The following is a 63873-nucleotide window of genomic DNA, read 5'->3' on the forward strand; positions in this document are numbered from 1 at the left end:
CCCCCCTGCCAGCAGAAGGAGCCTCCCTGGCTGGGGGTCACTCCTTCCACCCACAGCATCTCCCCACAGCGCTGTGGGGAGCTCCCTGGGCAGGCTGAGAGCTGACCCTGGCAGACAGCAGAGTCCCTGCTCTGGCACACAGCCCCTGGGGGGCAGGGACCCTGCTCCGAAGGGCAGCCCTGGGCACCCCTGCCTGCACACCTACCTTCACACCCTGCAGGTGTCCCTGAGAGAAGGCAGCCATCATGCCCGGTGCATCTGGTGGGGCAGCAGGGAGTCCCTCACCTGGAGCACGTCCTCCTCCTCTACACTAGAGAAACTGTTGGGATCCTCGTGAAAGACTCTATGTGCTGTGGGGTGTTCCAGGATTTTGATAGCCCTACAGAAGCACCAGGTGCATTGCCCTGAACACAGAGACTTACCATGCAGATGGCTGTAAAAATTTCTTTTCCAATAAACTCTCATCATCCTCCCCTCCAGACTGGCATTAAGCTCACTCAGCCTCACTTCTCTCCTCTTGGTGCCTGCAGGCAGTGCCCTCAGCCCTGCTGCGCTTTGCACAGGAGCTGCTCCTGGGCAGAGCTGTCTCTCTGCAGCTCTGCCTGCTTGCTAGGAGCTCCCTCCATCCCAGGAGCCCAGCCCAGCTCAGCAGCAGGGGAGCAGCCCAAGGCAGCCCTTTCCCTGCCCCCTCTGGGCTCCCTTGTGGTTTCCCTGGGGCTCCAGGGGAACCTGCTCTCAAACAGGCTGAAGGACTCACTGATGTTCCCTCCCTCAGCTGGGCACAGACACTGACTGACAGCTGTGTCATTTCTGCTGTCAGAAAAAGAAATGGACGTGAGAATAACCTTTTCTTGTCCTATCACTAGACAGGACACATGGAAGGTGACAGGGCCCAATTGTGCCCCTGTACTCAGCACAGTGATACCACACCTTGACTACTGTGTCCAGTTTTGGGCCCCACAGTAGAGGAAAGACCTCGAGGTCCTGGAGAAGGTCCAGAGAAGGGCAACGAAGCTGGGGAGGGGTCTGGAAAACATGTCCTATGAGGAGCGCCTGAGGGAATGGGATTGTTTAGCCTAGTGAAAAGGAGGCTGAGAGGAGACCTTATTGCTCTCTACAAGTACCTAAAAGGAAGTTGCAGTGAGGCTGGTGTTGGTCTCTTCTCCCAAGTAACTAATGACAGGACAAGAGGTAATGGCCTCAAGGTGCGCCAGGGGAGATTTAGATTGGATATTGGGTAAAATTTCTTTCCTGAAAGAGTGGTTAGACATTGGAACAGGCTGCCCAGGGAGGTGGTGGAGTCGCCATCCCTGGAGGTGTTCAAATGACGTATAGATGTGGTGCTTAGGGACATGGTTTAGTGTTGGGCTTGGTAGTGTTAGGATAATGGTTGGACCTGATGATCTTAGAGGTCTTTTCCAAGTGAAATATTTCTATGATTCTACGATCAGCATGGTATCGAATACCGCTTGGCTAGTTCGGTTTGGCTGTCCTGGCTGTGCCCCCTCCCAGCTTCTTGTGAAAATTAACCCTATTCCAGCCAAACCCAGGACACACTTTCTCTTGCTAAATTCCACAGTGGCCCCATAGCTTCTTTGTTTCTTCTTTAACTGCAACTTGCATAGCACCAGCTCATCTTGGGGCCATTGAAATCCCTTGAGAGAGTCAACTGGACATGCCCATGGGCCATGGCAGGAGGCTGTCCTTACAGACCAGCTGGACTGAGCTCTGCTCAGTGCTCAGGACTTGTGCTCTGCCCTTCAGTGCTTCTCTGCCCTGCTCAGTGCTCTGCCCTTCACTGCTCCTGTCCGGAAGATCCCCAAGCGAATGGCCCCCAAACAGGCCACAGTCTACAGCTCTGAGATCTTGTGCCTGCCCTTGTTGCTGTCCTTTTCACACTCTGCTCAGGAGCTGGGACCTGCCCCTATTTCAGGGTCATTACAACAGAGCCTGACTCTGCTTTTAACATCCCTGACCAGCTCTTCCATGTCGGCAAGCACTAGATCCAAGCAAGCATCATGTTTGTTGGGCCACCTGGCAGCTGTGAGAAGAAGCTTTCTCAAAAACCCAAGGCCATGAGATTTTGGGCTGAGTCACTCCTCGACAGCCCGGCCCCTGATGAGAAGAAACTCCTGAGCACTCATTGGTCTGTGCTGCTGCCTTGACAGGAGCATAGGGGCATTTAGAAAAGAGACTCATAGAATCCTTTAGGTTGGAAAAGACCTTTAAGATCATCAAGTCTAACCATTCACCTCACACTGCCACGTCCACCACTAAACCATGTCACTAAGTGCCGCATCTACATGTCTTTTAAAAAACTCCAGGGATGGTGACTCTACCACTTCCCTGGGCAGCCTGTTCGAGTGCACGACAACGCGTTCAGTGAAGAAATTTGCCCTAATATCTCATCTAAATCTCCCTTGGCACAACTTGAGGCTCCTTCCTCTTCTCCTGTGACTTGTCACTTGAGAGGAGAGACTGAACCCCACCTGGCTTGAACCTCCTTTCAGGTAGTTGTAGACAGCGATAAGGTCTCTCCTCAGCCTCCTTTCCTCCAGGCTAAACAACCCCAGTTCCCTCAGCTCCTCCTCACATGACTGTTGCTGATACAGACCAGGATGCTTTTGGCCTGCTTGCCCACCTGGGCACACTGCAGGAGGGCTCCCTGTGCAGCACCACGTGTGTCCCAGGATGCGCCCTTGGTGAGTCCATGCCGCCTGCATTTGGAGACGTTCTTCTCTTTCAGGTGCCCAGGAACGTCACCCAGGAGGACTCACTCAAAGGCTCATTCCTTACCCAAGGGAGTTTGTACAGCTTGGGATCCCCTGGTGTCCTGGTTTGGGCTAAATCAGAACTAATTCTCTCTTAGTGCTTATCTTGGTTTGAAAAGACAGGTGTCTGTGGAGGAAGGCAGGAGCCTCCCTTGAAATGGAGAGTGCAACCCCCTTCCCTCCAAACTATTATAATTTTGAAATTAACAGGCCTTCAGGCAAAGATATGGGGAATAGGAATAGCAGTTCTTTACTAATATATATATATATATATATATAAAACACAAGGCAGGGAAAAACAAACAACCCACTGGTTTACACTGACAGAGTCAGGAATACGACCTGACACCCTGTTAGGGTGGCAGCAGCAGTCCGATAAGATGCTGGCTGCAGTCCTCCTGAAGTGATGGGTGTAGTTCTGTGGCAGCAGCAATCGGGTAAAAGAGTCTGGTCTTCCTCCGAAGGTCCAGTGGTCGGCAGGTAGCTCTTGTCCTCTGGAACTCCAGTGGGGGGAAAAGCTCCTCTGGGAATCCAGTGGAAGAAGGCTGCTAGGGTGTTCAAAATCTCCGTTTTTATTTGGCATGGACTGCTTGGCTCCTTCACCCCCCCCCTCCCTGGGCGGAGCATCTCACAATGGGATGGGGAGCCATGAGGCAGTTCCTTGATGGGCCATTAAGAGGAGATAGCCCAGGAGGGAGTTACCGATGGGTCAGGCGATAAGGCATTGTTGTACCCAGTAACAGGAGATAGTCCAGAGGGGGGGAGGCAGGGAGCACCGCCCCACCTGGTCTCAACAGCTCCTGAAGATGGTAATAGAATATTTTTTTTTCTTTTGGCACATTTTACACTGTAACCCAGGACAGGGAGGTAACTTCCTGACACAGCCGGTAAGGGAGCCTACCGGGGAGGTGCCTCGCTTGACCTGCTGTTTACAAACAGAGAAGGACTGGTGGGAGATGTGGTAGTCAGAGGCTGTCTTAGGCTTAGCAACCATGAATTGATAGAGTTCTCGATTCTTGGTGAAGCAAGGAGGGGGGCCAGCAAAATCACTGCCATGGACTTCCAGAGGGCTGACTTTGGGCTGTTCAGGTCACTGGTCGAGAGAGTCCCTTGGGAGACAGTCCTGAAGGGCAAAGGGGTCCAGGAAGGCTGGACATTCTTCAAGGAGGAACTGTTAAAAACACAGGAGCACATCACCATTATCAGCAGTCCTGGTCAACGGGGGAGGTCCTAGATGACTGGAGGCTTGCCAATGTGACACCTGTCTCCAAGAAGGGCCGGAAGGAGGATCTAGGGAACTACAGGCCCATCAAACTGACTTCGGTACCGGGGAAGATTATGGAGTGGTTCATCTTGAGGGTGCTCACACGGCATGTACAGATAAACCAGGGCATCACGGCCAGTCTACATGGGTTCATGAAGGGCAGATCCTGCTTGACCAACAGGATCTCCTTCTACGAACACAGGACTCACGTAGTCGATGAGGCTGTGGATGTCATCAAACTGGACTTGAGTAAAGGCTTTGACACCGTCTCCCACAGCATTCTCCTAAGAAAGCTGGCGGCTCATGGCCTAGACCAGTGCACACTACACTGGGTTAAAAACTGGCTGGACGGATGAGTACAGAGAGTTGTGGTGAACAGAGTTAAATCCAGATGGTGACTGGTCACGAGCAGTGTCCCCCAGGGCTCAGTGTTGGGGCCGGTATTGTTTCACATATTTATCGATGATCTGGATGAGGGGATTGAGTGCTGCCTCAGTGAGTTTGCAGATGGCATTAAATTGGGTGGGAGTTTTGATCTGCTTGAGGGCAGGAAGTCTCTGCAGAGGGGTCTGGCCAGGCTGGATTGAGGGGCTGAGGACAATTGTATGAGGTTCAATAAGGCCAAGTGCTGGGTTCTGTACTTGGGTCACAAAAACCCGACGCAGAACTACAGGCTTGGATTGGCTGGAAAGCTGCTCGGCAAAAACAGGCCCTGGGGATGCTGGTGGACAGGCAGCTGAACGTGAGCCAGCAGTGTGCCCAGGTGGCCAAGAAGGCCAATAGCATCCTGGCCTGTATCAGCAATGGTATGGCCAGCAGGAGCAGAGATGTGATCGTGTCCCTGTACTTGGCACTGGTGAGGGTGGTCCTTGAATCCTGTGTGCAGGTTTGGGCCCCTCAGGACAAGAAGGACATTGAGGTGCTGGAGCGTGTCCAGAGAAGGGCAATGAAGGTGGTGAATGGCAGAGAACAGGTCTTGTGAGGAGTTGCTGAGGGAACTGGGGTTGTTTAGTCTGGAGAGGAGAAGGCTGAGGGGAGACCCCATCACTTTCTACAAATACTTGTGAGGGGGTTGTAGTGAGGTGGGGGTCAGTCTCTTCTCCCAAGTAAAAAGCGATAGGACAGGAGGAAATGGCCTCAAGTTGTGCCAGAGGAAGTTTAGATTGGACATTAGGAAATATTTATTTACTGAAAGAGTGGTCAAACAGTGGAACAGGCTGCCCAGGGATGCGGTGGGGCCACTATCCCCAGAGGTGTTAAAAAAAATTGATTCTATGATTGTTGCACTTGCCCAGATTTTTGCAAGGCTTGTTTAGGTGATATCTGCTGCAGTACTTGCTAAAATAGACAACTACAACCTGGTGTCAATACAAACTGGGAGGAGTGGCTGACACACCAGAAGGCTGTGGTGCCATTCAGCGAGACCTGGACAGGCTGGAGAGCTGGGCGGGAGGAACCTAATGAGGTTCAATAAGGGCAAGTGTAGGGTCCTGCACCTGGGGAGGAATAACTCGTAGAGTGTTCCTCAGATCATTGCCGTGCTGATTCTGACCTTGCCCAGCACAAACTAGTAGCTCCTGTTCTTGTCTGTAGTGCCCTGCAACTCCTCATGCTGTCACCTTGTGGTGATGGCTCTCCACAACCAGGGTGAGCCGCCTGCACGCAAACACTAAGAGCTGACCAAATGGAGCTTCAGTGCAGGCGGACCTTGAGGAACTCTGGGATTCAGCCAACAGGAACCTCTGAAGTTTTAAAAGGAGAAGTAGCTTCGGGGGGAACAAATAAGCCTATAGATCAGGTTCAGCTGGGACCTGACTGGCTGAGCAGGAGAATGGCCTGGGCACCACGAGGGACACCGTACAAGCCAGCGGTGAGCACTCACCATGAACAAGGCCAGCTGCACAGGGGGCTGCATGAGGAGGAGCGTGGCCACCCAGACATCTTGAGTTTCCATCCCCCTCCAGTGAGCCCTGGGGTGGTCACACCTGGTCTGGTGTGTCCCTCTGTGGGAATTCCTGCTGTAGACAGGTTCCTCCAGGGGAGGAACTGGAGAATGCCCAGAAGAGATCTGCACATGCCCTGGACTCTCAGCCCCACACCCCATCTTTCCAGCCCTCTTCCATCTCCACACATCCCCAGGAACATGCTGTCCCTGCAGAACTGCCCAGCTCTCCCAGCAGCCCCAGATTCCCCTCCTAGAGGATGGGTGTCTTTAGTGTCATCTGTGGGAAAGCCCTGGGTACATCCCTCAATTACACTCACCACCTTACATGTCACCAGACACCCACTGGTGACTCCCAAGTTTGGTCCTATATCTCTAAAATGCTATGAACCCTGAGCTTTTTATTCGCAATGCCATGGAGGAAGAGGAACTGGAGAGCTGCAGTTCCTCAGGCTGCTTTGTGGAAAGAGCCCAGCCTGAAAGCACTGCACTGGGAAAATCCCATATTATTGCTGAGCTGCTGCGAAAGAGGCAACTCTGAGCCAGTGTCAGACCCACTTTTATAAAGGCACCAGGTGACGCAAATGCAAACCTTTGTGTGATTAACCTCATAGCCTTGAATGACAATAACAGCAACAATAATAATAACAACAACAATAATAATAACAATAACAAACAAAATCTCCAAACGCAAAATCAAACATCAAAATCCAACAGCAAATAGCTAAAACAAACCAAAAAAAAAAGCCCAAGGAAGTGTAAAAACAGATACTTTGTGAATCATTTGTAAAGAGATGTAGTAATTTTTTCACTATTGAAAAACTTGCGAGGAATTACTTTCTTAACAGCATCTTTGAGCTCCTCGTTCCTCATGCTGTAGATGAGGGGTTTCACTGCTGGAGGCACCACCGAGTACAGAACTGCTGTCACCAGGTTCAGGGATGGGGAGGAGATGGAGGGAGTCTTCACGTAGGAAAAGATACCAGTGCTGACAAACAAGGAGACCACGGCCAGGTGAGGGAGGCAGGTGGAAAAGGCTTTGTGGCGTCCCTGCTCCGAGGGGATCCTCAGCACGGCCCTGAAGATCTGCACGTAGGACACCACAATGAACACAAAACACCCAAAGGCTAAACAGACACTGACCACAAGTAGCCCAGCCTCCCTGAGGTAGGTGTGTGAGCAGGAGAGCTTGAGGATCTGGGGGATTTCACAGAAGAACTGGTCCACAGCATTGCCCTGGCAGAGGGGCAGTGAAAATGTATTGGCCGTGTGCAGCACAGCAGAGGGAAAAGCAGTGCCCCAGGCAGCTGCTGCCATGTGGACACAAGCTCTGCTGCCCAGGAGGGTCCCGTAGTGCAGGGGTTTGCAGATGGCAACGTAGCGGTCGTAGGCCATGACGGTGAGGAGGCAATACTCTGCTGCAAAAAAAAAGACAAACAGAAAGACCTGGGCAACACATCCCGAGTAGGAGATGGCCCTGATGTTCCAGAGAAAATTGGTCATGGCTTTGGGGAGAGTGGTGGAGAGGGAGCCCAGGTCGAGCAAGGAGAGGTTGAAGAGGAAGAAGTACATGGGGGTGTGGAGGTGGGGGTTGCAGGCTACAGTGGTGATGATGAGTCCATTGCTCAGGAGGGCAGCCAGGTAGATGCCCAGCAAGAGCCCGAAATGCAAGTGTTGCAGCTCCCGGGTGTCTGCGAATGCCAAGAGGAGGAACTGGTTTATGGAGCTGCCATTGGACATTTTCTCCCTCTGGGCATGGGGACCTGTTCAAAAAGTTAAAGACAGCGACAATTTCAGGCAGACTTCTCTGGGTATATCTATTCACTTTCTCATAGAACATCCCCCAAACTGCTCTTCCCTCTTCAGGAAGGCCTTTTTTGAGCTCCGGCTGCTGCTTCTTGAGGGTGTCCCAGAGAGCTGGAGGTTCTGCTGTGGGCTCTGCACGAGTCAGAGTCTTACCTACAGCGAGAGGTAAATAGGAACAAAGAGTGGTCTGAGATTAAATGCACTTCTGATGTCAAAGACCTTTACAGCTTTGTGGATCCCAACATGATTCACCCGACAACAGAGCCAATTTTAGTTTGTGTATTCTGTTCTAGTTGTGCCATCACCGCTGAGGAGTGCTTTTAAGGCAGAAATCCTTGGCATTTCTGTTGCACTCCTTGTGACACGGTTTTGGTCCTGTGAGGCAAGTGACGGCCGCTCGCTCACCCTCCGCTGCCCCAGGGAACAGGAGAGAATTGGAAGAGTAAAGGTAAGGAGGCTCATAGGTTGAGATGAAAACAGTGTAGTAAATGAAATAAAACAAAATTTAAATAATAATGATAATAATAGCACATATATATGTGAATAATGCATAATGCAATTGCCCACCACCCACTGACCGAGACCCAGCCCGTTCCCGGCTAGCGATCCCAGAGGAGAAAATCCTGAACCCGCAATCACAGATAGGGAGAGAGCCAGACCCCCAGCTAACCCTCATCCATGTCCTGAGCATGACATTGTACGATGTGGAATATTCCACTGGCCAGTTTGTGTCCATTGCCCCGGTTATGTTCCCTCCCAGCTTCTGAGGCACCTGCACACTGGTAAGACATGGGAAGTTGAAAAGTCCTTGATTTCTTAGCAACAGCTAAAACATCAGCGTACTATCAACATTCTGCTCATACCAAATCCCATACTGAATCCAAAACACAGCACTATTCTTGCTCCTAGGAAGAAGAAAAAGCTCTATCCCAGCCAAAACTAGGACAACGACAGTACATGTTGGTGTCTCAGCTGCACTTCAGTTCTTAGTCCCCCACACCAGTGAGTGTAACAGCAAGAACAAGGGCAGCAGGGAGAAGAGGAGATGCCAAAGTCCCCCTGCCAGCGGAGGCAGGAGAGGGAGACGCAGTCGGACACTCGAGCGTGTCTCCTCTGTGGTGGTCAGGTTGCTGGGAAGGCAACTCCTGACCAAATCCCCGTGACATTAAGGGCAGAGGCTCTGCTGCGTGAGTGAGGAGACCAGGGGGTTGCTCCAGGGAAGGCATCTGCACTGAAGGGGATGGCAGGGAGATGCCTGAATCCCCCTCCCACAGCATGTCTGGGAGCAGTTCTCTCCCCCTCCCTGCCCATGTCTCTGCTTCCTGGAGCTTGTCTTGGCCAGGACCTGTTTCTCTCTCCCCACATCTCCTCCCTCCTCACACTGACAGACCCCATCCCACCTGCCACGTCCACAGCTCTGCCCTGCAGACACCTCCTGGCAGCAGGGCCCTGCCCAGGGACATCTCTGTGTGGGCAGGGGTTAATGAGCAGCTCAGACAAGTCCCAACAACAAATGGGGTCTCAAGGCCTGGTGCACAACGCAGAAAGAAATTCCCATTTCTCCCTGCCCACCCAGCAAACCAAGAGGACAAAACTCACGGCCCAGATTTCTTCTCTTTCAGGTGAACAGTTCCTTGACGTGCTGTTTCCAGAAGGAGCCTCTGCAAATGTTGTGGGGGTGATCTGGAGCTGGGAGCAGCCCTGACCCACGCAGTTCCCCCCTGCCAGCAGAAGGAGCCTCCCTGGCTGGGGGTCACTCCTTCCACCCACAGCATCTCCCCACAGCGCCGTGGGGAGCTCCCTGGGCAGGCTGAGAGCTGACCCTGGCAGACAGCAGAGTCCCTGCTCTGGCACACAGCCCCTGGGGGGCAGGGACCCTGCTCTGAAGGGCAGCCCTGGGCACCCCTGCCTGCACACCTACCTTCACAACCCGCAGGTGTCCCTGAGAGAAGGCAGCCATCATGCCCGGTGCATCTGGTGGGGCAGCAGGGAGTCCCTCACCTGCAGCATGTCCTCCTCCTCTACACTAGAGAAGCTGTTGGGATCCTCGTGAAAGACTCTATGTGCTGTGGAGTGTTCCAGCTTTCGGATAGCCCTCCCGAAACACCAGCTGCATTGCCCTACACCCAGAGACTTACCATGCAGATGACTGTAAAGGCTTCTTTTCCAAGAAACTCTCAGCTTCCTCCCCTCCAGACTGGCATTGAGCTCTCTCAGCCTCACTTCTCTCCTCTTGGTGCCTGCAGGCAGTGCCCTCAGCCCTGCTGTGTTTTGCAGAGGAGCTGCTCCTAGGAAGAACTGTCTCTCAGCAGCACTGCCCTCTTCAATAAGCTCTCTCCTTCCCAGGAGCCCAGCCCAGCTCAGCAGCAGGGGAGCAGCCCAAGGCAGCCCTTTCCCTGCCCCCTCTGGGCTCCCTTGTGGTTTCCCTGGGGCTCCAGGGGAACCTGCTGTCAAACAGGCTGAAGGACTCACTGATGTTCCCTCCCTCAGCTGGGCACAGACACTGACTGACAGCTGTGTCATTTCTGCTGTCAGAAAAAGAAATGGACGTGAGAATAACCTTTTCTTGTCCTATCACTAGACAGGACACATGGAAGGTGACAGGGAACAATTGTGCCCCTGTACTCAGCACAGTGATAGCACACCTTGACTACTGTGTCCAGTTTTGGGCCCCACAGTAGAGGAAAGACGTTGAGGCCCTGGAGCAGGTCCAGAGAAGGGCAACGGAGCTGGGGAGGGGTCTGGAAAACATGTGCTATGAGGAGCACCTGAGGGAATGGGATTGTTTAGCCTAGTGAAGAGGAGGCTGAGAGGAGACCTTATTGCTCTCTACAAGTACCTAAAAGGAAGTTGCAGTGAGGCTGGTGTTGGTCTCTTCTCCCAAGTAACTAATGACAGGACAAGAGGTAATGGCCTCAAGCTGCGCCAGGGGAGATTTAGATTGGATATACGGAAAAATTTCTATCCTGAAAGAGTGGTTGGACACTGGAACAGGCTGCCCAGGGAGGTGATGGAGTCACCATCCCTGGAGGTGTCCAAAAGACATATAGATGTGGTGCTTAGGTACATGGTTTAGAGTTGAGCTTGGTAGTGTTAGGATAATGGCTGGATCTGATGATATTAGAGGTCTTTTCCAACCAAAATGATTCTATGATTCTATGATTCTACAATTAGCATGGTATTGAATAGCCCTTTGCTTCTTCAGTTTGGCTGTCCTGGCTGTGCCCCCTCCCAGCTTCATGTGAAAATTCACCCTATCCTAGCCAAACCCAGGACACACGGTCTCTTGCTAAATTCCACAGTGGCCCCACAGTTTCTTTGTTTCTTCTTTAAGTGCGACTTGCATAGCACCAGCTCATCTTGGGGCCGTTGAAATCACTTGAGAGAGTCAACTGGACATGCCCATGGGCCATGGCAGGAGGCTGTCCTTAAAGACCAGCTGGACTGAGCTCTGCTCAGTGCTCAGGACTTGTGCTCTGCCCTTCAGTACTTCTCTGCCCTGCTCAGTGCTCTGCCCTTCACTGCTCCTGTCCGGAAGATCCCCAAGCGAATGACCCCCGAACAGGCCACAGTCTACAGCTCTGAGATCTTGTGTCTGCCCTTGTTACAGTCCTTTTCACACTCTGCTCAGGAGCTGGGACCCACTCCTATTTCAAGGTCACTACAACAGAGCCTGACTCTGCTTTTAACACCCCTGATCAGCTCTTCTGTGTTGGCAAGTACCAGACCCAAGCAAGCATCATGTTTGTTGGGCCACCTGACAGCTGTGAGAAGAAGCTTTCGCAAAAACCCAAGGCCATGGGATTTTGGGCTGAGTCACTCCTCGACAGCCCAGCCTCTGATGAGAAGAAACTCCTGAGCACTCATTGGTCTGTGCTGCTGCCTTGACTGGAGCTTAGGGGCATTTAGAAAATAGAATCATAGAATCCTTTAGGTTGGAAAAGACCTTTAAGATCATCAAGTCCAACCATCCACCTCCCACTGCCACATCCACTACTAAACCATGTCACCAAGTGCCACATCTACATGTCTTTTAATAAACACCAGGGATGGTGACTCTACCACTTCCCTGGGCAGCCTGTTCGAGTGCATGACAATGTGTACGGTGAAGAAATTTCTCCTAATGTCTCATCTAAATCTCCCCTGGCACAACTTGAGGCTGCTTCCTCTTCTCCTATGACTTGTCACTTGGCAGAAGAGACTGAACCCCATCTCACTTGAATCTCCTCTCAGGTAGTTGTAGAGCGGGATAAGGTCTCCCCTCAGCTTCTTTTTCTCCAGGCTAAACAACGCCACTTCCCTCAGCTGCTCCTCACAGGACTTGTGCTCTAGACTCTTCACCAGCTTCGTTGCCCTTCTTTGGACACGCTCGAGCACCTCAGTGTCTTGCAGTGAGGAGCCCAAAACTGCACACAGTATTCAAGATGCAGCCTCAATGGTGCCAAGTAGAGGGTCACGATCACTCTCCTACTCCGGCTGGCTATACCATTTCTGATACCAATCAGGATGCTGTTGGCCTTCTTGGGCACCTGGGCACACTGCTGGCCCACATTCAGCCGACTGTGAACAAACATCTTTCAGGTCATTTTCCCCAGGCAGCTCTCCAGCCACTCATCCCCAAGCCTGTAGCGCTGCACGAGGCTCTTGTGACCCAAGTGCAGGACTCGGGCACTTGGCCTTGTTGAACCTCATACAATTGGCCTCACCCCATCAATCCAGCCTGTCCAGATCCCTCTGCAGAGCCTTCCTACCCTCCAGCAGATCAACTTGATGTCCTCTGCAAATTTACTGAAGGAACATTTGATCCCCTCCTCCAGATCATCGATAAAGATGCTAAACAAGACTGGTCCCAATACTGAGCCCTGGGGAACACCGCTTGTGACTGGCCGCAAACTGGATTGAACTCCATTCACCGTCACTCTTGAGGTGGGGCCAGCCAGCCAGTTGGCTCCACAGTAAAGAATATCGTCGTCCAAGCCATGAGCAGCCAGTTTCTCCAGGAGGCTGTTCTGGGAAAATGTTTGTGGCTGTTGCCACTGCTGTAACATTTGGCACAGCAGAAGCATTTGCCTCCACCACCATCTCTGCAGGGAGGTGTCACACACTTCTAGATTAAAAGGGTAGGTGGTTCTTTTTGGAGGATACTAGAATAACAAAATAGAGGAATTTGAGTTGGGGAGAAGATGTGGTCAGGGATGTTTGGGGACACCTGTGAAGCAGCCCAACACCTCATATGAATTACTCCTGCGGTCAGGGAGAACCTGAGAGCTTTCCTGAATCTGAAAACTTAAAGGGGAAGGAAGGACAGCCTCATTCAGGCTGGAAGGGACCTCAGCAGGTGTCTTGACCTACCTCCTGCCCAAAGCAGGGCCCGCCCAGATCAGTCAGGGCTTTATCTAAGCAAGTCTTGCTCCCTTTCTGGCACAGATCTGGTGCAGACTCCCTGGGAAACTGCTTCCAGCCCTTGACTGTGGTCGTGGTGGAAGTTTCTCCCTGTGTCTAGTCTGACCCTTTGCTGTTTCAGCCCACTGCCTCTTGTCCTTGTGCCTTGGATCACAGCCATGAGCCCCAATCAGCCACACCGCTGCGTGTCCACCCGAGATCTTCCTTTCTCAAGGCTGAACAACCCAAGCTCTCAGGCTCTTCTCACAGCACTTGTGCTCCAGCCATGACCGCCTCAGTGGCCCTCCACTGAACTTCCTCCAGTTTACCAATCTCTCTCTGTCATTGTCGGGAGTAACGAAGTAGAGAAGGAATCTGGATGGGGTTTCAAAAGTGCTGATCAAAGGGAGATAATCCCTTCCACTGGCTGTGCTCCTGCTCACAGCCCAGGATGCAGTTGGCCACCTTTGCTCATGGCTCATGTTTTGCCTGTTGAAACCCAAGGACCACCAGAGCCTTCCGCAGAGAGCCACTTCCCACACAGGCAGCCCCTGGCCTCTGTCATTGCAGGGCCTTAGTCCACTTCAAGGATAGGTCTTTAGCTTCTGTTCCTACTGGCCCATCCTGCTGGCCTGTCTAAGGAAACTTTGGGATTGCAGCCCCAACTTCAGTGTAGTGTCTGTGTTCGTCAATGTTCTATCACCCACAAATGTTATAAAAAAGCACTCTCTCTTCTCCCCTGGGTCATTATAACATGTTAAACAGGGCAGGTTATGGTACAGACACCTGCAGGTCCCTACTAGCTAGATGCCTCCAGGTAGAGTACTACGCACGGCCCATGTCTCTCCGAGCCCAAAAGTCCAGTTGGTTTTTTACCCACCTACTTATCCACCCGCGCAGACTATAATATCCCAATTTAGACACAAGATGGGGATGATGCTGAACGCTTTCCTGACTTCCAGGTAAAAGATACCACGCTCTCCCTCTACCCAGCAATCCTGTCCTTCCATTATGGAAAGCAAAGAGGATGGCCAGGTGCAATCTCCCCTGGGTACATCCAGGCACCTGCTCTTTCAGATACCCAGAAATAGGATCTGAGTGGACATGCCCTGGGGCGCAGCCTTTAGTTCCCCCTGCTCCTCCTGTGGGAATCTTTGAAAGGTGCCTGCAGCTTTTGGGTGCTGCCAGTCATCAGAGAATCCCTCCCATCTCCATGACCTTTCAAAGACAACAGAGAGTGACCTCACTGTGACATTGGTTTGCCCTCTCAGCTCCCTTGGCTCTTGTCCCTCCTGTCCCATAGCCTGCTAAGGATTGTGTTTGCTCAAGGACCCCTGACTTGAACCCCACCCCATCCTGGCTGTTCTCCTCCAGAGTCCTGCCTCATGTCAGAGGCCAGGCAGAGGTTGCTGGGGAAGACTGAGGCAAAGAGGACATGGAGCATCTCAGATCTGTCTTCACTTGCTCTTAGTAAATTCAGCAGTGCCCACACAGTAACTTTGATTCTCCTTTAAATGTTCCTGAAGTAGCAAACACTCACTGTGGTGCCCCTGATTTGCCTTTCAAGTTTATATTGAATTGATATCTGGACTATCGCTGAGCTTGGAGGATGCTGTCCTTGAGGACCAGCTGGCTGCCACCGTGTCACAGCTCTGTCTCCCACAGGAACGGCTCCAGTTCATCCTGCCTGTGGCCCTGGCTGAGACATTGCTGCACATTTAGGCTGAAGCACCCCCGCTGTGGAAGCAGGCAAGTTTTGACTTGCCGTAAGGAATCCTCGTACTGAGTGTTCAAGACCCTGTGTGTGCTGTTGATGGGAGAAGAAGAGGTGCTGTCAAGGCCAATTCTTTTTCTGATAGCTGAAATGACACAGCTGGCAGTCAGTCTCTGTGCCCAGCTGAGGGAGGGAACCTCAGTGCTGACTTCAGCCTGTTTGAGAGCAGGTTCCCCTGGAGCCCCAGGGACAGCTGGAGGGAGCCCAGAGGGGGCAGAGAAAGGGCTGCCTTGGGCTGCTCCCCTGCTGCTGAGCTGGGCTGGGCTCCTGGGATGGAGGGAGCTGCTGGCAAGTGGGCAGCGCTGCAGAGAGACAGCTCTGCCCAGGAGCAGCTCCTCTGCGAAGCGCAGCAGGGCTGAGGGCACTGCCTGCAGGCAGGGAGGGAGAGCGGAGTGTTCACTGGGGGAGGCATCCTCACAGCCCTGGACACAGTAAGTTTCTGTCTGTAGGACAACGCTGCAGCTGCTGTTCCTGGAGAGATCTAAAGCTGGCACCTTCGATGGTTGGTGCAGAGAAGGACGTGCTCCAGAACAGGGCTTGCCTGCTGCACCTTCAGAGGGACAGGGCATGATGACTTCTTTCTCCTGGGGATGTCTGCAGGATGTGAATCCGTGTGTGCAGGCAGGGGTGCCCAGGGCAGAGCAGGGTCCCTGCACCCCAGGGGCTGTGTGCCGGGTCAGGGACTCTGCTGCCTGCCAGGGTCAGCACTCAGCCTGCCCTGGGACGTTCCCATAGTGCTGTGGGGAGATGCTGTGGGTAGTAGGAGTGACCACCAACAAGGTAGGGTCCTTCCGCTGTAGAGAAGGGCGGCTCACAAATTCCAAGAAACAAAGTCCTTCTGTCCATGGCAGGGCTGTTCTTCTGGTACTTGTGACGAGCTGGTGGCCTTCAGTTTGCTTCCTCAGGCATGGTAAATCAGTATACAATGGGAGCGACATACAGCTACCTTAAGAAAGGTACTTGTCAAGGTTTGAGGCTGGGCCGGCCACTAACGAATGACAGACGCTCTCTATTAACCCCTCTCCCCTCCCAAAAGTGAAAAGGAGAGAGAACAAGAAAGAGTGACTTTATGGCTTGGAAAAGAAAACTAAAACAGCTTTAATTAAATAATAACAATAAAAGAAAATATATTAACAAGAATAAGGAAATAATTAAATATATACAATATGTACAAAACCAATACCAAATCCAACTCCCCCCACCCTGGTGACGATACGTCACCACCACACTGCGGGGCTGGCACTGGGGCAGTCCCAGGTTGGACTGGGCAGCAGACACGGACAGGATGCAGGAGCTGGACTCAGGCCCTGGATTCAGGGATCAGGGATCGACAACAGAAGAACAGACGGAGTCCTCCTCAGACATTGGCCATCGAAGAAGAGAGATTGACTCTCGTGATCTCTCAGCTTTATACTGAATATGACGTATACGGGGTGGGACACTTTGTTGGTCAGGTTTGGGTCACCTGTCCGGTTTGCTCCTCCCCGCAGGTGTGAACTTTTACGTGCTTGTGACCCTTTTCACACCCGACACCCCAACACGCAGTACAAGATCTAGCAGTGACCTTGGTCGCTGCAAGAACAAGTATAAGCAAGGGCCTCTCTGCATCTCATTCCTTGGTACTGACTCCCCTCAGCCTTATCACTGCTGGGAGTAGTCACTGTCTGGAAAAACATGCTGCTGTTTCAGAAAATGCCGTTAGTTAGAGGAGACTTAACTGAAAACTTAAAGCACTAAAACAAAACTAGTTCTGGTTTAGCCCAAACCAGGACATAAATAAAACTTCATACTGTAAAGACTTGTTAGTATAAGAGTTAGGGATGGCAATTTTGTCAACCTAGGACTGGCGGATGCCTGTGGGCAGGTGCATTCCTCAGTGAGCTGTTTTGATGCTCAAGGATCACCTCTTCATGACCAAGAAAGGTCCAACCCAACATACAGGAATTCCCACCAAGGTGGAAAGAGGCAGCAATGGATGAGAAAGGAGCTCTCAAACTAAAATCAGGCGTGAGAATTAAGCACAGAGAAGGTGGAAGCTAGCTGCCTTCCAGCCTCAGTGGTTCTGTGATTCTGTTCTGGAAAGACCAGTTCCTGGACGGATCCATGCTCTCTCTTTGTCTATCTGAGTCTCTATCTTAAAGTAACACAGCCCAGCATGCCTACAGTCCACGCTCGTTTCTTCTTTCTCCAACTGTGTACTGTTTAGCTTGGCCTAGAGACCTGCCGAGGTCCCTTCCAGGATGAATGAATGACCCACCACGTGTGTTCCCTTGACGACAATAGAGACAGCTCTCAGGTGCCCCATGACCACAGAAGAAAGCAAACATAACTTTGGTGCACTCAGCTGTGGCTTTTGTGTCCCCCTGTGGTGGGCTGACCCTGGCCAAAATGCCAGGTGCCTACCTAGGCCACTCTATCACTCCCCTCCTTAACTGGATAGGGGAGAGAAAAAAAAAATAACAACAGGCTTGTGGGATTGAGATAAGGACAGGGAGATCATTCAACATTTACCATCACGGGCAAAAGAGACTCGACTGAAGGGAAATGTAATTTATTACCAATTAACTCAGAGAGGAGTAATGAGAAATAAAACCAAATCTTAAAACACCTTCCCTGCACCTGCGGGAGCTGCGTGAGGACACTGACACGATCAATGTGACCTAACAAGCGAACCTTTATTTCCGTGTTTCCAGTGCAATTTATAACCCTCCACCACACCCAATAAATACTGATTGGCTTCATCGCAAATAACGGCCCATAGTCCAACCCGATTGGCTACATTGCGAGTCATGTTCAAGTCACGTTCACAGATGTTCACACCCATCTTCTTCAGGAATTAAAACTGCGTCATTAATGGCGGCTGTCTCTTCTCCTGCCCCTGTAAGATGTTCATGCCCCCTGCACCACAAGTTGTTTATGCTTTCAGCAGTTCCGGTACGTCCCAGCTCAGATTCTCTGGAAAGGCTGGATTGTTCACATGTCCCTTATTTCATAAATGTCCTCTCACACACACCAATCTTTGTCATTAAGAAAAAGACTGGGAAATGACACTTGTTACATGACCTGAGGCAGATCAACGTTGTGATAGAAAGTATGGGAGCCTTACAACCCGGAGTTCCCTCTCCCACAGTATTTCCATCAAATTGGCCGATAATAGTAATGGATCTAATTGTTTCTTTACAATTCCCCTCGCAAAGCAGGACTGTTTTCGCTTTGCTTTCTCCGTTCCATCTATTAACAATAGTGCACCCATGCAACACTATCACTGGACTGTCTTGCCTCAGGGAATGAAGAATAGCCCTACTATCTGTCAAATGTATGTTGCAAGGGCACTCTCGGGGGTTCGTGAACAGCCCCCGCAGATACTGGTGTATCATTATATGGACGATATCTTGATTGCAGGGGCTGAGTTGACAATTCTGAAGGAAGTGGTCAATGAAACGTTGAAGGCCCTACAGTTTTATGGACTCCAGGTAGCACCTGAAAAAGTACAAGAGGAACCCCCTTGGCACTACCTGGGGTGGAAAATAATGGAACGAACTGTAGAACCCCAGAGGGTGGCCTTGAAATGGGAAATCACAACGCTAAATGATCTGCCAAAAATCTTAGGTGCTGTCAATTGGGTTAATCACTACTGGGAATCAATAATGATACTTTACAGCCTTTGTTCATGTTGTTGAAGGGTGACCCTGCCTTGGATTCGCGACGTAGTCTAACACTGGAAGCGCAACAAGCTCTAGCCCTTGTTGAACTTGCAATTCAGTCAAGGCAAGCGGGCCGACTAAGGGAGGGTCGTGGCCTCCAACTTTTTATTATAAATACATCGTCACAACCCTTGGCATTATTAGGACAATGGGTGGAGACTGAAGCAGACCCCCTCATCCTCATAGAGCAGATCTTCCTGCTACATCAGCCAACAAAGACCATTATAACCAGGGCAGAGATGTTTGCAATGTTAATTTGTAAAGGGCAGACACGGGCAGTACAATTACAAGGACAATAAGTATTAATTCTCTATGTACCATTTACAAAAGACTGTCTGGGATGGAGAATGGCAAATAGTCTACCACTTCAAACTGCGCTGCTGAATTTTACTGGAAATATCAGTATTCATTTACCGTCACACAAATTATTCGTGTCTTTTAAAGACAAGCACATCATCGCCCGACCCGGATGCAGCCCAGTTCCCGTACCTGGGCGCACAGTATTTATGGATGGCTCAGGAAAATCAGGACGAGCAGTGATAGTTTGGAAAGAAGGATTAAAATGGGAGAGGGAGATTCGTACAGTCTCAGGAACGCCCCAAATAGTAGAACTGATTGCAGTTATTAAGGTGTTCCAAAGGTGGAGTGAACCTTTGAACATAGTCACTAACTCACAGTATGTTTGCAGGCTCGTTCAAAGAATAGAAAAAGCTTCATTAAAACATGTCAATAAAGAGCAGCTATTTTCCCTGTTTAAACAATTATGGAGTTTGGTCAACAACCGGGTAAGTGATTTTTATGTACTACATATACGAGGCCATACTACTTGACCTGGAGCTATAGCAGAAGGGAATTGGGAAGCAGACAGATTGACTGCCCTGGCCTGGGCGGCGCCTACACCACAGATCTTAAAACAAGCCCAATTATCACATGAATTTTTCTACCAATCTGTTCCAGCTCTTCAAAAACTATTTTGTTTTTCCTGCAATGATGCTCGTGCAATTGTGCGTATGTGTCCTGATAGTCAACAATTTGCGGCCGCAGGCCCAACTGGAGTTAACCCTCGAGGTCTCCAAGCGCTTAAATTATGGCAATCAGATGTGACACATCTCAGAACTGGGAAGACAGAAGTGGGTACGTGTTTCAGTTGATACCTATTCAGGGGCGATATGGGCAACAGCTGAACCCAGGGAAAAAAGCAAGGGACGTTATTAGACACGGGACTGCTGCCTTTGCAGTATGAGGAATACCAGCAACTATAAAGACAGATAATGGCCCCAGATATAACAGCAAAAAGACACAAATGTTTTTACAAATGTGGGGTGTAAAACACGTCATGGGCATTCCACACTCTCCACAAGGACAAGCAATCGTTGAACGCACTCACCAAATTGTAAAAAACATGCTGCAAAAACCAAAAGGGGGAATGCAGGGGGAAAGCCCGCAGAAAAGCTTATGGAAAATGGTCTATGTCTTGAATTGTGTAGACCTTAGAAACGACATAGGGGACCAACAACTACCTCTAATTAAACCCTTTTTAGGCCTAGGTTCCGGAATGTCAGATACACTAAACCCAAACGTGAAGGTCTGGGTGCGTTTGCTGCAGACAGGGAAATGGGAAGGACCATACATGTTAATAACGTGGGGTAGAGGGCATGCTTGTGTTTCCTCAGATCAAGGACCAGAGTGGATTCCAGTGCAGTGTGTAAGGCTGTGGCTTGAAAAAACAAAATATGGGGATGGCGATCTACCTAATCACGCTGCTGGGAGTGGAAGTGTTGATCACATCAATACAGACTATGGGAAATACGATGAAGACGCTGACACCGACGCTGACACCCCAGAACAGCAGTAACATACGGGTATCTTTGGCTCATGCCTTGAACCAGACAGCCTTCTACGTCTTGATGGCACAACCAGAACAGCCTTTTCACACGTGCCTTGTTGGACTACACATAGATAATGTAGAAGTAATTGGGAAGGAAGTGACTGGATTACGAGGGTTGATAGGTGTGCATTGTAATGCAGCTAGCATCCTCATGGCTCCTTTAGCTACCTTATTAAACAATCGGGGCCTGAGGGAGTGGTTGGAGATCTTAATCAAGGTTGGGTTATCGATTTTATGTATAATCATGTGTATAATTTTAATATTACCATGCTTCTTATCTTGCATGTAGGGAATGATCCTCTGAATGTCAGTAAGTGTCTATACGGTGGAAAAACAAAAAGGGGGAATTGAGGAGGAACAAGGAGAGAAGGGATGGAAAGAGTTAACAGGATTCAGGCAGCTCCTGCCCTGAGCCTTGAACAAGAGTAAAGGAAGAGAACAGGGAAGTAAACGGGTGCAGACCCTTAGACTCGAGAACAACACAAGCCTTCAGGACAGCACCCAATGGTGCTAGTGGTAGTGGCGCGTGGACAATGCCCGTACACCAGTCACAGCTTACTTAGTGGTGGTTGTACTAGTAGAGAAAAGGATATATTGATGCTGTAGCAAACAATAAAGGTCTTCAGTTTCTCCCCAATAGGAGTCTGTGCCCTAAATCCGCCCCAGCTCAATGCTGTTTCCTGTCGGGGGCACTCGCCAGCCCAGCCAGCCCAGCCCTTCCCTGAATCTTGACTCCTTTCTGCCGTCTCCCCAGTCGAGCCCAGCAAAGCAGCCCTGCTAGGACTGGTGTCACAGAAGGAAACGGAGGCCACAGAGAACCTTCATCCAGCCGGCATGCTGAGGAGATCCCCACCCTGGGGAACTTGCAGCCTCACATCCCAAACTTGCTCCCCACAACAGCAGGAGACAACTGGCCCGGGGGATCCTCAGGGAGGTCCTTTTGCCCCAGGGAAAGGGCAGCCTGACCCGAGCTGACACCCACACCAAAGGGTTTCTCTTTCCATGTCCCCCCTGCACACACACACACGGTGCCCTGCTCTTCTCCCGGGACATCCCATCTCCCCACAGAGACTTTTCCCTACAGAGCTCATCTCTGCTGACCTGGACGGCCATTCCTGAACCCCCTCCCCAGGCTCCCCACAGACCCTGAACTGGTGGTGCTTCTCTGCAGAGCAAGTGGGCTGTGGTGGCCATGGCCACGCTGGTGAGGCTGAGAGGCAGACCCAGCTCAGGGTGGCTACTGCCCCCTCCACCTTTGCACACAGATGCTGTCCATGCAGCTCCAGAAAAGAACTTGGAGAAAGGAACTCAGACAAACAAGTCGGTGCAGGGTCCTTTATTTGGTTTAAACACGCAGACAGCACAGCTCCTTATTTACACAAAGTCTCTGAGGCACACAAGGCAGGCAGAGACTGATATAGAAATAGGATGAAGAATGGCAACATTTTTGAGGACAGAATACTCCCCGAGCAAGCTAAACCCCAAAGAAACCAAATCAAACAACCCACCAAAGAGAGGCTGGGCTTGTAATGAGTTCCATTACTAGTGATACGCAGGGGAAGATGAGCAGTTCATTGCTGCTTCTGCAAAGCAACCGGTCATCAGTTTCCTCAGGGCGTCCTTGAGCTCCTGGTTCCTCATGCTGTAGATGAGGGGGTTCACTGCTGGAGGAACCACCGAGTACAGAACTGCCAGCAGAAGGTTCAGGGATGGAGAGGAGATGGAGGGAGTCTTCAGGTAGGAAAAGATACCAGTGCTGACAAACAAGGAGACCACGGCCAGGTGAGGGAGACAGGTGGAAAAGGCTTTGTGGCGTCCCTGCTCCGAGGGGATCCTCAGCACGGCCCTGAAGATCTGCACGTAGGACACCACAATGAACACAAAACACCCAAAGCCTAAACAGACACTGACCACAAGTAGCCCAGCCTCCCTGAGGTAGGTGTCTGAGCAGGAGAGCTTGAGGATCTGGGGGATTTCACAGAAGAACTGGTCCACAGCATTGCCCTGGCAGAGGGGCAGTGAAAATGTATTGGCCGTGTGCAGCACAGCATAGGGAAAAGCAGTGCCCCAGGCAGCTGCTGCCATGTGGACACAAGCTCTGCTGCCCAGGAGGGTCCCGTAGTGCAGGGGTTTGCAGATGGCCACGTAGCGGTCGTAGGCCATGACAGTGAGAAGACAAAACTCGGCTGTGATCAAGAAGACAAAGAGAAAAACCTGGGCAACATATCCCGAATAGGAGATGGCCCTGTTGTTCCAGAGGGAATTGGCCATGGCTTTGGGGAGAGTGGTGGAGAGGAAGCCCAGGTCAAGGAGGGAGAGGTTGAGGAGGAAGAAGTACATGGGGGTGTGCAGGCGGTGGTCACAGGCTACGGCGGTGATGATGAGTCCGTTGCCCAGGAGGGCAGCCAGGTAGATGCCCAGGAAGAGCCAGAAGTGTAAGAGCTGCAGCTCCCGCCTCTCTGCAAATGCCAGGAGGAGGAACTCTACGATGGAGCTGCCATTGGACATTATTTCGCTGCAGGAATAGGGGACTGTTGAAAGAGGAGAAGATATTGACAGTTTTTTTCTAAGCCTGTTTTATGCCATTTCTCAGAGAAAACACACAAAATGACTTCTTTTTTTCAGAGGAACTTCGGTCAGTTCCTTTTTGTAGGTGCAGGATTGACGAGCAGGGGCTCTGCCCATGGGCTCCAGAGAAGTCAGACCTGTGTTATTGCAGTGGTGTCAAACAGCCCGTTCATTTGGTAGGTGTTCCTGGCAGTGGGTGCCTTTAGTCGAGTGACAGGCATTTCCCTCAGTGACCGTGTGACATTTGTCCCTATTTATTCCAGTGCGATGGAGTCAGCACCCAGACCTGCTGTGTCTGAGAGGGAAGAACCCAGGGAGGGACCCAGCCCTTCCAACTCTGCTGTAATGAACAGCAAATTCTGGGTTGCAATAACTCACGGCCAACACAGAACATTTCTCACCCCCATTTTCCTTCTCCAGGCTCTCTCCAGACATGATAACAGCAGCGTGCCTGTGGGGGAGAATGGGGCTGTCACTGAGTTCCCACCCTCCCCTGCTGAATTGCCCTGAGCACAGGGGAAGTACACTTCAAGCTCTTCACCTCAAGGAGGTTCTCATGTGCCTGAAAGACAGTGCCCAGCACCTCCTGTAGGGAGGATCAACTTGTTTCCAAGTCCCACACACTGCATTGCCCACAGCCCCCCAGGATCAGTGACTCAAATGCATCTGAGATGCCTAACACTCCCCCCACAACCCAGACCTTCCAAAAGCAAGAAAAGGAGCAGCAGGAATTGGAGAAAAAAATGCAGAGCAATACCCTGATTCTTCTGCAAATGGAGAACAGGAGAGGAAGACAGCTGGCACTCGGGAAAGCCTTCTCCTTACACAGCACACACAGCACCTCCACTTTGGTGACATCCCAGGCCGGTTGCTCTCAGTCCCTTTTCTCTGCACAAGGAAGAGGTTTATATGTCAGAAGAGATCAATCTTTGCTGGGGATCTGTCCTTCCACTCACAGCTTCTCCCCACAGCTCCATGAGGAGCTCCCAGGGGCAGGATGAGTACTGATGTAGGCTGGTGACAGAGTCCATGCCCAAGGTAACAGACCCCCATGGTGAAGACACCCTGCTTGGAAGGACAGCTCTGGGCTCCCCTGGCTGCACACCCACCTTCACACCCCACAGCCATCCCCACCAGAAGGCAGCCGTCATGCCCTGTCCCTCTCACACTGCACTAGGGAAGCCCTGCTCTGCAGCCTGTCTTCCTCTTCTCCATCACAGACAGATCCCAGAGGTTGGACACATTCAGGAGATCCTGCAAGGAACCACCGACACATCACCCTGCCCCCAGAGACTTACTGTGTCAGAGGCTGGGAAGAGTTCTCCTCCAGTGAGCTCTCAGCCATCCTCCCCCTCTCCCCTGCCTTCAACCTCTCTCTGCCCCGCTCCTTTCTCCTTGGTGCCCACAGGCAGCCCCCTCAGCCCTGCTGCGCTTTGCAGAGCAGCTGCTGCTGGGCAGAGCTGTCTCCCTGCAGCTCTGCCTGCTTGCTAGGAGCTCTCTCTGTCCCAGGAGCCCAGCCCAGCTCAGCAGCAGAGCAACAGCCCAACAACTTCTTAATGATCTCTCTGGTGGTTTTGATGCCACGTTCGTGAAACCCAGGCATTGAGGGGAAATTCAGGAAACCTCTTGAGGAGTCAAAGTCAGATGCAAACTCCAAAGTTTCTTGGAGCACTCATGGGTTCCACTGAGGGACGTTACTGACAAAGCCTCTCTGGGGGCTGGTTGAAGGAGAAACCTGGAGGCAGTGAGGACAGGTAGGCAAAGGCAAGGTGAAGGGGCCTCTGATGCTGAGTAAACCTTGGTGTGCTTTATCAAGAAAAAAGACAAAGGACTGACTCCCCAGCCCCTGCAAGGCAGACCCTGTCCCTCAGCCATTCCTCAGGGTTCTTCCTGGGGCAGGGTGATGTGGAGATGTGCAGTGCCAAGGGCAGGGCCAAGGTCCTCTGCTTCTGGGGTTGTGCTGGGTGGGCTGAGGAGGCACTGAGGTGCTGGTGCTGTAAGGTGAAGGTGTCTTCTGGTAGGCCTTGGGGGTTGAGACAACAGCCCTAGCCAAGGGCAGAAAGACCTCAGCTCTCTTGGGGGCTTTTTTTCTTGCCAGAACCCTTGAGTGTCTCCACCACAGGATGTCCTACAGTGTCCCACACCTGCGCTTGCCATTGCACCGTGCAGATCAGACTGTCCCCATGAGAGGCCTGAGCAACGCCTGAGGGACATGTTGTCCCTTCCCACAGGCTGGAGGTCAGGACCTGTAGCCTTCATGAACACCCCCAGCTTTCCTCAAGCATCAGAGTGACCTTGACTTTGCCTTTGCCTTTGCCTGGGACGAAGGGAGCTCCTGGCAAGAGGGCAGTGCTGCCAAGAGCTCTGGAGTGTCCCTCTCCTCCCAGAATCACAGAACCAAGGAGGCTGGAACGCATCCAGCCGCCACCTTTTCTGGGCTTCCCCTTCATGCTTGGTTTTAGCCAGCAGCTCCTTTCTCAGCCATGCCAGCCTCCTGCCACCTTTATGTGACTTCCAGCATGTCAAGGTGGAACATTCTGGATCATGAAGAGGAGTTCCTTGAGCATCAAACACCTCTCTGCACCTGTCTTCTCTGGTGGCTGCAGCCTATGGCATTTTTCCAAGGAGGTCCCTCAGAAGGTCAAATTCTGCTCTCCTGAAACCCTGTTTTTGCCTTCTTCAATTTTCTCCACATCCTCCAAACTACCTTTTTACCCCATCCCTCTAAAAGCTCATTCAGCCATTTCCATGTTTCATCAACCCATAGCTTGAGAACTCCGTCCTTCAGCGTCTGGATACTTTTATGGATTGACTCGGAGTGATCTGATAAATTCATGCAACACATTCCTTCAAAATCCTCACATCCATGACTTGTGCTAAAAGCAAAACACCAATAGCTGTACGATTTTGCAGCGTGACATGCCCAACTATTACACAGGCTTCTGTAGAACAACTGCACTGGTGCTCGCTCTGAGTGACCAGTTACAGATCAAAGGAAACACACGTGACCAAGGCAAAGTAAAGCAAACACAGGAAAACAAGCTCAGCCCCTGTAACTCAGACTATTCCTAGCTAGCAGGAATCCACTTCTAGAAATCTGTCAAAGGCTTTTATATCTTTCCTTTTATCTTTTTTCTTTTTTTCCCTTTTTTCTCTCTTTTTTCTTTTTTTTCCTCTCTTTTTTTCTTTTTTTTTTCTTTTTTTTTTCCTTCTTTTTTTTTTCCCCAATTTTCTTAACAACAGACTTCCCTCCCCCCCCCGAAATTGACCAAGGTGGGAGGGGCAGGTCCATACTGCAGTGTTTTTGGAGGGGAGGGGGGAGCTCGTTTTTTGGGGGGTGGGGGGATGAGATCCATTTTTGGGGGGAGGGGGAAGGGTTGGGGTGACCCCAGGTGTGATGCCGGGGGTCCCTTTTCCCCCGCCATGAGCCTTCGGCATCGTCCTTGTCCTCCTTCCTCCTTGCCGGGGGTGGGCAATGGGAGGTGCTCAGCCAGGCCATGGGTGTCGGGGCCGCAGGGGTCGGGGCCGGCCGGCCCTGGCAGCTGAAGAGGAGGACGCTCTCACTGGGCGCGTCTCTCTGCCACACCAGGCAGACACCGTGGGAGCCGGCGCCGCCACCAGCACCAGCTGAGCCACCTTCAGCCGTGACAGCGCCCCGTGGAACCAGGGGTACTCGGAGAGGGGGTACTCCAGGGGGTACATCTGGCGCCTGTACTTAAGCGGCAAGGCATGCAACATTTCCAAGTCCCCCTCTTCCCAAGCCTTGGGGCGAAATTCGTCCCATATCTCAGGGGAATAGATAGTACATGAGTCCACTCCGGGGACTGCGATCCTGACCCACTTCAAGATACACTTAAGTTAGGACTCAATTTTGGCCTCTCTCTCCTGCACATTTCGTTCCAATTCACTTTTTAAACTATTGAGATTCTTGCTTTGTTTATCCAGCTGCTCCTTCAGATTATTTAGCTCTTCATGACAGTCTTTTCCTCCGCAGACACAGAGGTACCCATTCTGCCCCGTTGCTCACCCCTGTCCTGCAGAGAAGATTAATGTGACTCCGCGATCCTTCTTCCTTTCAGCAGCCTGCGGAGTTCAACGGGGTTGCCACCGGATCAGCTACTCCTTAAGTTACATTCCCAGCCGCTCACCTTTTTTCCTAGGTGATTACTTGTCCGGACGGCAGCTCTCAATCCGCTGCTTTATTCGTTCTGCTGGGCTCTCCACCGGTCGCTCACTGCCGCGATTCAAGTCCCTTTTCGGGAGCCATTTGTGGAGATTGAGGGCATGGACTCCGATCGAGGGTGAATCGAAGACCTTTATTGTTTGCTACAGCATCATTATATACGTTTCTCTACTAGTATACGCGCCACTAAGAAAGCTGTGATTGGTGTACAGGCATTGTCCACAGGCCACTACCGCTAGCCCCATTGGCTGCTGTCCTGCAGGTTTGTGTTCTTCTCGTGTCTAAGGGTCTGCACCCGTTTACTTCCCTGTTCTCTTCCTTTGCTCTTGTTCAAGGCTCAGGGCAGGAGCTGCCTCAATCCTGTTATCCCTTTCCATCCCTTCTCTCCTTTAAAGCCACCACACCAGCAGCAGCACATACACAGCTGGGAAGACAGCGGGTCCCATCCCATTCCCCTCTCAGGCTCATCTGGGGTGAAGGTCATGAGGGGGCCTTGCATCCCCTGCAGCATTGACCCGTGGATTTGGTTCACTTTGGTCCTTCCCCCTGACATGTTTGTCAGTCCCGTGTTGCAGACTAAGAGATCTCTGTGGCTGCTCACGAGCCGCAGACATTCTCTGTTTCCCTGGGCACGGCTGAGCTTAACCGAGGTGTTGCGACGTGTTTCGACGGCTGCAGGGCCATTTGCAAGTCCTCGCGTTGCTCTTGTCTTTGCCAACTCCTGCTTGTTCTCCGTGCTCGTGTTCACCTGCTGGGGAATGGCTCCTCTGCCCATGCTCAGCCTCACCATCTTGTGTGCCACCCGACCCTCTGTGCCCAGTGCAGAGACTGCTTCTTCTGGGGCATCATCCCTTTGCTGAGAGGAGCCCGCACGGGCACCAGCTACTATGAACCAGGAGCGTTGCTCTCTCCTCCGTTGTGCTGCTGAGCTCCTTCACAGGGACTGCTGTGGTTTATGTCTCCATGTGAGGCACCATCCTGAGGATAACCTCTGTGCAAAGCCACAATAAGGCCTTCTTCACCTGGGTATCCTTCGCCTTCATATCCTCTATTTCTTCACTCCCTATCGCATAGGCTGGCTGCGTGTTTGACGATGCTGGGTCTGAACAGAATCTGTCTGCAAATTTGCAGGTTCCCCTAAGGAGGTACCTTCAGGAGAAGAATAATTTTAGATAATTTAGGTGTCACCCAATGGAGTAAGAATACACCAGCCTTTGAGTGTTTGAACTGACCCAGAAAATGGAAACTGAGATGACCACCTCTGATTCACCGATTCACCACGCTCAAACTGCTGGAGGTGACTGAGCTTGAGATTTTGCTCAAATGCAGCCGGTGGTTCAACCTCAGAAAGTTTTCCAGGCGAACCCAGTGCAGAACTTCCCCTGTGCCAGACTAGAGGCAAAGAACAAGCTGGGCATTTGGGATGTAAGACTAGCCTGAGCCCCAAGCTGAAATGTCGTGCCAACGTGGAGCACCACCCTATGCTGAACTTCCCATTTTGCTCCTTGGGTAATGCTACCCATTCTGCCCTGGGACAGAGCCTGAGGGGACAACACAGCCTGTGGAGAACTTTTGTTTCACTGCTTCAAACCCACCAGCTCCTCCCCTCGCTCTCTTCCCCTTGAGTTGTGAATCATCCTGTGTCTGGTCTCATCTGCTCTGCTCCTTTCTATGTCTAAATTAACAGTAAAGATGAAGGGGAAAACATCGGTAGTTATTGTATATACTTCTCTCATGCTTCCTTCTGTTAGATGCGTATTTTGATTTTAAAAAATAATAACTGAGTACATCCGAGATTTGAGACTTGAACAGTGAGTGTCACCAACTGTGCTGCAGGTGCCTGTGAGAACTTGTTTCCCAGAGGCTCCCTCTATACTCAATGGAGACAAGAGAAAACACTAGAGGCTGGGTCCTCCCAGCCTATAACTGGCATGCAAAACAAAGCTTACAAATCTCTTCCAGACACCCTTGCTCTGCGTTTCGGTCAGGACATTTGAGGGTAATAGCAATGAGCAGCTGTTTGGAAACAACTGCATTTGAGTGCAGGCGGATGTCAGATGAGACTGTGTGGAACCACAGAAAATTTCAGTCACTGTTTAGAGTACTAAGGAAGACAAATCAGACTTGGTCCTTGTTCCCCCTTCCCACCCCTGTCCTCTCTGAAGAAACAGAGAACAAGAAGCCATGGAAGAAAGTGGGGGATTACAGAAGAGATACTTGATATTACTTATTTTAAAATCAGCAGATTCTCAGCGATTCCTAGACCAAAAAGGCAAGTATGGAAAAATAGAAAGAACAGCTTTTAACATACAGATTTGGTTTGATTTCATTTGTTTTGCTTTTTTAGTATTCGTGCAATAAAAGAGGAGAGTTTGGCACATAGGTGTGACAGAGGTTTGCAACAGGTCTGAGTGAATGAATTTGGGATTACCCAGGAATGGGGTGAAATAGCTAACAGCCTCTTTAAAATGTGTTCTGGAGAAAAAAATCCTTTGTGAGTGTTTGGAAAGGGTAGATAAGGGAGAACAAATTCTGTGAGAACTGCCACTAAAATGTGAAACAGAAAAATTTAGGTGGGAGAAATGCTTATAGGACTGTCTCTGTCTGTGTCATATAGCAAGACTGCAAGAAAGGAAAGCAGCAGAGAAGGAAGGATCGAACTTTTCAGCCAGATGGTGAAATTATCACAGTTGGTTTTTGCCAGGTTCCTGTCTCACCAGGATGAACTGAAATTGAGCATGGGAGCAGAAAACAAAACTGCAGTTACTGAGTTCATCCTAGAGGGTTTCTCAGGGCTTGATCAAAGACTACAGCTATTTCTCTCTCTGGTCCTTCTGCTTGTCTACCTGACAACAGTGGTGGCAAACATGACCATCATTTTCCTGGTGTGTACGGACAACCGCCTGCAAACCCCCATGTACTTTTTCATCAGCAACCTGTCCTTCCTGGAGATCTGGTTTACATCCTCCACAAGCATCAAACTCGTTGTGATCCTGGCTTCTGGGAGGAGAAGAATCTCCCTAAGCAGCTGCTTTGCCCAATCCTATTTCTATTTTACCCTGGGCTGCACAGAGTTTGCTCTTCTGGTTGTCATGTCCTTTGACCGCTATGTTGCCATCTGCCAGCCTTTGTGTTACGCTGCCATCATGAAGCCTCAGCTCTGCATCCGCCTGGTTGTTGCTGCTTGGGTCACGGGCATCACACTCTTGAGCTACCATCTGGTCCTCCTCCACATGCTGACTTTCTGTGGCTCCAACAAGATCCACCATTTTTTTTGTGACAACTCCCCCTTATTCAAATTGTCCTGCTCTGACACCAGCCTGCTTTGGAAACTAGACTCTCTTTTAATATCATTTGTCATACTGGATTCCTTAGGTTTAACTCTGGCATTTTACATTGGCATCCTTCTCTGTATTCTACACCTTCCAGCAGCCTCTGGGAGGAAAAAAGCTTTTACTACATGTTCTTCCCATCTCACCACCTTGGCCATTGTATATGGGAGCTGCATTGCTCTCTACGTGTGTCCTTCCGAAGATGTTTCCTTGGAGACAAACAGAATCGTAGCTTTGCTGAACACTGTCCTCTACCCATTCTTAAATCCATTCGTCTACAGCCTTAGAAACAAGGCTGTGATGCTGGCCCTGAACAAAGCCATTGCCCGTGCAACAGTACAGCTTTTCCCCTCGTCATGATGCCTTTCTGGACAGCGATTCCAGTGACCTGCTGTCACCTCTAAAATAATACCAATGCATGTGTATGTGACCTCCAAACACAGATGCCTCGGGAGGCTGATGCTCTTGTGGGATTCTGTTGGGTCAAGGGCTAAGAAGCTCATCTGCCCAGCCAAAGAAGGCACTACCAATGGCAGGAGGAGTGACTCAGTTAATGCCCTGCTCCAGCTCTCCCAGACCCATCCCAGGAGAGCCACCAGCTCATCAAGAGCCCTTCTCTGCAAACTAAGAAGAGTACAGAGGCACAGTGGCAGGTGGGAACCCAAATTACAGGCTCCTGAGGCATGAACAAGTTGTCCCAGCTCCTTCCAGGGCTGCCCTGGGAGAGTATTCAGCCCCGTTGTCCAGGTGTGAAACCCATCAAGACGAGTCACTGAGAGCAGCTTTCTGGCTCACCACTTGGATTAAGGAGACTGTTGCCTGGAGGTGCAGGACACTTTATGGGATGTAGGGCAGGAGCATTTTCGGATTGCACCGGACTTACTCCGGGAAGTTTAGGGGAGGACCCTGGCCAGTGCAATCTGTTCTGTCTTCTCATTAAACTTTATCTCTATCTCCTTCCTGGGTGAGTCAACATCTCCTCTGCATGAGCCTGTGAGCACAGGGGTGTGAGTGCAGCAACTGGTGCAGGACCAGGGGGTCAGACAGCCCTTGTGTCATTAGTGCCAGCAACTGAGAGACTGGAGTGACTGGACTTTAGAGTTTGTGTATGTGTGTGTGTGTGTGAGAGAGAGAGAGAGATGAAGGTGGTCTGTACCAACATCTGGAGCGGGATTGAGGCCTCAGGGACTCCTATGTCCCAGTGCCTGCAACTGGGGAGGCTGGTATCCAGGGGCAGCTACTGAGGAGACCCAGTATCTGAGCCCAAGTGCTGGAGGGAGCCACCCTGCACAGGGATATCTATAGAATAGAATAATTCCATCGGGAGGGGCCTACAACCATCATCTAGTCCAACTCCCTGACCACCTCACATCTCACCAAAAGATAAATGGTATTCTGCAGGGCATTGTCCAAATGCCTCTTAAACACTGACAGGCTTGGGGTGTTGACCCCCTCTCTAGGAAGCCTGTTGAAGGGTTTGACCACCCTCTTGGTAAAGAAATGCTTCCTAATGTCTTTCTAAACCTCTCCTGGTGCAGCTTTGAACCATTCCCACGTGCCCTGTCACAGGATACCATGGAGGAGAGCTCAGCACCTCCCTCTCCACGTCCCCTCCTCAGGAAGCTGTCGAGAGCAATGAGGTCACTTCTCAGCCTCTTTTTCTCCAAGTTACACAAACTCACTCTCCTTAGCCATTCCTCATAGGACATGCCTTCCAGCCCAGCCACCAGCTTTGTTGCCTCCTCTGAGCACATTCAAATATCTCAACATCCTTGAGAACTGTGGGGCCCAGAAGGGGACACAGTACTCGAGGTGAGGTCACACCAACACTGAATGCAGTGGGATGATCCAGGGACGGCACAAAGCCTTTTCCCCCTACCTCCCTCACCTGGCCGTGGTCTCCCTGTTTGTCAGCACTGCCGTGTTTGCCCACCTGAAGCCCCCCTCCATCTTCTCACCATCCCACAATCTGTTGGTTGCTGTGCTTTACTCGTTGGTGCCTCCAGCTGTGAACCCCCTCATCTGCAGCATGAGGAACCAGGAGCTCAAGGGTGCTGTGTGCAAACTGGTGGGTGGCTGTTATACGGAAGCAAGAAACTGCCCATCTTCCTCTGCATAGCAGATGTCCTGTACCTCAGTAGAGGCCCAGCAAGAGAGTTCCCAGCATGGCAGCACTGCCAGGAGCACTGGGTCTTCCAGAGCTCTTCTCTTTCCACTTCCACATTCTCCCTCTGAGCCCTTGGGTTGCTGTAAGGCCCGATTGTTCTGCCAGCTTGGTCACAGTCCTGCTGCGTGGTAGTCCTGTGACCGCAGGCAGGGACAGGCAATGGACACTTCTCTGACAGAGCTGCCCTCCGTAAGAGCAGTTCCATCAGGAAAGGGGATCTCCTCAGGGCACTGCCTGAAAGCTTAGGTCTTCCTCCAAAGTCACTCTCAAGAACATGCCCAAGAAACTGTCCCACAGATGACAACGCCAGTGAACAGAGGAAGAGTGTGAGTGTGCAGGGTAGGGGCAAACAACAGTGTCCTCGCACAGCCGGGCCTCCTGGGAGAGACCTGAAGGACCAGCAGAGCAGGGTCTTGTCTGTGCCTGGGCTCACTGGACACCCTGGGGAAGCTGCCTGTGCTGGTTTGGGCTGGGATAGGGTTAATTGTCCTCATCATAGCTGGTAGGGAGCTGTGTTTTGGATTTGTGCTGGAAACAGTGTTGATAACACAGGGATGATCTCTTTATTACTGAGCAGTGCTTGCACAGAGTCAAGACCTTTTCTGCTCCTCACCCCACCAGCGAGTAGGCTGGGGGTGCACAAGGGGTTGGGAGGGGAAACAGCCAGGACAGCTGACCCCACCTGACCAAAGGGATATTCCATACCATGGGATGTCATGCTCAGCAATAAAACCCGGGGGAAGAAGAAGGAAGAGGGGGACATTCGGAGTGATGTCGTTTGTCTTCCCAAGTGACCGTCATGCACGATGGAGCCCTGCTTTCCTGGGGATGGCTGAGCACCTGCCTGCTGGTGGGAAGCAGGGCCTGAATTCCTTCTTTTGCTTGGCTTGGGTGCGCTGCTTTTGCTTTACCTATTAAACCACCGTTATCTCAACCCACGAGTTTTCCTACTTTTACCCTTCCGATTCCCTCCCCCATCCCGCTGCAGGGGTAGCGAGGGAGGGAGCAGCTGTGTGGTGCTTAGTTGCCGGCCTGGGTTAAACCTCGTGCCCTGGCGCTATCGTCATGGAGGAGCCCCATCACAACCACCATTTCCAGCACTGCCCTCTCACCCCAGCTCAGAGAGGTTCTTGTCCCGGCACAGAGGGACACTGAATGACCAGGTCAGACGTCCATGTTCTCATTGTTCAGATGAGATGTAAGAATGCACATCACATCCACGAGGTGAGATGAGCCTGAAGGAGCACAAACGCCATCAGCTGTTCCTGGGGATGCCATGAAGGCCTGTGGGACAGACAGTGTCTCAGGGTCACTTCACATTGATGGTAACGTCCCCTGGGAAACCACCAGAATGCAGCACTGGGGTGGGCTTCCTTGAACCCAAACGTCCCAGCGTCCATTTCTCTTGCCGTGGGGCATCTCAGATGAGCGCAGGGCAACGGGACACACTGCAGGGTTGAGGTGCCTGCCAGCCTCTGGGAATGGCAGCAGGAGGCCAGAGAGGCACGACAACTCCTGCCCTGCACTGCCTGTGTGTGTGCGAGGGAAGGACTCGTGTCTCTGAGCAGCCCTGCGGGTAAGATGAGTGCACGAGACCAGCTCAGATGTGCTGAGGGAGCTGGCAGATGCTACTGCTAAGCTACTCTCCATCATCTTCGGCAGATCATGGCAAACAGGAGAGGAGCCTGAGGACTGGAGGAAAGCCAATGTCACTGCAGTCTTCAAAAAGGGCAAGAAGGAGGATGTGGGGAACTACAGAGCAGTCAGCTTCCCCTCCATCCCTGGAAAGGTGATGGAACAGTTGATTCTGGGTGTCACCTCTAATCAGGGGGAGGAAAAGAGGATTGTCAGGAGTAGTCAGCATGGATTCACCAAGGGGAAATCATGCCTGACCCACCTGAGAGCCTTCTGTGACAGCATGACTGGCTGGGTGGAGGAGGGGAAAGCAGTGGATGTTGGTGACCTCGACTTCAGCAAGGCTGTTGTTGCTGTCTCCCACCGCATCCTCATAGGGAAGCTTAGGAAGTGTGGGCTAGACGAGTGGAGAGTGAGGTGGATGGACAACTGGCTGAAGGACAGAGCTCAGAGGGGTGTGCTCAGTGGTGCTGAGTCCAGCTGGAGGCCTGTGACTGGTGGTGTTCCCCAGGGGTCAGTACTGGGTCCCATCCTGTGTATCATGTTCATAAGTAACCTGGATGAAGGGACAGAGTGCACCCTCAGCCAGTTTGGTGACGATACTAAACTGGGAGGAGTGGCCGAGACGCCAGAAGGCTGTGCTGCCATCCAGAGACCTGGACAGGCTGGAGAGCTGGGAGGGGGGGACCTCATGAGGTTCAACAAGGGCAAGTGTAGGGTCCTGCATCGGGGAGGAATAACCCCCTGCAGCAGTCCAGGCTGGGGATGGACCCACTGGAGAGCAGCTCTGCGGAGAAGGACCTGGGAGCTCTGGTAGACAACAAGTGGGCCATGAGCCAGCCATGTGTTTTTGTGGCCAAGAAGGCCAGAGGTATCGTGGTTTGCATCACGAAGAGTGTGGCAAGGAGTTTGAGGGAGGTTATTCTCCTGCTCTAGACTGCCCTGGCGAAGCCACATCTGGAGTGCTGTGTCCAGTTCTGGGCCCTCCAGTTCAAGAGGGACAGGGAACTGTGGGAGAAAGTCCAATGGATGTTACTAAGATGATGAGGGGGCCGGAGCATTTCCCCTATATGGAAAGGCTGAGAGATCTTTGCTCTTTTGCCCGGAGAAGACTGAATATGGACCTTACCATCACTTATGAATATCTAAAGGGTGGATGTCAAGGAGATGGTGCCAAGCTCTTTTCAGAGGTGCCCAGTGACAGGACAAGGGGCAACGGGCACAAACTGGAGCACAGGAAGTTCCACCTCACCATGAGGAAAAACTTCTCTACAGTAAGAGTGACAGAGCATTGGAACAGGGAGTCTCCTTCCCTGGAGATACTCAAAACCCACCTGGACGCAATCCTCCACGACCGGCTTTAGGCAAACTGGCTTTAGCAGTGGGGTTAGAGCACGTGATCATCAGAGATCCCTTCTAACCCCCACCGTTCTCTGATTCTGTGATTCTTTCTGCAGTAGCTGATAGATCAGCCCTTGATTCCTGGCTGGGATACGTGATTTTAGGCTCACCTCTGCCAGTGTCTCTGACAGGCCAGCAAAAGCACATTGATGGTGAGAATCCCCTTCCCTAAGATCCTGGTAGAGCCCTTCAGGAAGAGGGCATGGATAGGGGTTGTCACAGCTCTTCTGCTGTGGAGGGCAGCTTTGGTTGAAGTATGGGTGAAGGTGGTAGGGTAGAAAACCGTGAAGGAGGTGAGCAAGAGAAACTGTAGTGGTGCTGAGTAGAGAGGAAGGATCACCTCCACCAACCCTCTGGCAGTGCTCTTGCCAACTGCTGCCCAGGATGCTCTTGGCCACCTTTGCTGCCAATGTGCAAAGCTGGGAAAGGACAAGGTTTTGGGGAGCCCTCACAGCCTTCCCAGATCTTCTTGGATATCAGCAAGAAAATGCAGTGAGGCTCTACTCTGTTGTGCATGATGGGAGGATGAGGGCCAATGGGCATCACCTGAAAGAAGGGAGGAAATACTCTGTTCACCAAGACACTCAAGCACTGCAGCAGATGTCCCAGAGAGCTGGTGTTCTCTCTGTCCTTGGAGCTTTTCAAGCCCCAAATGAATGAAGCCCTGAGAAACCTGCTCTGACCCCAGAGGTGACCCTGCTGTGAGCAGCAGGTTGGCCTAGAGACCTCCTGAGGTCCCTTCCAGCAGGAATGATTCTCTATTTCCATCCAACACAGAACTTGCCTTCCTGAGGCAGGGAAATCATGCAGGTGCCTGCTGACCATTGACCTCAAAGAGAAAGTTTGGTCAGATGACCTGTGGCTTTCTTGTCCCACTCCAGGCATTGTTGCAGAGATGCAGGGCTGCCTGGCAGGTACCCCCAAACAGCCCTCATCAGCTCCACGACATCACCTTTTCTTTTCTTTTTCCCTCACTTCCTGGTCACAATTTCTTCCCTTTGACCATCCTTGTACCCTCCCATGCAAACTGCCCATCTCTGCTTATCCTTTCCTCCCTGCTCCTACTCTGCCTTGCTTTGTGCTTTCATTGGTGTTTCAGAGCTGGACACCGTGGGAATGTGTCCCTTGGTCAGCACTATCACTGAACAAGTGCCTCCTGTTATGATCTGTAGTGCCCTGCAATTCCTCATGCTGTTGTCTTGTCAGAGGCACCACAGGTCAGGGTGAGCCATCTGCGGGTGCAGATGAAGAGCTGGTCCAATGGTGCTTCCCTGCTGGGGGACCTTGGAAATCTCTGGGATTTGGCACTAGAAACCCCAGGAAGCTTTGTGAGGAGAAGTGGTGAGTCCTTTATGGGGGCAGAGTGAAACCATAGCTGAGGGCAGGCTGGGAGCTGAGCAGCTCAGGAGTGACCCTGAGGAGAAGGGCCTGGGCACTACGAGGGATGCCAGAGGAGCCGGTGGTACACGCTCACCATGTGGAAGGCCAGCTGTAGATGGGGCTGCAGAGACGGGTCTGCATTAGGGTGTGCGTGGCCACCCAGACAAGGGACGTCTCATCCCCCTCGACTCAGCACTGGTGTGGCCACATGTGGATGACCAGAGTCTGGCTTTGGAGCTCCGTTGTCTGGGGGAATGGGGAGGAAACGAAGGACTGCCGAGGAGATCTGCCAGGCTGGAGTTTGGAGCCTGTGCAGGAAGGATGAAGGTTCTGGGCTTCTTTAGCCTGCTGAAGTGGAGGCTCAGGGCACAAGAGCAGTGTGCACCTGCTTGAAGGGTGGTTTCAGAGCTGACGGAGGTTTTCTTGGTAGTGGGAAGAGAAGGAAAGCTTCACAAAGTGCAGCTTGGAAGGTTCAGACTGGAGGGGAGAACAAAAGAAATGCCACTCCAAGGGTAGCCTTGTGGTGCAAGAGGTCACCCATAAGGGGGTCTGGATTGGCCTATGGCTTTATGTTTCAAGGAATGGCCGGCGAGAGCGGAGAGACACGAGGGAAGGTGGAGAAATGGTGGGGTGAGAGCTGGGTGGGAAAGCAAGCAGGGTGTCAACAGCCTGAAGGGAAAGAGGTGCAGGCTTGGGGCAGGGTAGGACAGCCTGCAGGAGAGATGGCCAAGGGCTGTAGCAAGGCTGAAAGGTCCAAGAGGCCTGAGGTCTTGGTCCTCTTGGCTAGAGCAGTTGCCTCTGCCAGCGAGGCTGGTGAGATGGAACTTGGAGGGTGTCAGGATGGGCCTTGGCAGGGCCTGAGGGTCAGGGCTTGGCCTTTCTGCTTCCTAAAGCAAAGCAAAGGGTTTTCTCAGCATTCCAGCCCCCTGCACAGGGCCTTGGCCTGCCTGCAAGCATGGCTTCCAGTGATCTGCTCTAAGGAGGCCCTGGGGAGGCTTTGTCAGTAAGGGCCCTCAGGGGGGCCAGTCAGGGCTTCGAGGTACCTCTGGGCTTTGCTTCTGACTTTGACTTCTGGAGAGGTTTCTTCAGGCTTCTCTCAGTACCTGACGGTCATGGAATGAGCCCCAAATGCCCTAACGAGCTGTTTGCCTTGTTGTCATTTTCTTCAAGTCTTCAAAACTTGCACAGATAACTGGAGCTATTTCAGAGTGTAGTTCAGGAGGATGTTTTCAAAGTGCATCTAATAACTTTAATTTTTATTTTAAGTGTTATCCCTTCTGCCTTTTCTTTCAGAGAAGGGTTTAGAGCAGTATTCTTCAAGTGCTAATGCTCCAGAGGGTCTCCTGAAGAGGTCTGAACTGGTCGGAAAAGCAGTTTTTTGAGGTCTGACACTATCTGGGCAACCTTGCTCCTCACTTCCCCAACCCCACCGTTTTCCTCATTGTCCCCTGGAACCTGCATCACTTTTTGTGACATCAGCCTTCTCCACTGCAGTCTGCAGCTGGATGTTACAGCTCCATTGCATCATCTCCCGCCTGATCTCCTGACTAACCCGGCTGCACGAGGGCACAGAAGAACTTTCCTGATGTGTAGAGAACAGTGAGGCATGATGAAGTTTCATGAACAATAAAACACACTCTGCAAGCATATGCTCTGTCCGAGCTGTCTCTAACGAGCTTGAACTTCCTACAAGCGATAATCTGAGGAGAAATAGCTACAGTAGGTGGATACAAGATAATTAGAAATAAAGACAATGAAAGGGTTGGCTAAGAACACAGCCTGTTGAAAGACAGGTAAGATTTTACTGCCTGAAGCTCAAAACAGCAGCATAGGTGAGAGGCATCTGAATGAGCAAAGATTAAGGGGAGGAGGAAACCAGAGAGTAATGATCTGACCAGTCTGCATCTGAAAAGATGACTTCAGAAATGGTCATGGTATCCTGAACAGGTGCAAATATCTGAAAGATTAAAGAAATTAGATCCACCATAAAACAGGAAGAACAGTGTTAGTGACCTCACAGGCGAAGATGGATATTTCTTTGGAATATCCCTTTGGAAAGGTCATTGGAATGGCAGAGGTCTCTTCTGAGAGAGGACAAACATCCATCTTTGAAAGAGGCCAAAAGTGCATCCCAGGGAACCCCAGACTGTACAAGCTCACGCTGGGGAGGAGTGTGACATCAATGAGAGTCCTCATGGGTGACAGTTCTGAGAACCCGAGAGAGAGTGACTGTCAACATGGACTCTCCAAGGGTCACTCGTGCCTCACCAACCTGACAGCCTGCACTTGTGCATGAGGAGATAAAAAGTGGCTGCCATTTGCCTCAGCTTCAGCCCAACCCTTGCCGTGGTCTCCCTCAATATTCTTCTACCCAAGTCAGGCCATTCCAGTCAGGATGGGTAGAGAAACATTAGGTTAAAACTGCATTAGGGAAAGCGATGCTGGCAGGTGGAGGGAGGTGACCCTTCCCCTCCACTCAGCACTGGTGAGGACACACCTGGAGTGCTGTGTCCAGTGCTGGGCTGCCCAGGGCGAGGAAGTTGCTGTTCTACTAAAGCACGTCCAGCAAAGGGCCACAGAGCTGGTTTAAGGGACTGAAGCAGCTTTCATAGGTGTTAAGGCTGAGAGTTGTGGGACTGTTCAGTCTGGAGAAGGAAGCTTGGAGGGATTTTATTAATGTATAGGAATACCTGATGGGAGGGCATGAAGACCAGGGAGCCAAACTTTTCTTGGTAGTTCCCAGTGACAAGGGGGTGATGGACACAGATATATAGACACAAAATTCTGTCTGAAACAGGTAAATGCTGTTTGACTGGAAGGGTGGTCAACAACTGGAACAGAGTGCCCCAGTGGATTGGTGGAGTCTCCATCAACCGACCTCGACCAGGTCTTCAGCAACCTGCTCCACCTGGCCCTGCCTCAGCTGGGGTTTGGACTAAATGATTTCAGTGTCTTTAGATGACCATTGAATGTCCCTTCCAACCAAATCTATTCATGATTCTATGATTCTAAAAGCTCATTTTGATGAGGAGTGTGCCATCAATTAGAGTCCTCTTGGGTGACGTTCCTGGGCCCCTAAAAGAGAAGAACGTGTCCAAATGCAGGCAGAATGGACTTAGCAAGGATACATACTGGGAAGTACGTGAGGAACACACAGACCTTTTCTGGGTGCTGTTCGATTTAATACTTGTATCCATGACCCAGAGTTGTCACCGTGTTTAACAAGAACAAATGTCAGATTCGACTCCTGGGATGAAAGAACACCAGTCACAAGTGTAGACTGGGAGAGGAGTGGGTGGAGAGCAGCCCTGTAGAACGGGATCTGGGGGTGCTGGGTGACAGCAGGCTCAACAGGAGTCACCAAGGTTCCCCATCAGCCAAGAGGGCAAACTGGAAGCTGGGGTGCATCAAACAAAGTAGAACCAGCCAGCCCAAAGAGGGGATTATCCCACTCTGTTCAGCATTGGTGTGGCCTCACCTTGAGTACTGTGTGCACTTCTGGGTCCCACAATTTTCAAGGATGTTAAGATACTTAAGGTGCTCAGAGGAGGGCAACAAAGCTGGTGGCAGGGCTGGAAGGCATGTCCTATGAGAAACGGCTAAGGAGAGTGGGTTTCTGTAACTTGGAAATAAAGAGGCTGAGGAGTGACCTCATTGCTCTCGACAGCTTCCTGAGGAGGGGACGTGGAGAGGGAGGGGCTGAGCTCTCCTCCCTGATATCCTGTGACAGGGCATGTGGGAATGGTTCCAAGCTGCACCAGGAGAGGTTTAGACTGGACATTAGGAAGCATTTCTTTACCAAGAGGGTTGTCAAACCCTGCAACAGGCTTCCTAGAGAGGTGGTCAACACCCCAAGCCTGTCAGTGTTTAAGAGGCATTTGGACAATGCCCTTAAGGACATGATTTATCTTTTGGTGGCAAGTGGTCAGGCAGCCGGACTGGATGATGATTGTAGGCCCCTTCCAACTGAACCATTCTATTCTATAGACAAACCTGTACAGGATGGATCCCTCCAGCACCTGGGCTCTGACACTCAGTCTCCTCAGTATGAGCCCCAGAGGCTATAGTCCCATTCTAGGTGCTGGTACAGACCACCTCAGTCTCACACACACACCCACAAGCAAACTCTGACGTCCAGTTACTCCGGTCTCTCAGTTGCTGGCACAAACGACACAAGGCCTGTCTGATGCCCTGGTCCTGCTGCAGTTGCTGCACTCACACCCCTGTGCTCATAGATTCACACAGAGGAGAGACTCACTCACCCAGGAAAGAGTTGGAAGTAAAGTTTCATGAGAAGACAGAACAGGTTACACTGGTCGAGAGCCTCCCCTAAACTTCCCATGATAAGTCCTGTGCAATCCAAAAAAGCTCCTGCCCTGCATCCCAAAAGGTGTCCTCCACCTCCAGGCAACAGTCCCCTTAGCCCAAGTGGTGATTCAGAAAGCTGCTCTCAGTGACTTGTCTTGATGGGTTTGACACCTGGAAACAGGGCTGATGGCTCTCCCAGGGCAGCCCTGGAAGGAGCTGGGACAACTTGTTCATGCCTCAGGAGCCTGTAATTTGGGTTCCCACCTGCCACTGTGCTTCTGTGCTCTTCTTAGTTTGCAGAGAAGGGCTTTTGATGAGCTGGTGGCTCTCCTGGGGTGGGTCTGGGAGAGCTGAGGCAGGGTATTAGCTGAGCTGCTCCTCCTGCCATTGGTAGTGTTTTCTTCGACTGTACAGATGAGTTTCGTATCACTTAGCCTGACACAACCCCAGAAGAACATCAGCCTCCTGAGGCATCTGTGTTTGGAGGTCACATACATATGCACTGGTATCATTTAAGAGGTGACAGCAGGTCATTGGAATCGCTGTCCAGAAAGGCATCATGATGAGGGGAAAAGCTGTACTGTTGCACGGGCAATGGCTTTGTTCAGGGCCAGCATCACAGCCTTGTTTCTAAGGCTGTAGACGAATGGATTTAAGAATGGGTACAGGACGGTGTTGAGCAAAGCTACGATTCTGTTTGTCTCCAAGGAAACATCTTCGGAAGGACACACGTAGAGAGCAATGCAGCTCCCATATACAATGGCCAAGGTGGTGAGATGGGAAGAACATGTAGTAAAAGCTTTTTTCCTCCCAGAGGCTGCTGAAAGGTGTAGAATACAGAGAAGGATGCTCATGTAAAATGCCAGAGTTAAACATAAGGAACCCAGTACGACAAATGGCAATAAAAAAGAGTCTAGTTTCCAAAGCAGGCTGGTGTCAGAGCAGGACAATTTGAACAAGGGGGAGTTGTCACCAAAAAAATGGTGGATCTTGTTGGAGCCACAGAAAGTCAGCGCGTGGAGGAGGACCAGACGGTAACTCATGAGTGTGATGCTCATGACCCAAGCAGCAACAACCAGGCGGATGCAGAGCTGAGGCTTCATGATGGCAGCGTAACACAAAGGCTGGCAGATGGCAACATAGCGGTCAAAGGACGTGACAACCAGAAGAGCCAACTCTGTGCAGCCCAGGGTAAAATAGAAATAGGATTGGGCAAAGCAGCTGCTTAGTGAGATTCTTCTCCTACCAGAAGCCAGGATCACAACGAGTTTGATGCTTGTGGAGGATGTAAACCAGATCTCCAGGAAGGACAGGTTGCTGATGAAAAAGTACATGGGGGTTTGCAGGCGGTGGTCCGTACACACCAGGAAAATGATGGTCATGTTCGCCACCACTGTTGTCAGGTAGACGAGCAGAAGGACCAGAGAGAGAAATAGCTGTAGTCTTTGATCAAGCCCTGAGAAACCCTCTAGGATGAACTCAGTAACTGCACTTTCATTTTCTGGTCCCATGCTCAATTTCAGTTCATCCTGATGAGACAGGAACCTGGCAAAAACCAACTGTGATAATTTCACCGTCTGGGTGAATAGTTCTGTCCTTCCTTTTCTGCTGCTTTCCTTTCTTGCAGTCTTCCTATATGACACAGACAGAGACAGTCCTATAAGCATTTCTGCCACCCCAATTTTTCTGTTTCACATTTCAGTGGGAGTCCTCACAGAATTTGTTCTCCCTTATCTACCCTTTCCAAACACTCACAAAGGATTTTTTTCTCCAGAACACATTTTAAAGAGGCTGTTAGCTATTTCACCCCATTCCTGGGTAATCCCAAATTCATTCATTCAGACCTGTTGCAAACCTCTGTCACACCTATGTGCCAAACTCTCCTCTTTTATTGCACAAACATTAAACAATCAAAGAAATGAAATCAAATCAAATCTGTATGGTGAAAGCTGTTCTTTCTACTTTTCAATACTTGTCTTTTTGGGCTAGGAATCGCCGACAATATGTTGATTTCAAAATAAATAATATCAAGTATATTTCTGTAATCTTCCACTTTCTTCCATAGCTTCCTCCACTCTGTTTCTTCAGGAAAGAGCAGGGGGGTGACGGGGGAATAAGTACCAAGTCTGACTTGTCTTCCTTAGTACTCTAAATAGCGACTGAAATTTTTTATGGTTCCACACAGTCTCATCTGACATCTGCCTGCACAGAAACGCAGTTGTTTCCAAACAGCTGCTCATTGCTATTACCCTCAAATGTCCTGACCGAAACACAGAGCAAGGGTGTCCCAAAGAGATTTGTAAGCTTTCTTTTGCGTGCCAGATATAGGCTGGGAGGACCCAGCCTCTAGCGTTTTCTCTTGTCTCCGTTGAGTATAGAGGGAGCATCTGGGAAACAATTTCTCACAGGCACCTGCAGCACAGTCGGTGACACTCACTGTTCAAGTCTCAAATCTCGGATGTACTCAGTTATTATTTTTTAAAATCAAAATACGCATCTAACAGAAGGAAGCATGAGAGAAGTATATACAATAACGACCGATGTTTTCCCCTTCATCTTTACTGTTGTTTTTAGACATAGAAAGGAGCAGAGCAGATGAGACCAGACACAGGATGATTCACAACTCAAGGGGAAGAGAGTGAGGGGAGGAGCTGGTGGGTTTGAAGAAGTGAAACAAAAGTTCTCCACAGGCTGTGCTGTCCCCTCAGGCTCTGTCCCAGGGCAGAATGGGTAGCATTACCCAAGGAGCAAAATGGGAAGTTCAGTATAGGGTGATGCTCCACGTTGGCACGACATTTCAGCTTGGGGCTCAGGCTAGTCTTACATCCCAAATGCCCAGCTTGTTCTTTGCCTCTAGTCTGGCACAGGGGAAGCTCTGCACTGGGTTCGCCTGGAAAACTTTCTGAGGTTGAACCACCGGCTGCATTTGAGCAAAAGCTCAAGCTCAGTCACCTCCAGCAATTTGAGCGTGGTGAATCGGTGAATCAGAGGTGGTCGTCCCAGTTTCCATTTTCTGGGTCAGTTCAAACACTCAAAGGCTGGTGTATTCTTACTCCATTGGGTGACACCTAAATTATCTAAAATTATTCTTCTCCTGAAGGTACCTCCTTAGGGGAACCTGCAAATTTGCAGACAGATTCTGTTCAGGCCCAGCATCGTCAAACACGCAGCCAGCCTATGCGATAGGGAGTGAAGAAATAGAGGATATGAAGGCGAAGGATACCCAGGTGAAGAAGGCCTTATTGTGGCTTTGCACAGAGGTTATCCTCAGGATGGTGCCTCACATGGAGACATAAACCACAGCAGTCCCTGTGAAGGAGCTCAGCAGCACAGCGGAGGAGAGAGCAACGCTCCTGGTTCATAGTAGCTGGTGCCCGTGCGGGCTCCTCTCAGCAAAGGGATGATGTCCCAGAAGAAGCAGTCTCTGCACTGGGCACAGAGGGTCTGGTGGCACACAAGATGGTGAGGCTGAGCATGGGCAGAGGAGCCATTCCCCAGCAGGTGAACATGAGCACGGAGCACAAGCAGGAGTTGGCAAAGACAAGAGCAACGCGAGGGCTTGCAAATGGCCCTGCAGCCATCGAAACACGTTGCAACACCTCGGTTAAACTCAGCCGTGCCCAGGGAGACAGAGAATGTCTGCGGCTCGTGAGCAGCCACAGAGATCTCTTAGTCTGCAACACGGGACTGACAAACATGTCAGGGGGAAGGACCAAAGTGAACTAAATCCATGGGTCAATGCTGCAGGGGATGCAAGGCCCCCTCATGACCTTCACCCCAGATGAGCCTGAGAGGGGAATGGGATGGGACCCGCTGTCTTCCCAGCTGTGTACGTGCTGCTGCTGGTGTGGTGGCTTTAAAGGAGAGAAGGGATGGAAAGAGGTAACAGGATTGAGGCAGCTCCTGCCCTGAGCCTTGAACAAGAGCAAAGGAAGAGAACAGGGAAGTAAACGGGTGCAGACCCTTAGACACGAGAAGAACACAAACCTGCAGGACAGCAGCCAATGGGGCTAGCGGTAGTGGCGTGTGGACAATGCCTGTACACCAATCATAGCTTACTTAGTGGCGCGTATACTAGTAGAGAAACGTATATAATGATGCTGTAGCAAACAATAAAGGTCTTCGATTCACCCTCGATCGGAGTCCATGCCCTCAATCTCCACAAATGGCTCCCGAACAGGGACTTGAATCGCGGCAGTGAGCGACCGGTGGAGAGCCCAGCCGAACGAATAAAGCAGCGGATTGAGAGCTGCCGTCCGGACAAGTAATCACCTAGGAAAAAAGGTGAGCGGCTGGGAATGTAACTTAAGGAGTAGCTGATCCGGTGGCAACCCCGTTGAACTCCCCAGGCTGCTGAAAGGAAGCAGGATGATGAAGTCACATTAATCTTCTCTGCAGGACAGGGGTGAGCAACGGGGCAGAATGGGTACCTCTGTGTCTGCGGAGGAAAAGACTGTCATGAAGAGCTAAATAATCTGAAGGAGCAGCTGGATAAACAAAGCAAGAATCTCAATAGTTTAAAAAGGGAATTGGAACGAAATGTGCAGGAGAGAGAGGCCAAAATTGAGTCCCAACTTAAGTGTATCTTGAAGTGGGTCAGGATCGCAGGCCCCGGAGTGGACTCATGTACTATCTATTCCCCTGAGATATGGGACGAATTTCGCCCCAAGGCTTGGGAAGAGAGGGGGCTTGGAAATGTTGCGTGCCTTGCCGGTTAAGTACAGGCGCCAGATGGACCCCCTGGAGTACCCCCTCTCCGAGTACCCCTGGTTCCATGGGACGCTGTCACGGCTGAAGGTGGCTCAGCTGGTGCTGGTGGCGGCGCCGGCTCCCACGGTGTCTGCCTGGTTTGGCAGAGAGAGACGCGCCCAGTGAGAGCGTCCTCCTCTTCAGCTGCCAGGGCCGGCCGGCCCCGACCCCTCCGGCCCCGACACCCATGGCCTGGCTGAGCACCTCCCATTGCCCACCCCCGGCGAGGAGGAAGGAGGACAAGGACGATGCCGAAGGCTCATGGCGGGGGAAAGGGGACCCCCGGCATCACACCTGGGGTCACCCCAACCCTTCCCCCTCCCCCCAAAAATGGATCTCATCCCCCCACCCCCCAAAAAACGACCTCCCCCCTCCCCTCCAAAAACACTGCAGTATGGACCTGCCCCTCCCACCCTGGTCAATTTTCGGGGGGCGGGAGGGAAGTCTGTTGCTAAGAAAATTGGGAAAAAAAAAAAGAAGGAAAAAATAAAAGAAAAAAAAAGAAAAAAAGAGAGGGAAAAAAAAGAAAAAAGAGAGAAATAGGGTAAAAAAAGAAAAAAAGATAAAAGGAAAGATATAAAAGCCTTTGACAGATTTCTAGAAGTGGATTCCTGCTAGCTAGGAATAGTCTGAGTTACAGGTGCTAAGCTTGTTTTCCTGTGTTTGCTTTACTTTGCCTTGGTCACGTGTGTTTCCTTTGATCTGTAACTGGTCACTCAGAGCGAGCACCAGTGCAGTTGTTCTACAGAAGCCTGTGTAATAGTTGGGCATGTCACGCTGCAAAATCGTACAGCTATTGGTGTTTTGCTTTTAGCACAAGTCATGGATGTGAGGATTTTGAAGGAATGTGTTGCATGAATTTATCAGATCACTCCGAGTCAATCCATAAAAGTATCCAGATGCTGAAGGTCGGAGTTCTCAAGCTATGGGTTGATGAAACATGGAAATGGCTGAATGAGCTTTTAGAGGGATGGGGTTTTGTTAGCTGGTTTAAATCACTTATTAAGTTGTTGTTAGTCTGTCTGCTTCTCTTCCTACATATCCTTCTCTGTATACCATGTCTCCTGCAATGTATTAAGCGTTTAACATATGACTGTCACAGCTGTCTTGGTTGTAAGCAAAGGAGGGGGAGATGTAGGAGTAAGTCAGAGGCGACCTTTGGAATCCGGCCAGGCACTGTTGCACTGAGGAGGAACAAGGAGAGAAGGGATGGGAAGAATTAACAGGATTCAGGCAGCTCCTGCCCTGAGCCTTGAACAAGAGTAAAGATAATACAAAAGTAAAGAGATCCTCACCGTTAGATAGGAGAGGAACTCAAGCCTGCACGACAGCACCCAATGCTGCTAGTGGTAGTGGCGCATGGACAATGCCCGTGAACCAATCACAGCTTGCTTAGTGGTGCGTGTGTTAGTAGAGAAAGTATATACTGATGCTGTAACACACAATAAAGGTCTTTGGTTTATCCCCAATCGGAGTCCGTGCCCTCAATCTCCACACCGCTCTGCGCATCCTTCACGACCCAGAGCAAGAAACAGGCCACTGAGAACATTCATCCAGTCCGCATGCTGAGGAGATCCCCACCTCAGGCACCTTGCAGACCCACGTGCCAAACGTGCTCCCCAGGACAGCAGGAGACAAGTGGCCCGGGGGATCCTCAGGAAGGTCCTTTTGCCCCAGGGAAAGGGCAGCCTGACCCGAGCTGCCACCCACACCAAAGGGTTTCTCTTTCCATGTCCCCCCTGCACACACACACGGTGCCCTGCTCTTCTCCCGGGACATCCCATCTCCCCACAGAGACTTTTCCCTACAGAGCTCATCTCTGCTGACCTGGACGGCCATTCCTGCACCCCCTCCCCAGGCTCCCCACAGACCCTGAACTGCTGGTGCTGCTCTGCAGAGCAAGTGGGCTGTGGTGGCCAGGGCCATGCTGGTGAAGTTGGGAGGCAGACCCAGCTCAGGGTGGCTACTGCCCCCTCCACCTCAGCACACAGATGCTTCCCCCGCAGCTCCACAGAAGATCTTGCAGAAAGGAACTCAGACAATCAAGTCAGTGCAGGGTCCTTTATTTGGATTAAACACACGGAGAGCACAAATCCTTATTTACACAAAGTCTCTGGAGCACACAAGACAGGCAGACACTGACATAGAAATAGGACGAAGAATGATAACATTTTCTTGGACATTAGTTTAATGAAAGATTTCATACCGCTTAGAAAAGATAAAACACCAAGAAACTAAAGCAAACAACCCACGAAAGACAGACTGGGCCGGTAATGAGTTCCATTACTAGTGATAGGCAGAGGAAGATGGGTAGTTCATTGCTGCTTCTGAGAAGCAATCAGTCATCAGTTTCCTCAGGGCGTCCTTGAGCTCCTGGTTCCTAATGCTGTAGATGAGGGGGTTCACTGCTGGAGGCACCACCGAGTACAGAACTGCCATCACCAGATTCTGGGATGGGGAGGAGATGGAGGGGGGCTTCAGGTAGGCAAAAAAGCCAGTGCTGACAAACAGGGAGACCACAGCCAGGTGAGGGAGGCAGGTAGAAAAGGCTTTGTGGCGTCCCTGCTCCGAGGGGATCCTCAGCACGGCCCTGAAGATCTGCACGTAGGACACCACAATGAACACAAAACAACCAAAGGATAAACAGGCACTGACCACAAGTAGCCCAGCCTCCCTGAGGTAGGTGTCTGAGCAGGAGAGCTTGAGGATCTGGGGGATTTCACAGAAGAACTGGTCCACAGCATTGCCTTGGCAGAGGGGCAGTGAAAATGTATTGGCCGTGTGCAGCACAGCATAGGGAAAAGCAGTGCCCCAGGCAGCTGCTGCCATGTGGACACAAGCTCTGCTGCCCAGGAGGGTCCCGTAGTGCAGGGGTTTGCAGATGGCCACGTAGCGGTCGTAGGCCATGACGGTGAGAAGAAAATACTCTGCTGCCATAAAAAAGGGAAGGAGAAAGACCTGGGCAGCACATCCTGTGTAGGAGATGGCCCTGGTGTTCCAGAGGGAATTGGCCATGGCTTTGGGGAGAGTGGTGGAGAGGGAGCCCAGGTCGAGCAGGGAGAGGTTGAGGAGGAAAAAGTACATGGGGGTGTGGAGGTGGGGGTCGCAGGCTACAGTGGTGATGATGAGGCCATTGCCCAGGAGGGCAGCCAGGTAGATGTCCAGGAAGAGCCCGAAGGTCAAGAGCTGCAACTCCCGTCTGTCTGCAAATGCCACCAGGAGGAATTGGTTGATGGAGCTGGCATTGGACATTATTTAATTGCAGGAATGAGGGACTGCTGAAAGAGAAAAAGTCATTGATAAGTGAGGGCAGATTTCACTGAACCAGTCTTATCCCTTTTCCCATAGATATCTCCCACAATGGCTTCATTTTTGAGGGAACTTCAGACAGTCCCTTTTTGTGAGGTCAGCATTGACAAGCAGGGACTCTACCCATGGGCTCCAGAGAAGTCAGACCTGTGCTATTGCAGTGGTGTCAAACAGCCCGTGCATTCAATAGCTGTTCCTGGCAATGGGTGCTTCACTTGAGTGAGAGGTATTTGCCTCGGTGACCGTGTGACAATTGTCCCTATTTATTGCAGTGCGATGGAGTCAGCACCCAGACCTGCTGTGTCTGAGAGGGAAGAGCCCAGGGAGGGACCCAGCCCTTCCAACTCTGGTCTCCTGAACAGCAAGCTCTGGTTCAGAATCACTCACGGCTGACACAGAACCTTTCTCACCCCCATTTTCCATCTCCAGGCTCTCTCCAGACATGACAACAGCAGCGTGCGTGTGGGGGAAAATGGGGCTGTCAGTAGGTTCCCATCCTCCCCTGCTGAGGTGCCCCCAGAATGGGGGAAGGACACTTCAACCCCTTCAGCCCAGGGAGTTGCTCACTTGCTCGAAAGACAGTGCCCAGCATCTCTTGAAAGGAGACTCAGCTTGTTCCCAAATTCCACACACTGCATTGCCCAGAGGCCCCCAGAGTCAGAGTTCTCAAAATGCATCTGAAACACCCCCTCGCCCCCACTCCCCATGACACAGAGATTCACAAACAAGAACAAGAGCAGTAGGAATTGGAGAAAAAATGCAGAGCAACACCCTGATCCTTCTGCAAATGGGGAACAGGAGAGGAAGGCAGCTGGCACTCGGGAAAGCCTTCTCCTTACACAGCAAAGCACAGCACATCCATGTTGGTGGCATCCCAGGCTGGTTCCTCTCACTCCCTTTTATCTGCAGAAGGAAGTTTATGTGTCAGGAGAGATGCACCTTTGCTGGGGATTTCTCCTTCCACCCACAGCTTCCCCCACAGATCCGTGAGGAACTCCCTGGGCAGGCAGAGTGCTGATCCTGGCTGATGACAGAGTTCCTGCCCCAGGTAACAGCCACCTGAGGTGAAGAGACACAGCTTGGAAGGACAGCCCTGGGCACCCCTGGCTGCACACCCACCTTCACACCCCACAGCCATCCCCACCAGAAGGCAGCCGTCATGCCCTGTCCCTCTCACACTGCACTAGGGAAGCCCTGCTCTGCAGCCCGGCTTCCTCTTCTCCATCACAGACAGATCCCAGAGGTTGCACACATTCAGGAGATCCTGCAAGGAACCACTGACACATCACCCTGCACCCAGAGACTTACTGTGTCAGAGGCTGGGAAGAGTTCTCCTCCAGTGAGCTCTCAGCCATCCTCCCCCTCTCCCCTGCCTTCAACCTCTCTCTGCCCCGCTCCTTTCTCCTTGGTGCCCACTGGCAGCCCCCTCTGCCCTGCTGCGCTTTGCAGAGCAGCTGCTGCTGGGCAGAGCTGTCTCCCTGCAGCTCTGCCTGCTTGCTAGGAGCTCTCTCTGTCCCAGGAGACCAGCCCAGATCAGCAGCAGAGCAACAGCCCAACAACTTTTTAATCATCTCTCTGGTGGTTTTGATGTTGAGTCCTTGAAACTCAGACACTGAGGGGAAGTTGAGGAAACCTCTCAAGGAGTCAAAGTCAGATGCAAACTCCAAAGTTTCTTGGAGCACTAATGGGTTCCACTGAGGGACATTACTGACGAAGCCTCCCTGGGGGCTGGTTAAAGGACAAACCTGGAGGCAGTGAGGACAGGTAGTCAAAGTCAACATGAAGGTGGCTTTGATGCTGAGTAACCGTTGCTGTGCTTCATCAAGCCAAAAGAAAGCCCTGACTCCCCAGCCCCTGCAAGGCAGACCCTGTCCCTCAGCCATTCCTCAGGGTTTTTCCTGGGGCAGGGTGATGTGGGGATGTGCAGTGCCAAGGGCAGGGTAAAGGTCCTCTGATTCTGGGTTTGTCCTGGGTGGGATGAGCAGGCACTGAGGTGCTGGTTTCATAGTGTGAAGGGGTCATCTGGTATGCCTTGGGGGTTGAGACAACAGCCCTAGCCAAGGGGAGAAAGACCTTGGCTCTCTTGGGGGCTTTGTGTCTTGCCAGAGCCCTTGAGCGTCTCCACCACAGGATGTCCTACAGTGTCCCACACCTGAGCTTGCCATTGCACCGTGCAGATCAGACTGTCCCCAGGAGAGGCCTGAGCAATGCCTGAGGGACATGTTCTCCCTTCCCAGAGGCTGGAGGTCAGGACCCGTAGCCTTCATGGAACACCCCCAGGTTTCCTCAGCATCAGAGCAACCTTGACCGTGCCTTTGCCTGCCTCGGACGAAGGGAGCTCCTGGCAAGAGGGCAGTGCTGCCGAGAGCTCTGGAGTGTCCCTCTCCTCCCACAATCCCAGAACCAAGGAGGCTGGAAGGCATCCAGCCGCCACCATTTCTGGGCTTCCCCTTCATGCTTGGTTTTAGCCAGCAGCTCCTTTCTCAGCCATGCCAGTCTCCTGCCACCTTGATGTGACTTCCAGCATGTCAAGGTGGAACATTCTGGGTCATGTAGAGGAGATCCTTGAGCATCAAACAGCTCTTTGCACTCGTCTTCTCTTCAGGGCTGTAGGCCGTGGGTTCTTCTAGGGATGTCCCTCAGCAGGCCCTCCAGAAAACCTGTTCTTTACTTTCTTCCCATTTTCTCAGGATCCTCAACTCTGCCTTCTCACCCCTGACATTTCCGTTCCTAGCCAGCTCTTCCTTGTTTTGTATGTATTGTGGATTAACAACCCCAAGATATTAGGCACCACCCAGTGTCTTGCTCATATCCCTCATCAACCTCCGTGGGACAGGGGAAGACTAAAGAAGAGTAAAAGCAAGAATACTTGCGGGTTAAGGTGACCATTTGTGGTCAATGGCCTTCTTGTTTCTCTTCCCAACCTCTTGCACCCTCATCCCTTTATTCACTGGTGTGGCACAGTCAGAAACAGAGCACACCTTGAGGCTTCTCAAACACTTTTCAGAAACAGCTAGAACATTCGTGTATTCTCAGCATGGTTTTAGTCACGAAACTGAGACATAGCACCACGGGAGCTTTCATGAAGAGAAGTAAGTCCAGCCCAGCCAGGCCCAGTCCAATCTCCACCCGTTATTCCATCCCACTTCTGTCATAGTCAGGTCCCACACTATCCAAAAGACCTTCATATACAACCAGCCCTTCCAATCATACTGTTTACAGACAGCTATCACTGCTTTAACTGTGGGCCACCCCTCTCAAATGTCCATGAAATTGTCCGTGAAGTGTCGACTGAGTTCGTCAATAACTTCTTTTCCATTTGGTATGGTGGTTACACAGGACAGGAAAGGTGTGTTGTGTGGAGTTACTGGTCACGACAAGTAGCTCAGGTTGGGTGAGGTTACTGGCTGGACGGTCAAGCACAGGGTGATGGTGAACAGAGTTCAATCCAGATGGTGACTGGTCACAAGCAGTGACCCCCAGGGCTCAGTGTTGGGACCTGTCTTGTTTAACATCTTTATCGACGATCTGGATGAGGGGATTGAGTGCTCCCTCAGTGAGTTTGCTGATGACATTAAATTGGGTGGGAGTGTTGATTTGCTTGAGGGTAGAGAGGCTCCACAGAGGGACCTGGATTGGCTGGATCGATGGGCTGAGGACAATTGTATGAGGTTCAACAAGGTCAACAGCCGAGTCCTGTACTTGGGTCACAAAAACACCACACACTGCAACAGGCTGGGGATGAGTGGGTGGAAAGCTGCCCGGCCGAAAAGAACCTGGGTGTGCTGCTCGACAGGCGGCTGAACGTGAGCCAGCAGTGTGCCCAGGTGGCCAAGAAGGCCAACAGCATCACGGTCCATATCAGCAATGGTGTGGCCAGCAGGAGCAGGGAGGTGATTGTGTTCCTGTACTCAGCACTGGTGAGGCCGCACCTCAACTTTTGTGTGCAGTTTTGTGCCCCTCACTCCAAGAAAGACACTGAGGTGCTGGAGCGTGTCCAGAAAAGGGCAACAAAGGTGATGAAGGGTCTGGAGAACAGGTCTTGTGAGGAGCAGCTGAGAGACCTGGGATTGTTTAGTCCAGAGAAGAGGAGGCTGAGGGGAGACCTCATCGCTCTCTACAACTACCTGAGAGGAGGTTGTAGTGAGGTGGGGGTCAGTCTCTTCTCCCAAGTAACAAGTCATAGGACAAGAGGAAATGGCCTCAGGTTGCACCAGGGGAAGATTAGAATGGACATGAGGAAAGATTTCTTTCCTGAAAGAGTTCTCAAACACTGGAACAGGCTGCCCAGGGAAGTGGTGGAGTCACCATCCCTGGAGGTTCTCAAAAAACACAATTCCATGATTCTATGATTGTTGCACTTGCCTAGATTTTTGAAACTCTCATTTAGGTGATATCTGTTGCAGTACTTGCTAAAACATACAACTAAAACATGCTGTTGATATTAAACTGGGAGGAGTGGCTGACACACCAGAAGGCTGTGCTGATATTCAGCGAGACCTGGACAGGCTGGAGAGCTGGGCAGGGAGGAACTTCATGAGGTTCAAAAATGGCAAGAGTAGGGTCCTGCACATGGGGAGGAATAACCCCCTGCACCAGTAGAGGCTGGGGGTTGACCTGCTGGAGAGCAGCTCTGCAGAGAAGGACCCGGGAATTGTAGTAGACAGCAAGTTCACCATGAGCCAGACGTGCCCTTGTGTTAAAAAAGACCAGTGGTATCCTGGGGTGTGTGAAGAAGAGTGTGGCCAGGGCCTCCAGAGGGCTCTTCCAACCCCCACCCTTCTGTGATTCTGTGATTCTGTGACTTTGAGGAGAGGAGCCTGGGCATGATGAGGGATGCCGCATTAGCCAGTGGCACATGTTGACCAGGAATAAGGCCTGCTGCACACAGGGCTGTATTCGGGCGAGCGTGGCCAGCCAGACAGCAGTTATCATGGCCCTTGACTGAGCACTGGTGTGGCCACATCTGGACTAGTGTGTCTGTATGTGGGACGCTCTACTGTGGAGGAATGGGCAGGAGCTGGAGAGGCTCTAGATGGGATCTGCCAGGATGGGGTTTGGGGCCTGTGTGGAGGCCTGAGGGACCTGGGCTTCATTAGGCTAATGAAGTTCACGCCCAGGGCTCTATAATAACTGCTTGAAGGGTGTTTCCAGAGATGATGGAGCTTTTCTGGGTAGTTGGAAGAGAAGGAAACCTCCACAAAGTGCCACTTGGAAGGTTCAGACTGCATGTGAGGAAAAAGAATTCTCCCTCAAAGGGCAGCCTTGTGGCGCAAGAGGTCCCCCAGAGGGAGTCTGGATCAACCCGTGGCTTTGTGTTTCAAGGAACAGGCGGTGAGGGTGGAGAGAGATCAGTAAAGGTCTAGAAATGCTGAGGGCAGAGCTGTGTGGGAAAGCAAGATGGGTGTGTGCAGCCGGCAAGGGAAGAGGTGCAGGCGTGGCAGAGTGCAGGACAGCCTGCAGCAGAGATGGCCGAGGGCTCTGGCAAGGCTCAAAGGCCCAACAGGAGCAAGGCCTTGGGCCCCTTGGCTATGGCAGTGGCCTCTGCCACCAAGGCCTCCCAGGCAGAACTTTCCGTTTCTCCTTCCCCGTTGCTTGGGGAAGCCGGGAGGGCTTGTCCAGTTTCCCTGCCTTTGGCACTGCTCCCCCTCACACCCCACTGCCCCCGGGAAGAGCCCTGAGCCCCCCACGAGGGGCAGGACCTGCCTGCCCAGGGCCTGAGGGTCAGGGCTTGGACTTTCTGCTGGGTGAAACAAAGCCAGGGTTTTCTCAGCTCTCCAGCCCCCTGCACAGGGCCTTTGCCTACCTGCAAGCACAGCCTCCAGTTCTCTGCTGTAACGAGTCCCTGGGGAGGCTTTGTCAGCAGTGGCCCTCAGTGGGGCCAATCAGTCCTTCAAGGGACTTTGGGGTTTGCTTCTGACTTTGACAACTTGAGCAGTTTGTTCAGTTTCCTCTCAGTAGCTGAGATTCCTTTACTTAAGGCCAAATACCCCATGGGGCTCATTAAAAGACAGAAAGCCCTAAGGAGATATTTGTCTTTCTTTATTTTTTTTCAAGTCTTCAAAATTTCTACAGCTAATTGGAGTCCTTTCACAATGTAGTTACAGACGAAAATTGAAAAGTGCACCTAATTAAAATTAATTTTAAAGTGTACTTTTATTTAATTTTCACTTCAGAGAAGAGATGATAGAAGCATTCTGCAATTGGCAGTGATGCAGAGTGTCTCCTCAGGAGCTCTGGACAGCTAGGAACAGCAGTCCCTTGAGGTCTGAATATACGGTCAGCTTTGTTCCTCACCTCCTCTACCTCCCCATTGCTGTCTTTGGCCAACGGGGATTTACCTCCTGTCTTGCCTCAGACTTCTCCACACAAGTCTGCAGACAACTGTTACATCTCCATTGCACCATCTCCCACCTGCTTTCCTTAGAGAACTGCCTGCACACAGGCACAGAAGGACTTCTCCCATGGGCAAACAAAGAAAAGGAAAGCAGGACCAAGTCTCATCAACAATAAAACACACTCCTCAACTGTGTGCTAAGTACAAGGTTTCTCTAATGATGTCACCTTTCGACAAGGGATATTCCTGTGAGAAATGTGTTAGATCAATACATACACAAAGGTAGGTATAAACATAATGAAAGAGCTGGCGAGAGAAAACTAGACTACTGAAATTCTTTTAGTCGCTGAAGCTCAAAGCAGCTGCACTGGTGAGAGGTGTCTGAACGGACAGGAAGGAGAAACATGGAGAATGATGGAAAAGGCCTTTGCCTGGGCAGTTGGCATCTGAAAAGATGACTTTACAAATGGTCATTTTATCAGGACAGGTGAAAATCCGTGAAAAGGCAGAGAAATCAAACACAGCGTGTGACAGGCAGAGTAGTGGTAATGCAGGTACAGAGGAAGATCACCATGGCTTTGGCAAAGACCCAGCTGGCCCCTGGCCTCACACCTCCTCAGCCACCATGGCCATCCCAAGCCCCTGCACAACCCAGCTCCAAGCTCTTGCTCTCCCAACTCCCCAGGCACCTGGGACCTCAGCAGCAGCTGCAAACCCAGGGGCTGCCTCCTGGCCTCCCCTTTCCTCATCCCCCTGTGCCATCACAGGCACCTCCACCTGCCAGGACCTTGCTTCTGCCCTATCTCCTGCTCAGGCACAGGGGACATCACCAGCACCAGAACAAGCCAGCTGCCTGCTCCTGCTGGGACTGACACAAAGCCTCCACTGACATCCCCAGCAACGGCACAAGCCTGCTGCACACTCCTGCCCTAGCAGCTCCTGAGCCATCAGGGACAGCAGGAGGAGCTGCACAAGGCAGGGGCTGCTCTTCACCTGTCACCTGTGCAACCACCTATGACCTCACCCAGCACGACCCATTTAGTTTAGTGTCCTGTTTTAATGCGAAGCAAGAACAGCAGGGGTAGCACTGACCCAAATATTCTTCATTTTCCTACCACAAAGGAACCTCAGAGCACTCCAGAGAGTCTGGCGGCTCTCAGCGACCCATGCAGTACTTTAGCCCTCCGGCAGCCTGTTCTGGGCAATAAAAGCCTTCATGTCTGAGCTGCGAGTGTAGTTTACTCACACGTACCTCACTCAAAAAACCAGAGGTGGGGAATGCTCCACTTGCACTTTTGACACTGACACTTCCTTACGGAGCCCGTTACCACGTCTGCCTCAGCCAACCGCAGCTTCTTCAGAGCAGTCATGGGGGTGAGTTTTCCCCCAGAGAAGTTCTTCAGGCAGCTCACGGGATGTTTTACTTCATTGCGGTGCGTCACATGTCAGTGATTCACTCCAAAGGTTACGAGCTGACCACTGTTACACGCCCCACAAACGCAGACACTCCATAACAAGCAGACACCTGACTAGGATGAAAGATTCCACATTGAGGAATGATTAAGGCCCTGCCTGTAACCTCCCCTCTTACTACTGAATTTGACACTTTCTGGATGGATGAACTAAGGCTAAAAACGCGCTCTGCTACCAATTGGAACACGCACATAGTTTCTGTATAATAAAAAGCATTACAAAAGAAAGCTGACAAATCCTCCATATAACTGGGATTTGAGAAGCAAGCTTATACTGAATAAAGCAGAGCTTTCCTCCAAGATTTCTGATTCATAAGATCCATTTCTTACCAACAAATATATGAAGAAACTGTAAAGAAGCAGCTGCCTCAGTTTAATAGAAAGTTTAGAGTAGTCTTTAAAAAAAAAAATTCAACCAAAAAAACCTCACACTCGAGGATTTCAGGAAATAGATATTGTCAGCAACAAATCCAGTCCCTACAAACAGGAAGGCAGATACAGAAAGTGTGATTCTGGTTACACAGAACATGACATTTTCTCAAGAGGAAACTTAAACATATTAAACATCAGTCGCTGAGATCAGCTGCTTGGGGACGGGCCCAGCAGCGGATCTCAGTGTTCAGGAGGTTTCCTGAGGTTTTTCCGGTTGTAGGGAAACGCCAGGGGAACGGTGAGACCCGCCTGGAGCCGGCAGCTCTTACGGGAGAGGCGGAGGGGCCGTCGGCATGGCCAGAGCTACGGCTGTCACCGGCTGTCACTGCCTGCCCACAACAGGAGCCTGTGGGGAGCAAAGGAGCGGAGCGAGCAGCTCCCGCGGCATTGTGCGGGGAGGGCGCTGAAGCTCCGCCAGTTGGAGAGGCCAAGGGCGCTCATCCTCCCTGACCCTCGAGGCAGAAGGGTGGGCACTCGTGGCAGAGCCAAGGCTGCAGCTCTGGCTGGACACTCTGCACCACTGGCCCCGGCAGGGACCAGTGCCTCCACCCAGACGGAGCTGCTGAAGGGAGAGGCTGCGGTTCAGCCCTCAGCCTGGGGGAAGTGCCTAGACCTTCCTCCTGGGGAAGGGGTGGGGAACAAACGCAGCTGCAAAAGCTGTGCTCAGGTGGAGGACCTCCTGCAGCAGGTGGCTGAGCTGCAGGGGACGGTCACAAGGCTGCGGAGCACCAGGGAGGCAGAAAAGGAGAGAGCGAGCTGGATGCAGGGGAACGCAGCAGTGGAACCACAGCCTCTGGCCAAAGAGCCTGAAGTTCTTCCATCAGCACACCAAAAACTGCTCCCTCCGGCCAAAGAGCCAAAACTCTTCCACTGGCACACCCAAAACAGGGGGAAGCCAACCATACTGCAGATTGGGAAGTAGTGCAGGGAAGATCCAGAAGGAGGAAGAAGCCTTCCTCAAAGCCTGAGGTGCTCCTACAGAACCACTTCATGGCTCTGCAGAATGAGGAGGGAAAAAAGGATGATGAGATAGACAACGCCTCAGAGTTGGGGAAGGCGGCTAGATCGGCTCCCCGAATTACAACAAGGGCAACCAAGAAAAAGCGATGGGTAATAGTAGTGGGAAACTCTCTTTTGAGGGGTACTGAGGAGCCCGTTTGACAACCTACTGTCTAGAGAGTTTTGGAGCTCACCAGGGGCTGGGATTAGGGATGTCACAGACAGACTACCCAACCTGGTACCTCCCATGGAGCGCTCTCCATTGCTGCTCTTTCCCGTGAGCACCAGTGACACAGCCAGAAGCAATGTCAAGAGCATCGAGAGGGATTCCAGAGCCCTAGGAGAGGCAGTGAAGGATTCGCGGGCTCAGCTAATCTTTTCACCAGTCCTCCCAGTGAAAGGCAAGGGGCTTGGAAGAGCCGCCAGGTTCATGAAAATCCATGAACGGCTGAAGGAGTGGTGCCACTGCCAGGGCATTGGCCACTTGGACCATGGGACTCCCTGTGAGAAACCTGGTCTCGTGGGGGCTGATGGGGTACATCTCTCAGAGAAGGGGAGAACATCTTTGGACAAAGGCTAGTCAATCTAGGAAGGAGGGTTTTAAACTAGATTTGCTGGGGGAGGGCATCCTTAATCCATCCCACTTCGAGGCCAGTGCCAGAAATAGATAACCTGGCCTAACAAAAGGGTGCCTTGCCTACCCCAGGGAAACCCAGCAGCTCCTACAACTGTACTGGGGCTTGGTCTGTGACTATCTCTTCAGGGCTGTCAGAAAAGTATGGTTGAGATACAGAGCCAAGCCACCTCTGAGCATGCCATGGTTGTGACATGGACATGACACTGGATGACACCATGGTTGGGATGGGAACCCAAACCACACCTGAGGCCACCAGGGATGAGATAGGAACCTAAGCCCCAACTCACTAGAGGAATCAGCCCAGCAGTAAAAAAGCAGCACTAGACACAGATGTGGACGGATCTGTACCACCTATTAGTAAGGCAGGAGAACACGTTGAAGTATAAAGCTGTTCTTTGGAAAGGAAATAGAAGGAAGAAGTGAGAAAAATCAGCAAAACCAGACCAAAACTACCAGGTTACTAAACTTGAGAGACGTTGGAAAAAAGGAGAAATATAACGGGTGCCAGCGAGGCAAGCAGAGCAGTGCCTGGCTGCTCTGCTGCTGGAACGGTGGGGCAGCAGTCAGGAGTTAGAGGGTGAGGAAGCTCAACAGCTGGAGTCACTCACCAGGGACAAGGGAAGTGACAGAGAAATCCCTGAGGAACATCAACACAATAAGCAAGTAGACCAGGTGCAATAGTTGAAGTGGCTGAGGTGGACCGAGACTGGGAACACAGGAGTTAACTAGTCATAACTTGGTGGAATCCTGTAGGGTCAGGACATCTAGGGAGAACTTCAATGTCCAGATGGGCTTGAGATGGAAGGGTGGACTTGACCACTGAAGCCATTGCAGGTGTTATTCAGGAGTGTGACGCATGCACCGGAGTCAAGTGAGCCAAGTGAGTAAAGCCTCTGTGGTGTGAAGGATGGTGGCTGCGATATCAATCCAGAGAGGCCTCACAGATGGGTTATATCACACTGCCACGAACCTGCCAAGGCAAGCGCCATGTGCTTACTGTGGTGGAAGTGACAACCAGAGGGTTGGCAACATGCCCTGTGACAACCATGTCCCAGCCCCCAAAACACCATCCTGGGCCTTGAACAGCAAGTGCTGTGGCACCCCAGAAAGACCTGAGGCAGAGAGCAGGATTCCTTTCTGAAACACCCTCAGAAGCCCCTGGGCCAGGGAACGTGGCAATGATTGGGTGTGCCACATCCCCTGTCACACACCAGCCTCCGGAATGATTGACCAAGAGAAGGGACTGTTAAGGACAAGAGTGAGAGCAAAGGGGGCTGGGAAATACAAGTGGTGGGATGAAGCCTGGGCAGAAGCCACCTGCCTAGTTAATACCAGAGGCTCGACTGACCGACCTGGCCCTGCCCAGACAAAAACCTGCCTGTTGTAGAAGGAGATAAGATCCCTATAGTGCATGTAGGGAACAGGCTGGGAAAGACAGCACGGGTTGGAAATGGCCAACCTGATTGTGGGATTGCTTTTGCTCAAGGACGCAGGTCCACTGGGTGGATGATGGGGGAATATGACATGTACCTACAGTAGATTTAACCTGGGTCAGAAATAATCTATGATTTGAGTTACATATTTTAGGAAGTTCTACAGTGATACCTCCTAAATGTACCTCGTAAAAAGCTGACCCAACCTGAGCTAGATTCCCTGTTCAGAAACTCCAGACAACACATCACTCTTGTCCTGAGAAAGCACCATATCAAATGGAACCCAAATCATAGACAACATGAACTCAGTGGATACTTTATGGACAATTTATTGGATATTTGAGAGATATTTAATAGACAATTTGTGGCAAAATCAATGCTGAGAACAAAGTGATGTTCTAGTGGTTTGCACAGCATCAAGGCCTGCTCTGTTTCTGATTCTGCCCCTTCAGTAAATAGACTGGGGGGGTGGGGGTGCATAAGCCTTGGAGTGGACATAACCAGGTCAATGTACCAACTGAACATGCTCTTCAACTCTTTGAATGAGGTTGGAAGAGGGAGGTGAGCAAGCTGCAGGGTGGTGCTTAACATCTTGCTGGAGTTAATGCGCAACATTTACAAACAAGGTAGAGCTGGTGAGGAATGGAAAAGTCCAGGGTGAGAAGTTTGGGTTTAAAATCCTCAGAAAATGAAGGAAACAAAAGATTAGAGCTTCTGGAAGGCAGATTTTGGCCTGCTGAGGGACCTACGTAAAGACTGCCAGGGAGCTACAGCCCTGCAGAGAAGATGGGTTCAGAGAGCTGTTTGATGCTCAAGGATCTTCTCTTCATGATCCAGAATGGTCCAACTTGACATGCTGGAGGTCACATCAAGGTGGCAGGAGGCTGGCATAGCTGAGAAAGGAGCTGCTGGGTAAAACCAAGCATGAAGGGGAAGCCCAGAAAAGGCAGCAGCTGGCTGCCTTCCAGCCTCCTTGGTTCTGGGATTGTGGGAGGAGAGGGATACTCCAGAGCTCTTGGCAGCACTGCCCTCTTGCCAGGAGCTCCCTTCGTCCCAGGCAGGCAAAGGCACGGTCAAGGTGGCTCTGATGCTGAGTAAACCTGGGGGTGTTCCATGAAGGCTACAGGTCCTGACCTCCAGCCTCTGGGAAGGGAGAACATGTCCCTCAGGCATTGCTCAGGCCTCTCCTGGGGACAGTCTGATCTGCATGGTGCAATGGCAAGCGCAGGTGTGGGACACTGTAGGACATCCTGTGGTGGAGATGCTCAAGGGCTCTGGCAAGACAAAAAGCCCCCAAGAGAGCCGAGGTCTTTCTGCCCTTGGCTACGGCTGTTGTCTCAACCCCCAAAGCCTGCCAGATTACCCTTTAACCTTAAGGCACCAGCACCTCAGTACCTCCTCAGCCCACCCAGCACAAACCCAGAAGCACAGGACCTTGGCCCTGCCCTTGGCACTGCACATCCCCACATCACCCTGCCCCAGGAAGAACCCTGAGGAATGGCTGAGGGACAGGGTCTGCCTTGCAGGGGCTGGGGAGTCAGGGCTTTCTTTTGGCTTCATAAAGCACACGAAGTTTTACTCAGCATCAGAGCCACCTTCACCTTGCCTTTGCCTACCTGTCCTCACTGAATCCAGGTTTCTCTTTCAACCAGCCCCCAGAGAGACTTTGTCAGCAACGTCCCTCAGTGGAACCCATCAGTGCTTCAAGAAACTTTGGAGTTTGCATCTGACTTTGACTTCTCCAGAGGTTTCCTCAACTTCCTCTCACTGTCTGAGCTTCAAGGACTTGGCACCAAAACCACCAGAGAGATCATTAAAAAGTTCTTGGGCTGTTGCTCTGCTGCTGATCTGGGCTGGGCTCCTGGGCCAGAGAGAGCTCCTAGCAAGCAGGCAGAGCTGCAGGGAGACAGCTCTGCCCAGCAGCAGCTGCTCTGCCAAGCGCAGCAGGGCTGAGGGGGCTGCCTGTGGGCACCAAGGAGAAAGGAGCGGGGCAGAGAGAGGTTGAAGGCAGGGGAGAGGGGGAGGATGGCTGAGAGCTCACTGGAGGAGAACTCTTCCCAGCCTCTGACACAGTAAGTCTCTGGGTGCAGGGTGATGTGTTGGTGGCTCCTTGCAGGATCTCCTGAATGTGTCCAACCTCTGGGATCTGTCTGTGATGGAGAAGAGGAAGCCGGGCTGCAGAGCAGGGCTTCCCTAGTGCAGTGTGAGAGGGACAGGGCATGACGGCTGCCTTCTGGTGGGGATGGCTGTGGGGTGTGAAGGTGGGTGTGCAGCCAGGGGTGCCCAGGACTGTCCTTCTAAGCGTGGTCCCTTCACCATAGGAGCCTGTGTCCTGGGGCAGGGACTCTGTCACCAACCAAAGTCAGGAGTCGACCTGCCTGGCGAGCTCCTCATGGAGCTGTGGTTAGAAGCTGTGGGTGGAAGGACAGTTCCCCAGCAGGGCAGGGCAGGGATCTTCTGCTGTTCAAAGGGTGTTGTGCTGCTCAGGACTTCTCACAACTCCAGATCTGCCCCCCCCCCGGACATTGGCAGAGGCAGCTTCTCAAGAAGGACATCAAGGTAGGGTTTACCTGAATGGGAAGGAGCTTGTGCTTTCAGTCTTCTACTCTGAGTGGCCTCTGGGGTGGAGGGAGTGTTGGACATGGACATTATTCTCTCAGTTTGGGAGGAGCCACTGAACTCCAGATGTGTTTCACTTGCAGGTTTCTAAATCTGAGGTTATCAAAAACTAACCACCTTTGGCTTACTGAGTTCCTCAGCATCACCTCTGCAGCCTCATCAGCAGTGAACTCATGTTCCCATCAGAGCCTGCAGCTACGGAGATGGCCCTGGGCAGTGCTCTGCTGCCAGGAGGGGTCTGCAAGGCTGAGCTGAGTACACAGCGCGTGGGACGGTGTGTGTGAGTGCTGCCAGGGAGGAGATGTGGAGACAGAGAAACAGCTCCTGACAGGGACAGCTCCAGGCAGCAGAGACATGGGCAGGGAAAATTAGAAATGTCAT

At 51.6% G+C, this 63873-nt stretch overlaps 5 protein-coding genes across 5 annotated transcripts; 1 reads left to right on the top strand and 4 right to left on the bottom strand.

Moving 5' to 3' along the window:
- Window positions 1–6757: 6757 nt before the first annotated feature.
- On the bottom strand, window positions 6758–7549 carry LOC147412930 (olfactory receptor 14C36-like). The gene has a single exon (XM_086480805.1). It carries the CDS (start codon window positions 7547–7549, stop codon window positions 6758–6760), a length of 792 nt encoding a protein of 263 aa, XP_086336931.1.
- Window positions 7550–22073: 14524 nt separating this feature from the next.
- LOC147412931 (olfactory receptor 14A16-like) lies at window positions 22074–23039 on the bottom strand. The gene has a single exon (XM_086480806.1). The coding sequence runs from the start codon at window positions 23037–23039 to the stop codon at window positions 22074–22076; it is 966 nt and encodes a 321-aa protein (XP_086336932.1).
- A 6915-nt stretch (window positions 23040–29954) lies between these two features.
- LOC147412932 (olfactory receptor 6E1-like) lies at window positions 29955–30974 on the top strand. Its single transcript, XM_086480807.1, has one exon. The coding sequence runs from the start codon at window positions 29955–29957 to the stop codon at window positions 30972–30974; it is 1020 nt and encodes a 339-aa protein (XP_086336933.1).
- Window positions 30975–40236: 9262 nt separating this feature from the next.
- Window positions 40237–42887, bottom strand: LOC147412933 (olfactory receptor 6X1-like). The gene is made up of 4 exons (XM_086480809.1): window positions 42752–42887; window positions 42479–42682; window positions 42087–42220; window positions 40237–40272 (listed from the first exon to the last, which is right to left on the bottom strand). Exons 1-4 carry the CDS (start codon window positions 42885–42887, stop codon window positions 40237–40239), a joined length of 510 nt encoding a protein of 169 aa, XP_086336935.1.
- Window positions 42888–48540: 5653 nt separating this feature from the next.
- LOC147412934 (olfactory receptor 14C36-like) lies at window positions 48541–49506 on the bottom strand. The gene has a single exon (XM_086480810.1). The coding sequence runs from the start codon at window positions 49504–49506 to the stop codon at window positions 48541–48543; it is 966 nt and encodes a 321-aa protein (XP_086336936.1).
- Window positions 49507–63873: the final 14367 nt, after the last annotated feature.

The sequence above is a fragment of the Leptosomus discolor genome, unplaced genomic scaffold (assembly GCF_034619465.1).
Source record: "Leptosomus discolor isolate bLepDis1 unplaced genomic scaffold, bLepDis1.hap2 HAP2_SCAFFOLD_35, whole genome shotgun sequence".
NCBI classification, from domain to species: Eukaryota; Metazoa; Chordata; class Aves; order Leptosomiformes; family Leptosomidae; genus Leptosomus; species Leptosomus discolor.

Excerpts from the sequence above, each read along its gene's own strand:
- LOC147412931 (XM_086480806.1), bottom strand. The coding sequence starts at position 23,039 with ATGTCCAATGGCAGCTCCATCGTAGAGTTCCTCCTCCTGGCATTTGCA.
- LOC147412934 (XM_086480810.1), bottom strand. The coding sequence starts at position 49,506 with ATGTCCAATGCCAGCTCCATCAACCAATTCCTCCTGGTGGCATTTGCA.
- LOC147412932 (XM_086480807.1), top strand. The coding sequence starts at position 29,955 with ATGGTGAAATTATCACAGTTGGTTTTTGCCAGGTTCCTGTCTCACCAG.
- LOC147412930 (XM_086480805.1), bottom strand. The coding sequence starts at position 7,549 with ATGTACTTCTTCCTCTTCAACCTCTCCTTGCTCGACCTGGGCTCCCTC.
- LOC147412933 (XM_086480809.1), bottom strand. The coding sequence starts at position 42,887 with ATGACCATCATTTTCCTGGTGTGTACGGACCACCGCCTGCAAACCCCC. Across the intron at positions 42,221-42,478 it reads CAAGATCCACCATTTTTTTG|ATGTTTCCTTGGAGACAAAC; the intron begins GTGACAACTCCC and ends GTCCTTCCGAAG. Across the intron at positions 40,273-42,086 it reads AAGCCATTGCCCGTGCAACA|GGGCCCAGGAACGTCACCCA; the intron begins GTACAGCTTTTC and ends CTTCTCTTTTAG.